Raw genomic sequence first — 65884 nt, 5'->3', positions numbered from 1 at the left:
GCACCCGCCGTAGCCGGCTGTCCGCGGCGGCGGCACCTGCCGGGGCGCCGCCGGGGCCGTGGGGCCGGAGCGGCCGGCCCGGTGCCCCCGCTCCCGGGGGCCTGCGCTCGCCTCGGCCCCGGGAGAGCAGAGCCAGCCCTGCCCTGGGCCCGGTGAGCCCCTGTCGGGGCCCCACAGGGAAGCGGTTTGTCTTAGTTCTCCGCAGTGTCTCTCGGCCCCTGTCCCGTGTCTTCACTTGGCACTAATGACGAAATTAAATGAGATCGAACTTCAGAAAGCTTCAGAGATTGTCCTTAAAACGTTGTAGTGTATATGTGCATCGTTTATCCTAGTCCTTTACCTTTCTTAATTTAAGCTGACTTTACTGGGGAACAGAAAAGTCTGAGTAACAAGTTGTGGTTCTACAGAATGTGAATGGAGCAGCAATAGTGTTGTTTAGAAAGAACGCAGATGGAGACAGTTTGCTAAAYAGAAATATTGTTTCTTTTTTCTTTCTGCAAAATAATTGACTGGATTTAATATTCTGTTATTGAACAGAAATTGGTGTTGATCCTGTCTAGTAGTAGCATGTAAGTGCCTTCTGTGGTTGCCTTCACAACCTTGTGTAGTGATTGCTATGTTTGAAACACTRTCTAGAGTTTAAAACCCAAAGGCTGACAACTTAAGAAAGGAAGGCAGAGGGATGTGTATCAGGAACATTACATTTTAGATTCTGTTTTCTGTAGCAATCTGCACACGTAGTATAGTTTTAAACACCCTCAGTCAACAGTTTCAAAAGTTGGGTGTTGACAAGCCCGTAAAATAGCCACTTCTTATGTGATGCTACACATCACTAATAAAAGTAGGAAAGTGTTTACTCGTGGAACTTGTCTTGCGTGTGGCAGCACTAAGCCAACAACCATTATTCCTTGTACCCTTCTTGGAACTCTTAAGTATCTGCAAATCATTAGAAATGGCCCTTTAGTCATGGGCTGCATCCTTAAGTATACTTCTGTGACTGTAACAGGTTTGTGTGTGTTTTTTTTCTTTTAATTAGAAAAAAAAATGTTTTTAAACTAGGGAAAATGTGATTTGATTGCATTATAGTGTCAAAATTTGCAACCTAAGACAGGTGAGTGAAGCTTGTGAGCTGTACATAGAGTCAGCGGTACTGAAGGTAATAGTGGCAGTTAGCAGCAAAGCAATACAATCAACTTTTCATTAATTGGGGATATAAGAGGTTGAGTTAGCCCAAGCAATCCATAAAACCAGTAACAATGATACTGTGAAAAACTAAGAGATGTTGAAGAGATACTCAGCTGCTTGAAGGTGGTGCTTCTCTACTAAGTTATTTTAATTTTTATGTGATTTCAGCCAATTGGAAGTGTCTAGGCCAGAGTTTTCATTATTCAAGGAAGGTGGTGGGCTATCCAGACTGTGTTGCCTGCCATACATCCAGGCAAACTGCAGGGATTTTGACAGARAGTAGGGGGTGAGGGTAGGTTGTAATTAGGGAGAAGAGGAGCCTGGGATATGTAGTTGTGTTGTGTCTGACAGCATTTGTGATATTAGATAGCAAACCTGACTGCAATGATGCCAGAGAAGCTGTAATCTGGAAGCAGTACACCCAATTTACTGCTGTTCCAAGGATGATACTACTTAGGTGGAGCTAATATATCCTGCCTGACTTGAACTTTCACTGTGCACAGCTGTTCTGAAAGTCACTGTGCTGCTAGAATTGGGAAGCTGTGTGGAGCAGAAACAACTGGTTAAATAGGGCGATCTTTGACCTCACTTGTCAAAACTGTCTCAATGGCAGTGTGGTCAGACAGACTCTTCTCCCCTGTTCATCTCTGGCTTTGGGTGCTGTTGGTTGCAGTGCAGCAGCACTTCTGGCTGCAAACCTTCCCAGAGCACTGAGTGTATGATGCAGGATTRCCTGAATGATTGTGCAGGAGCCAGCCTGATTGTGGAATGGATGGTGATGACTGGGGTAATAAACTCTTCTGCACCCTGCCCAAGTTGGTGGTGTCTTCTCTGTATTTATCTCCATCTCTTTGGGTTGGGTGACTCTGGTTGAAAGTACTTTACTTGGTGTTTTGTTACATTATTTGAAGCCAGGTCCTGCTTCTCCACARTGTCTGGCTTCCTGAGCTGCCCTGGAAGAGTGGGCTGAATTTAGGCACTGATTGAGTAATAAACTCTGTCTACCAAACTTGAGTTTCCTTTCTTTCCCGCAGCATCCATAGTTTACTTGGCTGACTCGTGGGCTGGACTTGGCTTGTGTAGTGTTTGGCTAGCAGGCATTGCTGGTGGCCTGACAAAAGCCTGCTTTGCAGGCTGGATCCAGTGCTTGGTTGTTTGTCCATTTGTATTCTAAACAAATTCCAGTTTGACTCCTGCCTGAATTGGTGGCTGCTACCTGGAATATATGAGCAGGGCTTAGAGATTAAGCTATTTCAAGGATTTTATATTTACACTAAATCTTCAAATTTGGATGTATTTGTACCTTCTCAGTAATATTTGTGAAGAAAAGGGATTTTTTTTTTAAGCCCCATCTTTTGTCATCAGTCAGTACTTCTAAGAAAATATGRAAGTGGAGTAGTGGTGTAAAAGAAGAGAAAAGCTTATATTATTAGGGTATTTCCTTTAAAGACAGGAAAAATTTACATTTAATTTCATAATGTAAAATGCAATACAAGCACTTGCGCATTTTAAGGTATTTCAGATCTTTTGTATCCTTCAGTGCTGTTTCATAGTTGAGAAGATATGTATGGGGAGTCCTGCTACTGTAAATGTGTTGTAATCAAGTRGTAATATGGAGGGTATGTTAATATTTGTGTGCAGGTTATTGAAATTRATGAAACCTGAGTCAGGCATCTTATTTGGAGTTGTGTCCTCCARTTTTAAATCTACATTCTCCTAAATTGAACTGACTTTCTTAAACTAAATGAAACATCCACGTAATTTTACTTTATGTTAAGCTAAATTTGTTCAAAATTTCATTTTAGGTAAGCCATCATATCCTTTAGTGTAACTAAGCCCTGAAGTGCATATGGTCAAAGCCAGTGTATATAGAACAATGCAGCATATTGGCAGAGCAGTGTTTACTGTACACTTGTGTCAGTGACCAAGAAATGGAGCTGTGAAAGTTGCAACAGGTAACTGGAGCGTGGCCCACGTCCCTCTTGCATCCATATGTTTAGCAGTTTATTGAAGTGCTTTTACTTGATTATGGCRCCGCCTTGTGCTGTGGTTCTTTCTTACCCTGTCAGCTTTCATGTTTACTCATATTTATTGGTATTTTTTGTGGTTTTTGTTAGTGCACAGATGAACTGTGACTGTAGAGTTTGTGATTACTTTTGCTCAAGTCCACATAAAGTACACAACGTATGGTTGCTGTAATCCTATTACCGTATTACAGTTGTGAGAGGTATGTGGCTCCAAGAGAAAGTAGTGGATACTCCTGATAGCATGTAACTGTTTCAGTGTCTCCTAGATGCCAGAGGAGTGGAGAAGTTGGGGATAAACAGGTCAGGTTTCATGCATAAGGGAAAGTGATTGAGGGATGCTGAGTATGGATAGAGTCACCTGAATTTTATTACACATTCATTCACTCCAGTATTAGATGGTATACAGTGGATCTTAAAGTTATTGATGATTTGGCAATTCTGTAAGTGTGAGTACACAGGAATTAATTGAAAAAAACTAGTGGTGGCATCATTTTCTTCCATGCTGGACCCCCACCCTTCCATTAATGAATTGCTTCTTAGTATAAACTCATTGTAGTTGTGTGTTTTGATATGCAGGCTGGTACTTGCTAAGGCATTTCATAGATGTCCTGTGCTTTCAAAATGTAGAAAACCACAGCATGGATGTTAAGGATCAAACAAAGAAATAATCAAAGTATTTCCTTTGTCTCTCTAGAAACAAAATTAAAATGATCTGTTAAATGAATAGTCAGAACTTAAAAATGAATTTCAAAGTCTCACAGAATATTACAAGTAACTCTGCAAAGATGATTTTGCCGTTTTTTAGGGAGACTAACTTTTGTCCCCAAAATATGTATTTTGCATATTGCTTTGCTTTACTATGTGATACTGAATTCCTGCTTCCTCCAGTGTTAGTTGTTTGTTGCTGTCTACCCAATATAGGTTTCACCAAAAAATTTGGAACACGAAAAGCTGATTAGATTGCTTGCCTCAAAGACTTGCAAATTAGTTCTAGAATTCGTGACTGTTTTGCCTTTTGAACCTATTYAGTAGTAGTATCCTGCTAATTTTGTAGTATATTTAGGCTGGAGCATCCAAATGGTAGGGAGGTACAATAGAGGTACCTCCAGCCTGGCAGAGAGAACTACAGGCCATGATTTAACTCCAGTCCTCTCCTTGGGCACCAGTTTRCTTTCAGGTGCTTACTCCCATGAGCTGGAGCTGTGTTCTTGTGGTTTTGGAGGTGTTTGTGATTTAAAAGTGACCTGCAGTTTCTGGGAGGTTGAGCAGCTTGGATCTGTGCATTGTTTACCTTGAAGAAGACATTGGTTTTAGCTGTCCAGCAGCTGAAACAGTACGAGATGGTGTTGGTGGTTACTTGTTATTCTCTGGTGGTCACCGATTTGGTCTGGTTCAGCTAAACGGGTAGTCAGTCATTGGTGACTCCTGGAATCGAGGTAGATTRTACTGTAGACAAAACTTTAGTAGTCTGTGCAGTTTTGGAGTCTTATTCCCAGTGGCCAAACACCTGCATCATTAAAGCTTCTTTTGACATGAATTGGCACTCTGCTTTGGCTTGAGGGCCAAAGTTAAATGACTGTAGAGATCAAAAAGTTCTTTTATGTCTTCAGGWCAAAGTTGATGTTTTGTTAGGACAATGTTAGACAGTCTTGAATGTTMTCCATGTTGCGCCAAGAGAAAATAACTTTTGAAACCTTTTAGTGTGAGTATCCAGAGCAGACTGGAYACTAAGGTTTGGTACTGTGGTTTGGTTTTCTAGCCTTTTTATATAAAGAAGCTGACTAAGTAATCAGAAAACAGAAATTTTGTATTTGAGTTTTAAATGGTAATTTTTAAAGCTTAGGTTTTATACTATAGCAACTTAGGTTGCTRTACTTTGGAGAATGTGAAACAACATAAATCCTATTATRAATGTGACAGAACAAATAGAGTAAGTTTCCATTTTAAGTCCCTGAACTGTGCCCTTCCAGAGACAGAATTTATGCACCTAAAAAAATAAAAGTTCAATTTAATTTAAGGCAGGGAAGAAGTATGTTAATTAATTTCTGGTGTTATTTTTGAAGCCTCTTCTTTGTGGAGTAGACATCTTTGAAACTGAAACACATTGCCATGTCTCCTTGTTGATTTTACTAAAAACAGTGCCTAGGTGTTTTGTACTCTAGTTGGATCTTATTTTCAGTGCATTAGAAAATGGGTAATTTTAAATTAAAATAATTAGAAGGAAAATTGAAGAAAAAACAGAGCCTTATATGAAAACGTTAGTTCAAGAATCTTTYGAACTTTACTTTTCAAAGAAATTTTAATTATTCTGCATACTTATCAGAGAACTTGTGCATATTTATCCTTTTAAAATATCTTATGTTTCCTCAAATTGTCAGACAATATCAGAATAAAAGTTTTCTGAGATGTTGTCCTGCTCATCAGCTGTTTAACTGGTGACAACTGTTCTGTGTGCTAAAGCTGCCTTTTGCATTTGRTGTTTATGTTGAACGGTACCTGCTTGAAATCAGTATGTCCCCAGCATTTACTTTTAAAATCCCGCTTGTCCTAGCTGCTTTGATAGGTGGCTAGTATTGTCATCTTGTGCTTGACAGATTTTTGCTATGCATGACAAAGCAATTTACTRTTCCTTTTAACTGAAATGCTGGACCAGGTACAGGTTTGACTTCATGCTACTGCTAGGGTCTGTTCCTTCATAATTTGTTGTTTAATGTTTATGAATATTAATATTCCTTCTTTTCACTGATTGATGTRTAGACCTAAAAATAGTATTGATATTTAGGCAATTGCTTTTGCACTAAATGATCGGCTTGTCAATCAGTGCAGTTAAAGTAGAGCGGCATTTTATAATATTGCCTTGTGCAAGCTGTTAGTTTGAAAAGCCTTCAGAATTCAAAGAGAACTGTGTTTAGAAGGTGGATCAAAAAYTGTCATGGAAGCAGCAGCTGCTGAATTAATATACATAATAAACCTCTGCAATGATAAATTCTGCCATAGTATTGAAAAATCTCATTTGATCCTTGATCTGTTGGTGTAAAGTGAATTGAAAGAGTTGTTAACTTTTTTCTCTTTTTCTTGCACACTTCCTTCTCACTCATTGCTGTTATTTGTGCTATCCATATATGGAATGTGTTGGAAAGACAGAATTGGATATGGGTATATTTGCTATATCAAATATTTTGCATATTTTATAGCAGTATTTGTAGGCAAATATAATTTCTCAGCTTCTGACCTTTTGGCATGATGCTTATTGAAAGGGCTTGGAAAAGCTACAAACTTCCTTTTACATGTAGACTAAATCTGCATGTTTGTTTGCAATTGATGTTTGGGAAAATTGGTTACACATGGRAAGAAATATTAGTCTGATCCCACAGAGGAGGAGATGTTTACCATGCAAGACAAGAAATTGTTTCCTCGTGGTTTACTCTCAAGTGCTCTCAAGAGGTACTGCTTCTGTCATAGCATTCTTCTGAAGAGTCAGTAAAGATTACAAATTACTGCTTTTGTTATACGGCATAAATCAAATGTGTTGGACAAAATGGCTTCTGTGTCTGCTCTTCTGGGAAAACTGCTAGCCCTTGAGAAACACAGCTTTGCAACTCCTCCTGGSTACCTTTTTCTTCCTCTTTTGTGTAGTTTGAGAATTATCCTCATCTTAAAAAAAGGTGAATGTGACAGGAATATGTGATTAAAGGAGGAAGAGAGATGGGTCTGGAGAAGGTTAGAGATATAAAGTATAAAAGAAGAGGTAGGAGAATGTGTATCTTTGAGATGCACTCTTCACTAGTGTCAGGGTCTTGAGTGCCACATTTGCCTGCTGTTTCCAATACCTGGGAATGCCCACCRGCATGGTGTGGATGTTACTCTTTCTCTGCAAGAAAGGTTGTGGTGTGCTGCTGCAATGAGAACTCCCTTAGCTCATTCTGGTAATTCTTTCGTGGGGGTTTTATTTCAGGCCATGTGTATGTCCATATGGTCCATGTGATGGCATGGCTGTTTCTTGAGCAGACTTTTAATTAATGAAAGTGAAAAAACCCATTGAAAGAACTCTAGTAAGGTCACTAATACAAATATTTAAAAGCGAAGCAATTTCAGAATTCAGATTTGGATGAAGCTCTAATTTGCTCCAAATGTGAAGGTAGCTTTTTTTCCTAAATTCAGTAATTTTATGTTTGCACTCTGAAAATATTTTCCAGTGGGGTAGTGTCAGTTGGAGTAGAGTGTATTCAGGCCTGCTTGCTCTGGGCTTTTCTCTGTTATCGGCAGCATTTGGGTCCCTGTGAGTAGGGTGAGTGCCTGGGAGGCTGTGGAGAGCTGAGGGATAGTAATGTTTTGATTACATGGTAATGTTTGTATTAACATATGTTACATGGTAATAATTGTGTTATCTCATTACCTTTGCCTCTTTCAGTACTGTATTTCAAATTTACTCTGGAGTGGAATMAAATCTGGAAAATTACTTTTCTGTAGGGCTTACTAGTAGCAGAATTGACATAGAAATAAGGTTTCTCCTTATGAAGCATTTGAATCACGCAATGATTGAGGCGCCTCTGCAGGTCATTCTGTTCAAACTCCCTGCTCAAGCAGGGTCACCTAGAACAGGTTCCCTGGTACTGTATCTAGTTGGCTTTTGAATGTGTCAAAGAATGGCAACTCCACAGCCTTTCATGGCTGCTTATGCCAGGGCTGGGCAGAAATCTGCACTATGAGCCCTATCTTGGCTTGCAGCTGTCTTGCACAGCTATTTGGCTTTTCTGGACTTCCAGCTCATCCTGTCAATAAAAACAAAAAAACTATGAATTTATCAATTAATATAGTTTTTTATATCTGTCGCAATTGAACACTTGACAGGTATGAGCTCAGGTAAGGGAGCAGAGGGAAAGTGGCACTTCTCAACCTGTTGAGGTGTTCAAACCTGAATTTCRGTATGCGTGCACAAGGGGACCAAGCTATCATTGGACAGTCAGTTTTTACTTAGGGGATTATTTTATTGGGCAGCTTATGTGTTGTTGATAGTTTTGTGTGTAATTTTATACATTTGAAAATAGTATACTAAAAGGATTTTGATGAAAGAACTAAATTACTTCTCATAGGAGGCACAGAGGGCGTGGGATAGGTCTGAAGTTTAGCCTGGTGCAGCTTTTAGAAATAAGAAAAATAATGCTCTTGTTTCTCTTGTGAGTATAATGGGTATTTTCTGGGTGATGTACAGGCTGAGGATATGTTTTAGTGTGCTTACCAGAAGGCAGACAGCCTTCTTGAGAGAGTTCTCTTACTCCCCTTGTTCCCTCTCTTTCCCTACTTCCTGTCATCTCTTCTCAGAACAACATTTAAATAGAATTAAAAGCTTTGCACAAGAATACTTGAAATACTTGTAAGTTTGACTGTGTGAGAACCCATTTTACACTTTTGGCAGATTTTCAGGGAAGCTTAGCCCTGTGTTTTGATGYTATGACGTGCTCTGGACCAACAGCGCAGAAACTAAACTTGCACCATCTCTTGGGAACATGGGTTATTAAGATACAAGGGCTAGAGGCTGGGTTCWCTTGTGCTTTGCAAAGAGAGTGTGCCAAGGGGCCCCATCCCACTGTCYTGCATTTAAAAAAATACAGTGTCCAAATTGGGAGGGGAATTTGATGAAGCCATAGTGCAGTACAGGTAAGATAAAACAAAAACAAGTTACAGGAGGAAACATGTTTAAACAGGAAATTAAATTATGAAGTTTAATTATGATAAGAATAATTCACATCCACTCAGACCAGATGCATAAAAAATAAACGTGATCAGTAATTCAGTTTTCAGCTGCCTTTTACAATTGAATATCTTTCTCAGAACCATAAGTTATGTGTGGTATGTTTCTGTTTCAGTGTTGATATGGTTATCAMTTATTAAATTTGGATTTAATTTTCAGTTCTGTTTTACAATTTAGTGTCTTTATGCCCTGGGTAAACACCACTTTTATTAAAAAAAAAATGTTGCTAGGTAGTTGAAAAATTTGAACAAGTTAATTAAAATAAAAAGGCAGCCATTTAATTTGTTTCCTTTTCCTTTTGTTCCTTAGAACTAAATATGTGAAAATAAATATGTATCTATATATTTGAGTTCATGTATGTATAGGTATTGCATATRTATCACATATGTGTGTATGCTACAGCTTTTATGACCAATATGGTGATTACTGTGATGCTTGCTGYTCAGGTGAAATTCTGGAGCAAAACCAGATTTATTTAAATTCCTGTTCTAATAAATAAGTGGTTCCTTTCCCTTCATGGATGGATTTTGATTTTCAGATAATCACAGATATAAGTTTGCATGCTTTGTGATTCAAGAAATCTGATTAGACTGATCAAGCTGCTGCACTTACAAGATAAGAATATTTTAGTATGATTGTAGACAAATCTGCTCTTTTGCTTGACCACATTATCTGTGGTTTATCTTTTCCATCAGCTTCTGCCAGGCATTTTCACCATGATAAATTAAGTAATGGACTATCTAAGGGTAATGCAGGAAAAGATTATTGGCCAAAATACCAGCAGAAGCCTCAGGCTAAAACTAAACCAATTAGAAATGGTTATGATGCATATCCTTCATTAAGGAATGCCTTAATGAAGCCATAAAAAAGTGTTATAAGTGACTGCAATGTGAAACAAGCCTCATTTATCAGATTAGTTTTGGGTGAGGGATGTTATTGTTAATCTAGGCTGTTTCTAAATGGCATCTAATTTCTTTTTCATTCATTTMTATTTTCTTTGTAAACAGTTTTTGTACTTTTTTGTAAAGTAGACATACAGTTTTTCAGAAAACAAAGACAAAACTTCTACACTATGTTTACAGATCAGTTTTCACAGTATTGGGGTTTCAAAACTTCTGACTGCATGTGTGCTTGGATTCATTTCTTCTTTTGGAGAACTCCTCTCATGTAGGTGGCAAATGAGGGAGCTATAACTTTATGATTTTGTTATTTATTATTATTTATTCTATTATAGTTCTATTATATAATCAGTTATCACTGGAACAGATTGACAGAGGAGTTGTGGATGCCCTGTCCCTGGAAGTGTTGAAGGCCAGATGGGGTGAGGCTTTGAGCAGCTTGGTCTAGTGGAAGGCATCCCTGCCTATGGYAGGAGTTTRGAATTAGATGATCCGTAAGGTGTCTTCCACCCCAAACCATTCCATGATTYTATGATCTCTTTCAATTTTGTGGGGCACTTTATTGATTCGATTGATGTGGGTTTTGTTTCAGTCAGAATTGAGGATTTTTTGCTTTTCACATAARACAGTGTGAATTTTCATTCTTTCTAAAAGTTAAATAGCCCACTTCTTTGAGCCTTCACTGTCTGAACTCTTTGGTGGTTGCTTTTCTAATTCCCTACTTGCTGGCCTAGAGGAAATTCYCTTTAGAGCCATTTATGAAGTTACATATGTATTTTTTTTCTTGCACTCATCTCAAACCTTTGTGCARTTTTGGGCACCACAATATAAGGAACAAAGCTACAAGAGTGTCCAGAGGAGGGCAGCAAGCATGGTGAAGGGCCTAGAAGGGAAGCCATATGAGGAGCAGCTGAGGTCACTTGGTCTGTTCAGGCTGGAGGAGACTGAGGGGAGACCTCACTGCAGTCTGCAACTTCCTTGTGAGAGGACGAGAAGGGGCAGACACTGATCTCTTCTCTGTGGTGACCAGAGGAACCTGGTCACAGGACATGAYGGAACAGTATGGAGTTGCGCCAGGGAAGGTTTGGGTTGGATATTAGGAAAGTTTCTTCACCTAGAAAGGTGGTTGGATATTAAAACAGRCTTCCTAGAGAAGTGGTTGTGRCTCCAATCTTRTCAGAGTTCAAGAAGCATTTGGATAATSCTCTCAGGCACTTGGCTTTTGGGGCTGTCCTGTTTTGGACTTAATGATCCTTGTGAGTCTCTTCTGACGTAGGATATTTGATGATATTTGGACATCAACCAAGGTTGTGTTTGAAAGGATATTGTCTTTAGGAGCCTTATTGTCTGATTTGCCATGGGGAAATAAAAAAGTTATTTCTAAAAAATGGGAATAGTATGAAAGAAAGAATATTCAGACTTGAGAAAGAATATTCAGACTTGAAAGACAGAAAGAGAACAAAGGGAGAGAACTGTTCTGAGAAGTAAAGAAGTTGGAAGTAAAATTATGGACGAAAACTGAAGTCAAAACACGAGTGCTTTCATTAATTGTCTTATGGAAGTGAAATTGCATTTTAGTTGGGTTTCCCAGTGACATTAAGCTTATATAATCATTTGGGCATCCTTCTCTCTCAGTAGCTATTGACCTTTGATGACCTGTTCAACAAGGCTTTCAGAAGACCTTTAAGTTGGTACATGTTTTGTGACTATCAGCAGGCAAAGGAATGAATCCCAAACTTTTCCCACCTTTGGCAATTCTTTACTTTTGTCAGCAGCTGAACAGGCACAAAGCTTTGTGTATTGTTTGGCCTGTTGGGAAGTGTGTAGTTGAAAATTAATTAGTGCACGCATTACTCTACAATAACATAGCACTTGCCAGCTCTTGCCTTGGAGTATCKTAGTGGAAGCCTTCAAAGGTACAGAGGTTACTGTGGTGGAAAAATAAGAGAAGAATTATTTGAAATCCATGGTTTCTTGGATTTTATTTCTCAAAGAATTGACTGCTGATGTAGCCAAGACTTGTGAATTCACTCGAAATGTGTAATCCTGTTTTCCTTTTATTTATTTGTTTGTTTATCTGTGGGCTTACTTTTTGTTGCAGTGGTGTGATGAAAGATTCGACTTCCAAGCTAYATTTTTGCAGTGCTTGGCAAAACATGTGCCAAATATTTACTCAGCTGAAATGGACCCTTTGCTGGAGAAACAAGAAGAAATGGTCCAGGCAGCAATACTATATCCCCTGGAATGTTATTTGTTCGGGGAGGACCCAGATACATTCCTCGAGAAACTACAACAGAGTGGATCCTCCCAGCTCTGTGGAAAGGTCTTCAAAGGAGGAGAGACAACATACTCTTGCAGGTGAGAATGAAGGTGTGTTATCATCAGTGTTCCCATCTGAGATAATGCAGCAAAGTGATTTTAATAAAATCTGTTGTGCTGCTAACTAGTCATTGCTTGTGTCATGGAACTTCTTTGCTTAACTGATGGTGGCATTTGTTTCCCATTTCAAACCACTTTTGAGTGAGGAAAATTGCATATGGAAAGAAGGCTCTGGCAGAGAAATGGGAAAGGAAATGGAAAGGATACTAAAAATACTGAAAGCCATTTGTTAAAAGTGTTTTATGATAGGGTATGAATATGCATTCTGTACCTGAGTTGAGGGATASAGTACTCATCCTTTCTATGCCTGAAACAGAATCCCGCGTTTCTGAGTRTCATCAGTCCTTTGCTTAGGCAATAGCTGTGTGACCAATGGTAATTTTTTCACCTGTTTTTTCTCATACTGGAGTACATTAAAGGTSGAAGCTCATTGATTTGATGAAATTAATTTTATTAATTCCTATTAATACAAATACAGTAATGAGTATCATTAATAAAATGTATTAATATTAAAAAGTCAGCAGCTTTTGAGGTGAATGTAAAGATTGAAGTTGTGCTGGCAATTCACGAGCATTAATATGATGCTACTGTTATCGATTATTCTGTTTTTCAGTTTACTTTAAAAGCCAAATTTTAATCAGAAATACTGAAAGAATATTATTAAGGATGCAAAATATTATGAGTAAACAATCCATCCCTTAGAATTTAGGAACTGTCAAAATGAAAGGTCTCTATAAACTTTGTTTATGAATTACACTGTCAAGTTTTAATTACATACTCTTCAGCCTTTTCTAGGAATGAGTTTGTGTTGTGTATGAAAGGAGGAAAGGTCTTTGAAGAAGTCCTTCATGTGTACTAGGAAGTGCATAGTGAGTGTGACAGTTGTACAAAAGAAAAAGCTGCTCAAGGCAGTTCACTGCTGCTGGAACAGGAATAATTCTCTTCCTGCCTCTGCAGAGTTCGTGTATGGTAGCAGGCAAAAAGACAAAGCTGAATGTCTCAGAGTTTGTCTCGTTCTTGTTTTTTTGAGTTCCAGTCTTGCAAAAATGTGGTACTRTTTATACAAGGTGCTGTATATACTACTGCAACTGAAGCTAGCYTGCTTTAGGCTTCTAAAATGCTAAAAATAAGATACTTTGAAGTATTAAAATCTAAACATCTTGAATTGAGTAATCAAATATAGCAGGCACTTTTGGCTTAATTTTTTTTTAATTCACCTTTCAGTGGATTTATGGTAATAAATGAATGTTACTGAAGTATTAAACTATTGAGTTGATTATAATAATCTGAAGATTTGAAAGGAAGTTATTTYTGTAATCAGAATTACCATGGTATTTTAGTTGTAAAAGAGGCTTGAACTAAAARTTGAACAATGKTAYAAAGTAAAAAAATCATATGTTGTCSTTTAGCACCTGTCRTTCACATTTTGCATAGAATAAAACAGCATTTAAAGAAAAAGGTGACCATGTTTTAAGGAAAAAAGGCAATATTAAAAAAGTATTTTTGTGGAACATAGGAAGAATGTAARTAGATTGCCCATGAGTGTCATTCCAGATTTTCAGATATTTAAGTGCATGAGTGAAACTAAAGTTAAATTTCAARGTATGTATTCCTAGTTCATTCAATAAAGGAATTATTTTCAGATTTCAACTTCCAACTGTTTTAGAAGTTAGAAACATAACCTAGCAGAAGTGTAGCAAGAGTTTAATTGGCAAACTGACTACAGATGTTAGAAACAATAATAAAGGTTAATTCAGAAGCCTCACTGGTTTTAAAAGCTGCTTATTCTTAGCAAAACCAGAAAAAGACAGCAGTAAGTTTTGAAAGTGGAAATTGAGCGTATTTTTSACAGAATTTCATATAAAAAGTTTGAGTACATGGTTCAAGCACAACACGACTGGCTACTCCATGTCACAGAAAGGAGATAAAAGTCAATATTTTCATAGATTGAATCTGTTGTTGAACTTAATTTTTCTTTTTTTTTTTCAGAGCAGCATTTTCTTTCCATGTGTTTGTTTTAGAAAGTTTTCCACTTACCATTTTTGTTGCAGAGACTGTGCAGTTGATCCAACTTGTGTGCTCTGTATTGACTGCTTCCAGAATAGCATTCACAAGAACCACCGGTACAAGGTAGGAAAATCTTATTTTAACAAATGGTCCTTGTAGCTTTAAAGAAGTTCTTCTGAGGCTATACTAAACTGTATATATACCATTAGTAATTTTATTATTAAAAAAAATCTGGGATTTATTAATTACTTCATCTCTCTCGTGTTTGTAACTATGTAAAACTTCTTCTAAGAACAGCAAGTTCCTAATTGAAGAACCAAAAGATGGAGGAGTAAGAAGTACATGAATGCATACAGAGTCATTCTCTTTGGCAATTTCATGCAAGTGTAGGTCAGAGCAAAGAGCTGTGGCTGAAAATGACAGTTGTGTCCTGAGTCACAGTCGGTGCTGTAGGGAAAGGAGTGTGAAAACCCAGGGAAAGCAGACAGGAATGATTACAGAGCAGTTTGGAACCACAGCTGGACTGAGAAGCTGTTGTCATTTCCCTGTTTTTTAGTAAATTTTTCAGGAAAAACGTCAGTTATAGAAATAGGTAGTTGGATGGGAGCAGATTTGTAGCATTTTCAGCTGATGAATACAGGGATATGCTCTTTATAGATTCATAGAATAATTTATGTTGGAAGAGACCTGAGGAGGTCACCTAGTCCAGCCTCCTGCTCAAAGCATATCTAATTAGATCAGGTAATTTTAAAATGTTTGAAGTAAATAACAAATCTTTAATGTCTTTTTATTGGGTCACTGAGTTTTTTTAGAATTATTTCAAGAGTAGGGTTTGGAGGAAGCTAAGGATTATTGTTTTTGCCTGAGTTTTGTCTGAACTTTTTACAAAATGGAGGGTCAGAGTTTGTACTCTTCTGAAAGTGCAATGTGAAGGTAAAGTTATAAGAATGTATCTAGATGCTGACCATGCAATCTTTTCTTTGGTTAGAACTAGAGGTGGTACTAAATGTCTGTTTAATATGCCCATTTTTTTAGATGTTATTTTCTAACTTTATGAAGTAATTTTAAAGGAGGCATTAAACAGCTTGCTGTAATTTTTTGAATAAACCCAGAAATAATTATTTTGCTGTTTATGAAACACTCATAGGTCACAGGTTTTTTCACTTACTTTCAAGTTAAATTTATTTAGGACTTGCATACCTTTTTGTAGCAGCAACTGTATTTCCTCCTTTATTTTCTGCTCAAAAAGTTTGCCTTTTACCCCTCTTCTCTGGTAAGTCTCCTTTTATCTGAAAAAAGAGAAGTTGTGGTAAATCCATTGGCTATGCAGTGACTCTTCTGTTTTTTAGGTAGGTGTTTATACTTGTGTTTGATTTAAATAATGCACATTTCTGTTTTCCTTTTTATGTGCATATTTCATGACTGAAATACATGGTTTCTCCAGATGCATAGCTCCACTGGGGGTGGATTTTGTGACTGTGGAGATACAGAGGCATGGAAAGCTGGACCACTGTGYACTAAACATGAGCCTGGAGCATCAAGTTCTCCAAAAGAAGTAAGAATAATGCTTAAAGTGAAATGAATAAATATTGTAAATGCTACCTTCTTATTTTAAAAAGTGATTRTTGCTGTATATGAATGTATATGTATTGTATAACTTACAGAACAGATTCAGTCAAGTTGAATCAACTTGTTGAATCAACTAATTTTTCTGGTCAAGGTGTTTTGGTGTTTCTGGTCAAYGTCCTTTGGTTTATTTCCTTTTTGTTTCGTGGCAGTTTCATCTACCTGTCTTSTGCGCTTGAGTCTTTCATTTTGAATGAAAATTGCAGTCCGTTGTTCTTTTCTTTGCAAAGTGTATTACTCAGTTCTTATTTACAAATAATTGGTTTCCCAGTGGTTAGTAATTATTTAGAAGTAGTACTTGATTTCTCTTTTCTACATTACTGCATTACTGAACAATTTTTTTTTTGTCAGTTATTTCTGGTGTGTGATCTTTCACTATGACTGAAAAAAAGTTTCTGTGCCTTGACATGAACCTCATACAAGGAAATATTACCAATTTCATACTGAAAATATTACCAATTTTACCTAGAAGGCTGCTTCGCTCTTGTTTAAATCATATTGTCCAAATTCTGTGGACTTTTTTTCTAAATGACATTCAAGCAAACCTTGGTTGCATTCAGGAGTCATCAACATTTTGTTTGTTTGGAGGAACATGAACTGCTCAGAATATTCTTCAAGGTGTTTGTATACAATGGAGGTAAGGTTAAAGGTTAGATCATATCAGTAGAAACTGCACTTGGTTTTCAGTTTGAGTGAGAACTGTAATTACACTTGTGATCATAAGGAAACAGGAAGCCTCCCGTGCTTCTTCRAGTAATACTTCTCTTTCAATCTCTGATAAGGTCTTTGGTTGGCTTGCAGTGAATTTGTTTGATCATCACTTCTGTGATGGAGCTGTATAAGTCCAAAGCTGTGTTACAACTTCCTGTCAAATAAACTGGAGCAKAGCTACAATAAGTGCTACTTGAGAGTTGTGAATGATAGAAAACATATAATTAGACAATTACTTGAATTTGATGAAGTGGAAGGCTGCTTATTAGTTCTTYGTTGTAAATATATGTAGCTATTACGTAATCAGTATATGCAGACTCTCTAACAGGGTRCAAGTATGATCACAACAATAATGCAATGCATGAGCATATTAATAAAAACTCTGTGTAGCTATTTGAAAGATTACACTGCATGACCATCTTTCTTTTTTAATGAAAGACTTATCTGTCATGGATTCTCTATGCCAAAGGGCTTGTGAGTGTTTGGATTATCTTATAGTTTGTCCTCTGTTTTGAGAATCAAGAACTTTCATATTTGAGGAATTTTCTCAGCGTAAAGTGCTTATTAAAAGAAATGAGCGGCAAAATACATTTGGTAGAGATATCTTGCATATTCCTTTTGCAGCATGTTTTCTGATAGGGCAGAAGTTTATCCTGTGCCTGTCAAACAAAAAGACAAAAAGCAGGCTTTTCTGGATGATCCTGACCAGTATTCTTTAATTACTCTGCAGAGAATAAGTAATTTTAGAATCCCCACTCAGGGCTTTTAAGAATTAGCCATTTCCTACTGATTCCAAAAGAATGTCTTCCAAATGCCAGAAATACAAAAATCTTTTTGCCTAAACATATCCTTAAAGCCAGTTTGCCTGAAAATTCATGTGTGAGATAAGAGAACAAGCTCTATTGTTTCTTTTTTCTTAACATACATGACGGCTTAAAAAGYCAAACTGACCCCTGACATGTACATTCATAGTTACCAAGATCTACAAGCATATCCAGACTTAAGTATGTACACTTAGTGATAGTTATAGACCATGATTCCATTGATAGACATTTTTAGATTCTGTATATGACTCTAAATTACTGTTCTGATGCTTATCAGGTCAGAAAACTGTCACTCATGTTAACACATTTTTATTTCTTTCATTACATTTTTAGCTTCACCATCTTATCTAATTACTCAACATAAGTTTGCTTTCTAAAAAGAATCTGCGTAATAAATCAATTACAGTAATATTTATCCATTTAATAATTTTTGAAAATGTGGTTCTAAGCTGTGTTAAACAACATCATTCCTTCTGTTCTTTGATATTTAATTTATGCAAGATTACATATTGCAGAAATGAGTGCCCTTTATACTTTGGGATTCAAAGTCACACATGAAAAGCTTTATCCCTGGAAAGCATCTGTGTTTTTAATCTTTTTTTCATTGTAGCAAAAACCTACCTATTCAGATTTTTTTGGCAGTTTGAGTGAACCTAAAGGTATAGGAAACTTTGTGCAATTACAGCTTCTGTTTCAGTGTCATGTTTATATATGAAATTACTGGATTTGGTTATGTTACCATTAAAAACCACATTCTATACCATTTCTTTATGTGTACGTTGAAGGTAGTATGTGGTCAAGGTCATCAGGGCCCTTAGATTAAAGCCCTCCTTTCATACAGCGTCATTGCAGCRTATCCGCATCCTGTAGCTGAATATTGATTGCTTCATTCTTAGGTGCAGATCTGGTAATGATTTTCTTTGGTAATGATTCTCTTTACTTAAAAGCTTAATTTATCTCCTGCTTCAATGTTTGTAAAAATGATTAATAATGTTACATGATGTAGACAACTCACTTGATAGGCTTTATCTGTGTGGATGAAAACTGTGCCAGTTCACAGGGRTATTTTGAATGATTTCTGAAATGATCTCTGAAAAGAACAGAGGGTTCTTTAATTGTTTGTGTTTGATTGTTGCAATTTTTTAACCGAATACCCTCACAAAAAAAAGAAAAGCAATGCAGGGGAAGAATCTCAGTTTGCATGACAAGCTTTTAATATCTATGGGTGTGCAGAAAGCTGTTAAACAGCATTTTTGAATGCAAGTTTAAAAAAAAAAGGTGAAGCTTTCTAATGCTTTTGATGTGGCCTTTCGTAGTCTAGTCCTACATAAAACATGGATGCCTGAAGAAATGTAGATGAAACTGTTGGGCTACTGAGAGCCCTTGGGATGAAATAACTTTGAAAAAACCATATTAGGTGAGGTTAATTTGCTTGAAAATCATGACAAGGATAATTTCCCGAAACAAATGTAATAGTAAGTCACTCTAGCAACAACCCCCTTTTAATTTTTTTCAGGTTCTCTTCTGTATTAATTTTATCTCATGTTTTACAGAATTCTGAATGTCAGTTGAATGAAGAAATTATGGAACATTCTAGGAGGGTGTTTCCCTCTGTGATAAGATACATTGTAGATATGCTTATCTGGGAGGAAGACAAGGAGCTACCTCCGGAGCTCACTGTTAGGTAGGGAGTWTTTCCAATTTCTCTTCAAGGTATTACCAACTTGGATTCTAATTTTGCCTGGAGCTGGTTGCCCAGAGTGTTGGTGGGTGCACCATCCCTGGAAACATTCAAGGCCAGGTTGGATGGGGCTCTGAGAAACCTGATCCAATTGAAGATGTCCCTGCTCATTGTAGGGGGGCTGGACTAGATGAACTTTAAAGGTTTGTTCCRACTCACACCATTCYATGATTCTATGAAAATGGAAAAAGGCTGTGTATCACATTGCAAAACAAATGGGTTCATAAAACAGCAGAGAAGGGAAATAATAAGAGAATATCTAATAACTTAAAAACTTCTTTTTTGTACTTGATAAATGGTTTCTGTGTTGTTTTCTGGTACAGATGGTGGGGATGGTGCCATTAGCATGAAGAATTGCTTGATTTACTTAGTAACTTTTTWTTTAAATTTGGCATTTTCTCAAGATATCAAATAAGCTGTTGCTTGTATTCAATAGGACACTATTTATGATTTTACTTTCATTTGTATGATGATATGCTACCTTTTTCCCTGCAGAGAGAAGGTAGACAGCTACTACTGTGTCCTTTTCAATGATGAGCACCATTCTTATGATCATGTCATCTACAGCCTGCAAAGGGCACTTGGCTGTGAACTTGGTGAAGCCCAGTTGCATACGACTGCCATAGATAAAGAGGTGAGTGCTTTTAGGATGTTGGAAAGTCACCTTTTGATCGTTAACAGTAACTACTACAGTCACTTCGTCATAGAATCTTTGTTTCTGGCTGCTGGAGCTTGAGGAGAGAAAGGTGCATTGCTGAGCAGCTCTTAGTCAACGCTTGTTTCTCAGGTGTGGAGGACTTGTTTAGGAAGCACTTATCTCTGGTTTCTTGTGAGTGGAATTTGAGTTTTAGCCTGTTCTTGGCTCTACTGAAAGAACTAAACCCAGGCTTACAATATATCCTRCTATTTCATGTACTTCGTGCTAGGAGGAAATTTATATGGTTTGTATGTAAATTATTCTACAGAAATCTCTCTCATCTATTTTAATGTGTACCTGAATTTTCCTTTTTTAATAATATTAAGATACCCAGACTTTACTTAGTTGTTGTGTTTTTAATTTAAGTAGCTTTTTTTTTAGTTACGTTTATTTTTGTTTGCTTCTAGATGTTTAATAGCACAGTGAGTGATGTTTGGCACCGTATTTCTATTACGTATAAAAAACATAGCAAGTATCATACTTGTGGCATTTTGGGTTTGCTTTGCAYTGGTCTCATGCTCAATATTTTCTTAAACAGGGTCGTCGAGCTGTTAAGGCAGGACAGTATGCCTCTTGCCAGGAAGCAAAAGAAGAAATTAAGGTAACTTCCTRAAGTATTTTTCACATAAAGAATCATTCCATACCAACCTAATTAGTATTAATACTGAGCACTTCTGTGTTTGCTGTACAGTCTTAAGCTTAGTACTCCCATGGTTTTGTAACTTGCCTGTGAACTTTCTGAATTATACCACCACATTTGAGATACATAGATATCTTCAGGTAAAAAATCAAACTGTTCTCTTTGCTTTTCATGGGAGAGATGGTGGGTGGTGAAATAAATAGTGAAATCAAAGTTATCTTTATTTAATATGTACTAATATTTACCTGACTCCTAGAGGCATTCTGAAAATGTTTCTCAACGACCACTCCATGTGGAGGTTCTGCATGCTGATGTTATGGCACACCAGAGATTTGCCTTGCGCCTTGGTTCTTGGCTGAACAAGCTCATGAGCTATTCAAGTAAGCATTACTGGCTTTTGTTACAAAAGTGCCATGTCAGTATTTGAATGAATTTAGCAGTGTTTTATATGATATTCCCTTAATTAAAATAATTCYATGTTCTTCCTAATTAAAAAATAAATAATGCAGTAGCATGGGTGCTGATATTCATTAGTGAGGTTATGAATAACAGTACTTTTTTGTTCCTGCTTGTTCAAATAAATGTGTTTCCCTGATTGAATACTGTCTCAAAGTTKTATTATTTTCACTTTCAACATCACACACACTCAGTGAGTGACTCCTTTATCTAAAAGCTGCCCTCCTTAGGGCTGGTGAAAAGCCGCCRAGCATCTCTGTCAGTGAAAACATACATCCTCTGCTTAAATTAATTTGTGCTTCAGATTTGATAGCTGTGATTCATTAGCAAGTGTCAAGAAAACAAGCAAATTAAAATCTTAATTAAAAAAATTGGCCAGGAGTGGAAAGTCTGTTTGAAGCTTCCAAACTTTGTTCTAATGTTTGATGATGCTTTTAAAGATTTTTAAATCAATGTACTTTTGACTTGTAACTTTTTTTTTCATGCCTGTTTTGTGATGCTAGAGCCATTATAAAATTTCTCCACACAGTACAAATAAGGATTTATTAAGCTCTACTCATTCCTTATCCTCTGTCTTGATAGGTAAATCAGGTAGTCCACTTTGGCCCCTTTGTAAGCTTTGTCAATAGAGCTTTGTCAGAGTTTCTAGTGGAAGTTTGATTTTTATCCTGATAAGTTAACAGATACTTTTTTATATGTTTTTGGAGTGTCTTTTAARTACAAAGATTGAAGTCAAACATTCTTGCTTTTCTTCTGGATTATATACAGAGAGGCTTTGTGAGCCTGATCTTCTGTTTTTAACTGGAACTTTCTTGTGGTCTGGTGGTTCCTGTTCTTTTCATGGTTTTTGTTTCCAGTGGTAGAGCATGGATCAAGAAACATTTAATACTGTTTATTTCCAAGTTGTCAGGAATTTGATTCATGAGTTTTTTTCACTTGTCTGTTTCAAATTAGTGACATAAGGCCTCCTTTTTTAAAACTGTGGGTGACTGTGATACGTTGATCCCCAAAACTCCTTCAAGTACTGTGTTTACTGATAGGTGCAAGAAAATATAAAAATCGCTGAAATTCTATGGAAGACTGACTTTCAAGGCCTGAGGCAGTGACCAGCACAGACTTGCATTTCTGTGCTGACCCTTTATGGATCTGCTTTGCAAAGCTGTCTAAATTATTTTCATTTTAAAAAACTCTTCTGTAACATGGAATTTATTAAATTAAGTAGGTAAGAATTATAGGAAGAAATTAGTAAGGTGAAGGGTACATGGGAGTATGTTCATTGACARAAAATATTAAGAGCAATTCTTACTGAACTGCCTTCGTTTTTTCTTCTTTTAAGGGACAGAATTGTGTAATTCTAATTTTCTTATGTCATATAATTTAATTGTTGAAACATTCTTGTACAAATGAGTAGTTTCATCCCTGCAGGTGACTTTCGCCAGATCTTTTGTCAAATATGTCTCAAAGAAGAAGCTGGATCTGAAAAGCCATGCTTTATAAGCAAGTTGATGCTATGGGATGCAAAACTTCATAAAGGTTCGTGTATCCATATTGTTATAAACTGAAGAGGCAAATCAATTTTTCATGTCTGCAACATATAGATAAAAGTGAGTGCTAAGCATGTAGAATTGCATTTCTGCATGATTTTTATATTACGGGGTTTATACAACCTTAATTTTTATAGCTGAACTGATTTATATTTTGGGTATGTATTTGCCCCCTCAATTTTTTCTGCGTTAYGTATCTTGAAGATTCTTTTTACAAAATTCAACCTGATAGTGAGTGACTTATGCTCACCATGTGTTTTAAATACATAACAATAAATGTTAAAAGCAAAAAAAAAAWTATAACTTTGTTTATATACTCCATAATAATTTCAAGACTTTTAATGAGTTTTTATTATAGTTCTGTAATTGATTCCTTTCTTCCATATAAAGTTGCATCTTGGTGCAACAAAGTGACATGCATTGTATTGGCTTTGCAGGRGCAAGGAAGGTTCTTCATGAACTTATCTTCAGTAGTTTTTTCATGGAAATGGAATACAAAAAACTTTTTGCTGTGGAATTTGTGAAGGTAAATGGTTATTTAGTTTTTATGCTATGAATTTGTGCTAGTTTTATGAAATTTTCCCCTAGACTGAAAATTTTTTCGATATAAATAATGAATTTTTAACAAGCAGAGCTTCRATAACTAGCTCAGCCTTTATGGAGTGCAGTTAATTAATTGCCATGTCACTGGTTGTTCCTTAGAATCATGTAGGRATGTGCTCGTTTGAATCATGTAGGGATATGCCTTATTTTATTGTTCTGTGTATCTTTTGACATGCCACATGAACTGCAACTAAAATTGGCCTTCCTTCTTGAAAATTAGATACAATAATAGGTACAATAATTAGATACAATAATTAGATAAATAATTGCTTTAGGGTGAGATTTTTTAATTCTGATAAAATGATTATTATACTTCATGATTTTCTCTGGATTGAAACAAAGCAAACAAAGACATGCATTACTCATTGTACGTCTTTTACAGACAGCTGCTGAGYAATATCCATGCAGTTCACCACAGGAGGAAGACTTGTTTTATCAGTTAATGTCTGTGGAATTTTTTTCAAATATTTAATATTTTTTCTGGAGAATAATGATTGTAGGAGAAAAAAATTTTGGTTACAATCTGGCAGATGAGTTAAATTTTTCCTTCAGTATTCAGACAGTGGGGCTATAGTGAATTGCTTTGGTGCATTGAGGACATTGTGCCAATTTTATTGGAGTTGCTTCTATTACGTGGGAGAAACACAYTGAGATGTAATTCTTGTAAATAAAAAAGTAAGCAAATGTTAATAAAAGTGTTTTATGTCCCSAATATTCTCTTTTTCTAGTATTACAAGGCATTGCAGAAAGAGTACATCAATGATGATCATGACAGAGTTCTCTCTGTGACRGCACTCTCAGTTCAGATGTTCACCGTACCTACTCTGGTATGTACAGCCTGTCTCTGTTAGAGGTGTAAAATGACTTTGAGAATTGCTAGCAGTGCCACCTTTTCAGATAGTTGTGTTTGTTTGGGAATCTTCATGCATTGCTGAGCTGAAAATGAATGATTTGGAGATCTTTCAAGGCCAATATGAAAACAGGAGCTTGAGTTGATGTGAAGATTCCTTACAGAGCATAGACAGAATGCAGATAAGTTCTTGGCATTAACTTTGTGTATTTATTTGTTGTTCACATTTACCTTCCTCTGTGACTTTAAGAACAGGGTAAGGGGTAAAAGATGGTTAAAAATCTTTTTGTGGGGGTGAAATATTTTAAATCGTATTGGGGGGAAGTATATCTATGAACTTTAAAGGTTATATGTTTMGTGGCTGAAGTACTAATGTAAAAATTCTTTTCATTCTTTCTTTATGTGATATTTCAAGAAAAAAAATAGCATATCCGTTATATAGATGCTGTCAGATGGTAGCAGTTGTGTTCCTATATGATAMATGCTGTGGGAGATGTTTTGGGGTTTCTTTTAAAGTAATTTGTAATCAGAAGATTGGATTCAAAGGAAAAARTATTTTGACAGGACTAGGAAGAAAAGGTTTTCACTTTGTTCTTACAGGCCCGACATCTTATTGAAGAGCAAAATGTAATCACGACCATTACAGAGACACTCCTAGAAGTGCTTCCAGAGTACCTAGACAAAAATGACAAGTTCAACTTCCAAGGCTACAGTCAGGACAAACTGAATCGGGTATATGCAGTAATATATGACCTCAGGTAAGTGTAAGACTGAGAAGGTAGAGCATTTCTAAAAAAAATGGGTAGTACGATGACGTGTTTCAATACAGAGTCTGGTGATAAAACTGCTTTAAACCCAAACCCCTCAAAAAATGCACATCAAATTGTAATATTTTCTTCTGCAGTGGAAACTTAAAATTCGAAAATATACCAAAATTACATTGCATAAAAACAAGTTTTGATTTTCAATTATCTAATTGCATATAATATTTACATTAATAAAATATATATGCTGTAAGACAGTATGAAAATTTGTCTCCTATTTGTTACCATTCTCRGAAAGCTGTATTATGCTTGTCTGCATAGGGTTTTCTACTTTTTCAGGTAACAAATTGCTCCAATAAATTGAGTAATGCAGAAACAAACCACCCCAAATACCTTGGAATTAAAAAAAAAACCCTGTTAATTTCCAGTCATGSAGTCGCACCAAGTTACTAGTAGTTCTAGTATTTGGGGAAATTTTCTGGATAGTGTAAGATGGGGAGGATGATGTAATTTGATGGTATTAAAACAATTGAAAACAATTTTATTTCGAGAGCACTTGAAATGCAATGTAAGCAGAAGAGAAGTTTGAGCTAAGGATGAAAATACTTTCTTTGGGGACAGGTATGTCTTAGTGAGCAAGCCTCCGGTGTGGACAGACCGTCTGAGGGAGCGTTTTTTAGAAGGATTTGTTTCCTTCCTAAGGATTCTAACTTGTATGCAGGTAAAATACATTTAAAGAGTTTTTTTCTAATATTCTGTTGTAAAGAGATTACAGCTCCTTTTTTTTTTTCCCATAACAATACTGTGGATATAAACATGCAATTATGATGGTAAATTCTTGAATCCCTGTTTTGGGTGGGTGAAGAAGTCATGTTTATAGAARTAATACTCATCAGATTTAGCTACATATATTTTACCTTTTGATTGTGGAATTTTTTGTTGTGTTAAGCCWGTGAACACTGATTTAGACAGACTATTTTGTGGTATCTCTGTTTCAGGGAATGGAGGAGATAAAAAGACAGATTGGTCAGCACATTGAGGTGGACCCTGACTGGGACGCAGCTATTGCCATACAAATGCAGCTCAAGAACATTCTTTTGATGTTCCAGGAGTGGTGTGCCTGTGATGTAAGTGTATCAGTTGTCTGGAATTCTTGCTTGCGTGCCTTTTGTGAATCTTCCTGAGGGCTTTTGAAATAGCAGCCTTTATTGCAGCCCACTATTGTTCAGTATAGTTCTCCACAAAATAATTAGTCTGAAAGAATTAATCTGTGGTATGACAGAGARAGGATGGACTGCATGATTTTTAAATATAACCAATGCATTTATTTTAAATTCTAGGAAGAGCTGTTGCTCAAGTCCTACAGAGAATGCCATAAAGCTGTGATGAGGTGCAGCACAAATGGCCGCTCTCGGGAAAGGACAGTATTTCACTTATGTGGCCATACCCTGGAGAGCAGACCTTACAGAGTGTCTGCAGATCCTGTCAGCATACATTTGCCACTGTCTAGGACTCTTGCTGGTAGGTGATGGTTTTCATTGCTGTTTAAACCATGTTTATCATCYATCTCTATTTCTTTACTCCAGAAAACATTTGGATTTTGTGCTTGAGAGATAAGTTGCCCTCTTTCTTTCTGACATTCTCATGATGAGGAAGATCATGAGATTCCCCATATCTCCCACTAAGGGAAAGTTTTTCTCCAAATGACATTGCTRTGTTGGAGGATGGAGGAGGTTGGAGGATGTCTTTTTAAATGGGAGGCAGAAGTCAGGCAAGAAGAAAAAAATTTTCCTTTYTAATGAGATCCTCTGTTTTCTCTGGACTATTTGTGGTTCTGTTTCTCTTTCTACGTGCTCTTACTAAATGTCCATTATTGCTCTATCTTGGATTTATTTTCCAGCCACATACATCTTAGGACTGTTAAAATGCTCCTCCTAAAAGACATATGTTTGCACCATGCYAGGACAGATTTCCAGTCAGAATACAAGGGACCACAGCAGTGGGTGATTGGTGCTCTTTGTAGAATACAAATGAAATCATATGCTATTATTAAGTTGTAGATCACATCATTTGATACCAATATGCCATCTGTTAAACCTTGTAGTCTTGAAATTTGTTTACTACTGATGTATGATTTAAATGTGAAATAAAAATGTTGCTGATACTGTATGGCATCTAAATTTAGATAAATAAATTTATTCATAAAATAATGGAGTATGAAAGCTTTCCTAAGTGAACTTGGCCTTATTRTTTGTGATTCTCAGACAGAGGTTGTAGATGATTTCATTAACATTTAGAAGGGGTTGGAGAACCTTCACTGATTTTATTTTCTGATTTTCTTCCTTGGTTTTGTAGGTCTKCATGTACGATTAAGCAAGACTGGAGCCATCTCAAGATTGCACGAGTTTGTTTCTCCTGTAAGACTCTGTTTTTTTCCCTCCAAATGCTTCTTGCGATACTTCTATACTCTGGGAAGAAAAAGGCCTAAAGCTATATCCTCTAACCTTTGTGGCACACATACAAGTTATTTTTCAGCTGTCAATATATCTTTGTTGTTTAGGACTTAAACTGTTAAAACCACTGGCAGGTTTATTCTTACCTTTTTTCTCCCCTCTTTTAAATTCTAGGAAGAATTTCAAGTGGAGCTGCTGGTAGAATATCCTTTGCGATGTCTTGTCTTGGTTGCTCAAGTTGCTGCAGAGATGTGGAGAAGGAATGGACTCTCCCTGATAAGCCAGGTACTCCTTAYGGTGTTCAGTGACGAGTTGATCCCAACAGTGTTTGCAAGGGTTTCTCAGTAATGCTGCCAGGGGATTCATCCAGTGCAGAGAGACATCATGGGGTCACTTCTACAGTAAATAGAAGGGTTACTAGGTGGGAATTTAGGTTACTTGGTTTTATTTCTAGTKTCAGCAATGTCTTACCTCCCTGTCTTAGATAAGTATTTTTATCTCCATCGTGAATGACTGTTTCTTACTCTCTGAAATAGTGTTAAGATTAGTGATGTCTACTTGTAAGCTACTTTCAGATCTCATAATCACTACATAAGTACTTGTTAGTACTTKTGCTTATAACATAAAGTATTATAAGTTCCTCTTAGTGTATGGAAATCATTATATGCAAAAGTTAAACTATGTTAGTGTCCTACTAAACTTTGGAGAGCCATGTGCTAGGCATACAAACGTTTTCTAATACTTGTGACCTCTATTGCAAAAGTAAAGGTGAAGGGAAGAGTCTACTATTTTGTGGGATCTTGCTTYGGCTTCACTTTGGGGGTGGTGTTTTGGCTTTGGTTTTTTTTTTCTTCCTTTGATGGCAGAAATTCTTTGCTAATGTTACACAGGACCCTTTGGTGCAATCAAAATAAATATTGGTAAACCCCTACAGATTTGTCTTTTTGATAACTAGGGTAGGAGGAGGAGGATGTTTTGGGTAATCAGTAGCAGTCAATGGAGTTATGCCCTCTTGGAAGGGGTGTGAAGTATGGCATAGACTTTTGGATAGGTGAAAAAATTTTTTTCACTTCCATCAAAGTATACATTTATTTTGAAAGAAATATGGACTTTTCTTTACTCAATAAAGGTCTGGTACCRTTTGAAGAAGACTCAGAGATTAACTGATCCACTTTTGGTAGTACATTACTTCATTTCGCTCTTCTGTTTTCCTGTTTCTTAGGTATTCTATTATCAAGATGTTAAATGCAGAGAAGAGATGTATGATAAAGACATCATCATGCTCCAGGTATAACATTCTGGATCATTGTGTACTTGCCGTATAAAACTGCTATGTCAATCTTTAAAATGTAGTTAAATTYGCATTATTTTGAAATAGTAAGTGTTCATATTAATTTGGGTTTTTTGATAGATAGGTGCATCTCTTATGGATCCAAATCAGTTCCTCCTGCTCATATTGCAGAGATATGAGCTTGCTGATGCTTTCAAAAAGATCAAACCCACCAAAGATCAGGTAAGTAGCAAGTTTTTCTGCTCTTTAATTTGTCCACTTTCGAGTATATGGAATATCAATGAGAAAAACAAGCTGCTGTTTATAACTGCATTTTTAAGGCCACACTATGAGTCAGTAAACACAGCCGCTAGTGGTTAGATAAATATTTTGTATTTGGAATTTGTAGAGGCTTCCTCAAAATTAGCAAGCAGGTTTTGACCCCTGTGACCTTTTTTTCATAGGGCATCTGTCAAAATCCATGAAAATGACCTGCCTMTAGTAATTCTGTGTCTCTTAGGCCATGTTACATGCTTTTATTTTGGTTGGAACTTTCTTGGGTTGTTATGCTACTTCTTGTGGCTTGAACTTCAGTATAACCCTTCATTTGAGATACTTTTTTTTAGCTGTTGTTTCTTTTCTTGCATGTGAATCTTGCACTTCAGTTGCTGTATATCATCTCCTCTACAGGAGCAAGCCCTTGTTCCAGCTTCTTACAGTACAGTGCTTCAGCAAAACAGTAGATAWGAAGGCTGAGCTCAGTATCATTTGATAGATGGATTTTTCTGCACTCTTGGTTTTTTGACCTGATTTCTCTAATCCTTGCAGGATTTGATTAAACAATATAATGTTCTAATAGAAGAGATGCTACAGATTCTCATCTATGTTGTGGGTAAGTTTCATTTTTCTCTGTTGTTGTAGTAATGGATTATTACCTGTTTGACCAAACAGGCTTGATCATTTTCTTTAACATAGATAGTATAGAGAGGATACTGGATAATGCTTCTTTTAAATAGATGATTCAGTAATACAAGTATGGAAACAAAAGAGATTGCACAGTGAAAAAAGCTGTTAGATAACTTTATAATTGTCATTAAAGTAGAAAATGTGAAGAGAGTCTATCTCGGCCCATTTTCTTAGGATGCTCAGCGAAGAAACATTTTAATTCTCAGACACTTGGGATAGGCTTCTGATAAATGCAGGCTCATACAGTGACACATCCCAGCAATACCATTATCATGGTGCAAAGTTGCAAAGTCTCATATTTCCATTCTCCTCYTTTTGGTTTACTCTGACAGGGGAGAGATATGTGCCTGGAATCAGTAATGTGACTAAAGAAGATGTTATAATGAGAGAAATTATCCATCTGTTATGTATTGAACCTATGGCTCACAGTGCAATTACCAAGTCCTTGCCTGAAAACGTGAGTCCTGAATTATTTACTTTTTTCCTTATTTTTCTTTTTCTTGTTTTATGTCCTTCTTCTTTAAATTTCATACCTTTATATGGAAGCATTTTTAATGTAAAGTTTAAATGTTGGTTTGAGAATTACAAAATGGCATGACAAAGGGGCTTACACACCTTCCTGATGTAAAGATAAATGTCATAGATTCAAGTACAGATTGATCATAAAAGACTTGTATGGGAATTAYRCTTTTTGTTTAAGAGGTGTATGTTSTAGAATAYTCAGCAGTAGTTCTAGACTCAAAAAGAAAAGTTGCAAAATATTCTGGTTTGGCCCTGTAGGACGATGCAGCTGGTTCCGTTTTGTGTACCATTAATAGATTTGAGCCTGTCATTTTGATCTCTTTAACCTGTGCAGATCATTTAAAGTCAAGTGTTGTACAGATCTATTAAAAAACACAGATTTCCCTGCCATTCCTATTCCTGTTGTTGAAGATTGAAGCAATGACAAGAGATATGGATTAGATTTTATATTCTGTGCAAGTGTTCAGGGCCAGCAATCAATGCAAAGAACCCTAAATTTGTATTGTGAATTAAATGGCCTGAAATATTATCATAATAGCCATATTCACTGTTCTAAAAAATCTAAACCTCTGTTTTTCCAACTCTGTTCAGGTTGGATGAGCATTGACCTGTTTCTAGGGATCAGCTCTGTTATTAATGGAGTTCTGCATTGTWAAGTGAAAGTATTATTTGTCTTTGGTACTTCCTTGGAACTTGTCAATTATGAGTATCTGCTTTCTGATTAACAGCAGGCAAAATGTAATAGTTCATGAATTAGGGAATTATCTAAATCTGTTTACCTATTTTTGTTACACATGGCATAATGCTGGAGATTTTTGAATCATTATATATTTATCCCAAACTAATTTTTTTACCAGGAGAACAATGAAACTGGCTTGGAGAATGTGATTGATAAAGTGGCTACRTTTAAGTAAGTTCTAAATGTTGTTTTATAAGTAGCTTGAATGTGAAATAAGATTTCTTAGATTATTTGRGATAAACAAGTTTAACTGCACTGTCTCTGTTCAGCTGTTATTTTGCTGTCTTGAAATAAGTATGTTTGCAAATATGCATAGGAAAGAAAAGTGTGTGGAATATCCTGAGATGCCACTGCTTCCCTCCCTTTGCCACCCTCTCCTCAAATTCAGTTTGAGGAGTCCCAGGAATTGTGTAATTTCAAGTCCTAGTGGGAGAATCTTGAAACGTTTTTTCTAAAGATGGTTACAAACGTTACCAACTTGTGCCTTTGGTAATTGCCGTTGGATAACTGGTATAAATGTTACTTAGTTGATAACTTTCTGGAACCTCCCCTCTCTTTTTCAGGGAGTTGGTTTTATATATAAATATATATATGTGTGGTTTTGTTTATGCAAATGTAGAACATCCAATTGCAGTAGTTGAAAAAAACTAGTTCAGATATCTGCTATTTTTGTGAGAAAAATATCTTTGGTTATTTTCGTATACCTTATTTTAAATTTTATAGAGCTTGCTTGTTTATGTTTAATTTAGAGCAACTGTAGGTGTACCTAGGAATTTTAATTTGGAACTTACGTGTACAGTTCAAAAACTCTTACTGGCTGGAAAGTACCAAGTATTATTTGGTTTATACTTTGGTTAAAAAAAGGATTGAATTTTATACAATAACATTCAATGTCTGAAATTGTAAGCCATACAATTAAAAAGAATTTTTAGAGGCTATATGGCATGCTGTAGATGGTATAGACTAGAAATATTTTGCTGCTGGATTGTTTATTCTTGTAAATCCTACCTTGAAAATTTAAGACTCATAAGTGTACTCAGTCTCTGCTTTTAGTAAGTTAGTGAAGTAAGGGTTATAGTTCCTACTTTCTTAAAAAATAAATTGTGTTCACATTCAAAGACRTGCTGAATGTACTTTACTAATCTGTATGTTGTGAAATATTTCTCTGTAAGGAAACCAGGTGTCTCTGGCCATGGAGTTTATGAGCTGAAAGATGAATGTCTGAAGGAATTTAATATGTTCTTCTATCAYTACACTAAGACGCAGCACAGCAAGGTAAGAAGTGTAAGATTCACTTTCAAAGGTTAAAAAAATAGTACGTACTTATTRTTATAAGAATTTTGCTGAATTAATGCAATCTAGAGAAATTGATTCAGTAAAGAGTAYGTGCAGCTACCTTCCAAACTAAATTTTTCATTAGGTTAAGATTGTCAATACAAATTGACATGACACGGTTTGCATTAGTGTTTCCCCTAGTTGCCCTAGTGGCAACTTATCTTAGCTCTATTACCTCTTTATGCTGAAAACAAAATGTGAAGAGAATTATCTTTGCACTGGGAAACCCCAAACTTTGTTTTTGTAACTCTTGCTGAGGAAGAAGATATATCCAATTATTTATATTTTCTCCAAATTTAAATGCAAAATGCAATGTTGTTAAACATATTTCAGACAGAATTCTAGTACACAATTCACTGTGTATCTTGCTGTATTTCTAGTGTAGGGTTTCTCATTATTTCATTAATCTTATTACTGTGTACTTCTGTAGAGATGCTGATACAACACTCCTTTTTCTGTAGGCTGAACATACACAAAAGAAAAGAAGGAAACAAGAAAACAGGGATGAAGGTAAAATTCTAAAACTGATGATTCAACAAATGTGATAATTTGGTAGTGTATGTAGCTGTATATGTATACTGAGCTTTGGGAGATGTCTTGTGACATAATAGTGGGTAGTTGAGTTAATATTAAATTTGTTTTGATTTATAGTGACTGCCATTAAGCAGCAACTGGTATTTCTTTTGTCTTGTATCTTTCTCACAGATAGAAATCTGGAATTTTTAGTTTAATTTACATGTAGGGAAATACACATGAATAGTACCTGTTGACAAACCCATGAACAACCAGAGATTTTATGGTGAGGTATCTTAAGAGGCAAAAATTTTAGGTTTTTTTTTTGTGAGCAGTTTCTTTAGCACAATGTTGAGACATAATTAATGCCATGTTGAGAAGGTTGCTCAGGAAATAATGCTCATATCAATTYAGTAATTTCACTCAGTCTAAGTTGTTAAAAGAATGATGGTTTCAGAGACACTCCATTCACAGAGGTGCTCTGAAAAGAGGCAATCTGAAAATAGGCATCCGGGTACCAAAAGAAGACTGAAGTCAGTGCATCCTGGTAGGGAAAGGCTGTRGTATTAAATGAGCTGCTGTTGGTAGATGCCAAGATTCCCCATMACACAACTCCAGTATTAGCTCAGAAAATGTGCATAACTAGAAATGACTGGAATGCCAGTAGCAGAAATACTTAGAGCTCTAGACATGTGACACTCTAGTGTTGGACACTACAGTCTGGAAGCCCCACTCCTCACTTTCATTAAACTACTTGAAAACCTTATACCTATTGCAAAGCATGATGTTAAATAGTGCTACATAAATGATAAGGCAGTACAAAATGTTAAAAATTTGCATTTATAGATAGAGCTAATAATTATGATTGAGTGTTTAACTTAGCTTGCCTGTATTTTGTATAAGAACTTTCTGAAAGTACTTAGWTTTGCCAAAGATGAAAGCTGACTTAGGCAAACAATTGTGTTGGAGCATGCTTTTATTAATTTAAAGGTCCAGATTTTCTTTGACTGAAATGAGTACGTTTGTGCTCCCTACTTTCTTTTTTGTCTATAGTATTGGGTGAGATGTCAGTTCATTGATATCTTGGTGTATCTGTTTCCTAGCATTACCACCCCCTCCTCCTCCAGACTTCAGTCCTGCATTCAGCAATGTGGTGAGGATTCTGAACTGTGATGTTATGATGCACATCCTGCGGACCCTTCTGCAGAGAGCAGTAGAACTGGAAACACACTTGTGGACTGAGGCAATGATCCAAATGGTATGGATAAGATCGAAATATGTAAAGATTAACTTAGAATTTAAATTATTTTGTCCCCAAAGCTATTTTTATAAATCTTACTGGCAAAGAAAATATTTTTAATTATCTAATTGCCTATCTCTGTTGTAAAATAGAAACATGATGCACAATAATGTTAAAGTTGTCCTTTTTTGCTTTTCTCTCTGTGTTGCCTCATCACTGAAATTTTTCAATATGTAATTCTCCTTACCTCATCTTTTTCTTGAAACTTCACAATTAAGTAACACTTTGATAACTGGAATTCCATGATTTTTTTTGAGGCCCAGAGTATTCAAGTACATAAATATCTTTGGGGCCTCATTCATAAAATAATATCGTTTTTGTAAGTATTGAAACATTGAATTTTTCTGCAGTAACTTAAGTCTTTTGAAACATTGTTAAAATTATTTTTGGGTGGGGTTCTTTSTTTGTTTTTGAGTACTGTTATTTTAATATTTATAGAATTAGGACCTGAAATTACAGACTACTTGAATTAATCAGTTTTGTTAGAGTGTATAGATTGTTTAACTGCCTTGCCTATCCTGCTAATCTTTGGATTATGGAATTAGCCAAATACAGATTTATATCAGCAAAATGACAAGATTTCACATATTAATAATATAAAGCATTTGCAAGTTGATTAATTTTAGTGCAACTAATATGCAGTAAGTTTATATTGTGCTTTTTGAATTTCTCTTTCCATGTATGATGTCTACACTTTTATGTTTTATCATKAATATAATGAACATGTAATACAGAACTGTATTAAACATCCTTATTTTATATAYCAGTTTTGCATATCTTAAATATTGAATAAGAATTACCATTTTTTTTTCAGGTGCTTCATCTCCTTTCTTTAGGGTTATTAGAAGAGAAGCAGCARTTACAGAAGTCTCCTGAAGAAGATGTAACCTTTGATTTTTATCACAAAGCAACACGTATGTTTCATTTTCTTTAAAAGCATAGACTAAACTGGGATAACTTGATTTTGCAAAGACTAAAATAAACTGGAAGAAATTATTGAGTGTTTTTTGTCAAAAAGGTTTTGCTTTTTGCTAYACAATTTAAACCTGGTAATTTTTACCTTTTTAAAATAATTAAGAAACCAGGTTTGGATTAGCTTCCTTTATTCTCAGTTGCTAGGTACATTGAAGAGGATATGCGCTTCTCTTCCTGGGTAAAAGTAACAAGTAATTCTAGTGTTACATAACTGAAAACAGTTTTGCCTTCACAAGAACAACATTGAAATGGAAACTAAGAACTCCTTGAAAAATCAACAATGTATTTGTCTCCCTACTAAAAATGTAAAATTGATTCTATATAGCAAATGCTGCAAAAGAAATATAATTGAAGAGAATGGTCTCCATTTTAAAGAATTCTTGTGTTAGAGAACCGTCTACAATGCTATGAACTTTCACCAAGTTGTGAGGAAGGAAATAATTACTGTCATTACAATAGCTTTTGTGACTACAAATAAACATGTACACACTAAGATGTTAGCAAACAYAGGTAAGCTATAAAGAGCTTTACTGCTTCCCCCTGAAGTGAAATGCAATTCTTTTTTAAGCAGACACTATTAAGCAAAAATTTTCTAAAGCAGAAATCATTGATCTACAACAGGATAAATTATATAAAACTGGCATAAGCAGATGAAATTATACCAGAAATGTAACTGCAGAGTTTGTGTCTGTGTRTGTGTTATATAATTAGCAATAGTTTAAGGCATGTCCATACATATAAATACATTAAAATGCTAGGGTTTTTTTTTCCCTGAAGGCTCTTTCCTGTTTTTCACTCTAAAGGAATGGGAAGCTCAGCCATGAATGCTGTGAACGTGYTAATGCTTCTGGAAAAATTGAAGAGAGTTCCCCAGTTAGAGGCACAGAAGGACACTGTCATTTGGATACTGCAGGTACACAAAGGAGAGATAAGTATGATCTGATCCCAGTAATGTAAAAAGCTTTTATGAAAGATATTACASTTCCTACATATAATCCAGTGTTTACACCTGCAATGATTTCCTAAGAAGTTTAATCTGTTGCAGCATTATRCTTGCTATTGGTACTTTCAAAAATTGGGTCAATTTTTGCTTGGCTAACTCATTCCAATAATGACATTTTAATGCATTTTTTTGCAAAATAACAGCAAATGATTTAGAGATCCCTTGTATTAGGTCTTGAGTCATAAAGATCTGACTATTGGCCACATTGTACATCTCACTTCTGTAATTTTATGTTCAACACTGCAATTATCCAATAAGAGATGAGAAAGMATTTTAGGTCTGTGATACCTTCTTCAGGCTAGGAAGCTTCTGCCCTGTGCTTAGGASCTGAGTACTGCTGTCCTATTTTGACCACCTTGGTTTAGGTGACTTCATGATTTATGTGGCAGACATAGAAGGAAGTGATCTTAGAAAAGAGAGYAAGAATAGGATTCAAAGCTATCTTCAGCTATGAAAATTGAACAGTCCTGCTACATTACATAGCAGGTTTGAAAGATACTTTTTGAGAAATAATTTTTCTAAGATTCAAAGGTCAAACATAAAAATGTACTTTTGAAMGTATATAGTAACTTTTTAAATAACTGTAATAAACATAGAATACTTAATATTATCAAAACTTGAAWATGCTTACTGAAGATAGCTGGAGAAAGCAGTAAATGAAAATTGAAAGCTCAGTTTTAACTAATTGGGCATAAGAAAAGTTTTCTGTTCCAGGTGTATAGATTTTTTTGCATGATTTTACTATTTTCGTGGGATGACCCATATTTCATCTACTTGAAAGAAACTACAGGTGCCTGTCCATTCTTCTGATGTACAGATGCTTTGGCTGTTTAGCAGTGTTAGTGCTAGAAGACTGAAAAGTTCTTTAGGATTTCTGTAGGAATTCTACTTTCCTTCATACCAAGCAGCGTTTGTCAGGTTTAGGATACCGACACAGAAGTGTTCTGGTAGTGCACATACAGTCTTGGGTGTTTTTGTTATTTGGGAGTATTAATCCATTTGAAAATAATGTGAAACTAAAGAGTTTTAATCCTATGTATCATAGAATGGATTGGGTTGGAAGGGGCCTTAAAAATCATCTAGCTCCAATCCCCTGCCATGGATAGGGACACCTTCCAACAGACCAGATTGCCTACAGCCCTGTCCAGCCTGGACTTGAACACTTCCAACATCCACAAATTCTCTGGGCAGCCTGTTCCAATGTTTATATCTTGTAATATTGGAAATGTATTAGTCTATATTGTTGTAAGAGCCAAGTTGTCTTTTATTTTTAACATCTAAGTCTCTGTTTTTAGATGTTTGACATGGTGAAGAGATTGAGAGAAAAATCTAGTTTGACAACAGTRGGAGCTACATCAGGCTCAGAAGCTGCAAAAGGTGATGAGGTAATAGTAAAAACAAAAGTTCAGTGGAAGCCCTGTATTTAATGTTTTGAATGGCTATTTTCAATAATGTGTCTAAATTTATTGTTGCCTAAAATTATGATGATTTTTCAAAATTRATTTCTGGTACCTTGTCTACAACTAGGATTTAGGTTCCAAGAAAAATATTTTTAATAAGTGAAATTTGTGCTAAACATGTTTCCTGGAATTATCAGTAGCTAATGGGAATTTTGGTTGTACTTCCAAGTTAAGTGAAGCAGCTGAGGGGGCTGAAGGAAGTAATTTTTGTTCATCTTTCCATTTCTTGTCTTTGTGATCTGACCATCTTTTCTGTTATACTGTCATTGTACAGTACTTAGAAATACAAATCCACTTTAAATTATGTCTTGTAATTTCTGTTATCTATCAAGAGGTTAATCTGCTTTGTCCTGATYGTATAAAGACATGAGCCTTAAGTAATTTTTGATTGTCAGTCTCTTTGCCCTTTCCTCAAAATAACTTCTGAATCTAATGATCARTGACGCAGTGGAGATTTCAAAGATGACTTCAGTCCCATGGAGTGGTTGTTTTCAGCTGGCATTCAAACAGAAAAGAATAATCTAATTACCCTTAGCCAGTATGTGAGGACAGACCAGTTTGCTYTTACACATTTTGTTTGGCAACAGCTTGCAGGGAAACAATCTCCTGGCTGGTCATTGCATGCCTAGTTCTAAACTTACCACACAGCATATGCTGTGTTTCTTTTTTGAGGTAGGTATCATATGAGATCTGGTATCAAACAGAATAYAGAAGTCAGTAAGAAATTAGTCTCTTACAGTTCTAYTTGTGGAGCAATTTGTTGTTTGATTTCATCAAAAAGTGATGGTACTGTGAATGGAAGCAATGTATATAATGTATATGTCCCCTAAATAATCAAATAGGAAGAGTTAGGTTCTGTGTGTTTTAATAAAAGTCTGCCTGTGTTTTTTGAATTATACATTTCTAAAGCATAGAAATACTTTGCTTAGGATTCTTGAAAACTTGGTGCAAGAGTGAATATTGAAAGAAGAATAGTTTTCCAGTGTATCATAAAGAATAATGAAAATACAAGACAGAGATGGATAAAAAGCTGATTCATTTGTTGTTTCATGGATAGGGAGTTCAAGAGAAGATTTTCTTCAATTTCTGTAAGGGAGATACCAAATACTCAATAGGGATTTTGCTTATGGGGAGAATAACAAAACACTGGAGAATTTCACCTCATGGAAATTTCTTAAGAACAGACAAGTACCTAATTAAAATGTCTCAGGTATTATTGATCTTGTCTTTGAGTTAGGGATTGTACTAGTGACCTTTTCTAGACCATGAAAGTCCAGTCTAATTAATGAACCTRGTCAACATTTAAAGATTTGAGTTTTATTTATTTTTCTTTCAGATAGCAWTTTTTTTTCCCTTATTCAAGTGTTGTCAGTTAAGGAATTTGATGTCAGTGATTAGAATGCCTGTAACTGGAGACAGAGTCTTCTCATTTTTTGATGTTCTCAGTTGCCTGTGATGTCTTTATTCTCTTATTYTAAGACCCAGAGCACTCAGGATAAAGAGAAAGCTGAGAGGAAAAGAAAGGCAGAGGCAGCGAGGTTGCACCGTCAGAAGATAATGGCCCAGATGTCTGCCCTGCAGAGGAATTTCATTGAAACCCACAAGCTCCTCTATGAAAACACCCTGGAGACCCAGGGGAAAGAAGATGATGTCATGGAAGAAGAAAGGTATGAGAAAACAGACATCCTGAGTTCTGGTGGGAAGAGTTCAYTATACTACATAAAGTAACTAAGTAGGTTCAAGGGATAGATTGTGTCATTCCAGTCAGCAAACTTGTGTCTATTTACTTTTAAGATATCTTCTGTTACAGAATTGTATGTGAAATAGCACAAATGTGACGATGTAAAAACAGTGGATCACTTTGTAGAGCAGCATAAAATRAATGATAAAAAAGTAATTTCTTCAGCTGGTGGATACTTATATTGGATAATATTTTTTTTAAATGTCATTAGAAAGCTCGTGAGTTGACAGCATCAATTTTGGAGGTGGCTGCCTACCTTATATGAAAATTTAAGTGTTTTATTTTGAAAGAGTCTGAAAGCCAGTGTGTATTAAGTTTATGTTGCAATGAAGAAAATACAATTCTCGTAGCTCAAATCACTTGAGATTTGTTTGTTAGTTTTTAACTTCTTACTTCATACTGAAGACATTTGGTTTATATTGGKTATAATTTTGTAGGTATATATTGCTTCTGTTCCAGAGATACTTCAGCAACACATTACACCTAATGTAGCTCACAATTTATGTGAAATTGGGGCTGTACAAGATTAGTCTGGAAAATGGAKCTACCTGCTGAAAAACAAGGATGGATCACTTCCTTATGCTGTGGTCTTTAATTAATCATGTTCTGTAAATCATTGTTGAACTCTGAAATAGGGAAATGAAGAAAATAGATGGAAGCTTATTGTGCCATGAMGCATTGAATTAAGATACTAGCACTCATTTCTTTACTTCAAGAATAGGAAGTKATTTTAATGTTTAAARTATATTTAATCTATATTGAATATAGTTTCTTGAATTTTCTGCTGTCTGAATCCATTTTATTGTGTTACTCTATGTTAGCTGGCTTTTTCTTACTGTTTTTAAAGAATACTGCATCTTAGTGAGGACTGAGGTTTGATAAAGCCTTTTGGTATAAATCCAGAAATATTAGCAGTGTGTGACCTTGTTAGATGTCTGGAAGAATTCAGTTTGWTTAGAAAAAGCCCACTGATTATTTTATATCTGTGACTTCTGATCTTACAGCATGTCTTCAGCAATTGATTAYTCCAGAATTGCCTTGGGTCCCAAAAGAGGTCCATCTGTTGCTGAGAAAGAAGTTTTGACCTGTATTCTTTGTCAGGAGGARCAGGAAGTAAAGTTGGAAAGTGCTGCCATGGTATTATCTGCCTGTGTCCAGAAGTCAACTGCCTTAACTCAGAATAGGAGCAGAATCCTTGAACTCTCAGGGGGTATGAGATTTTTTTCTTCTGTTAGATTATTGCAGTTCTGTACCTGGAGCTCMAACTCTTTGAACCAGCTAAACTCTTTTGCTTAGTAAATGGCTTACCTTGCTTCAGGAAAAAAAAGGTGAAAAATTTTAAATTGTTCTAAAATCCATGCTTTAAAACTTAAATGAGAAGTGTATGAAGACATAGATTTGTTGGTGGGGGAAATCAGAAAATGMTTTAATCTCACAGGACATGCAGATTTGATAGGATTGATTGTTTTGGAGAAAAACCAGGACTGTTCACAGTTCCTCTTTGTTCAAGTACAGCTACAAACTTTCCCAATATGGAGGAAATAAATTAACATTATCAGAGGCCTTAAACTGTTAAGGGTTAGGGTGTTTGGTTTGGTTTAGGTTTTTTCCCTTATATATCCAGCAAATAATAAAAACAATGTTATAAAAAATGAAGTCTAAACATGGATCATATGCTATCATGTGATGAATGAACAAGAAGTTGAATACAAGGAAGTTACAAAATCCCAAGAGTTACATTTGTATAATGGCGTATTGGTAGCAGGGAGAACAAAGCCCAGCAGAATTTCTTTTGTAAGTAGCAGTTGACCAAGTACGATGGAAATTTTGGTCTGTTACTTAAGGAAAGAATAAAATAAATACAAGGATAAGGGAAAAAACTTAAGTTCTCACCAAAGAACTTTTTGTTCTCTTGTTGAAAAAGGAAATTGGTAATATTTCAAGATAGCGTACATTTTGCGCTATGAGCTGACCACAAACCACAAAAAGAATCCCTAGATTTGAAAATAAGGAATTTAAACTACAAGTTGTAACAGCATCTATGTCATATTTTTTTTATTTACACTATTGTGTAGAAATAGCTTTAAAATCTATTTGTTCATTATTCCTGCTTTAGTTTAAAAGTAGACTCTTGATTGTTACCAGGCAGAATTCTAAAGCAAAGGAAAGTTCATAATTTTTTYATATTTCTTCAGCTTATTACCCTGTTCTCTGTCATGCTTACAAACCTTTACCTAGTTGATCCACTAATAAGATGTTTTGCGTTTTCTCCTCGGGATCATAAATGAGTATTGTTCATTATGTTCATTTCTGTTCATATTGATGGGAAGTTAAGTTACTGTTTATTGAATGTAATTTTTCTGCTGTGTGTTTCTAGATACACTAGATCCTCTCTTCATGCACCCTGACTTACCTTGTGGGACCCACACAGGGAGCTGTGGTCATGTGATGCATGCAGCCTGCTGGCAGAAGTAAGGATGTGTCTTTGCTGCCTTTCAATGTTTTTTAATGAATCCATTTTCTAAATCATCTAAGAGTACACTGAAAACACAGTACAGTAAGTGGATATTTATTAAAAGATCAAAATTATTTGTGTTCATCTAAAAATGAAATATGGCTCAGAAGGTGTTTTGACTTGATGAAGATKGTCATCGTCAAAAGTTTTTATGGCCCTCCATGGCTCAGAGAAGAATCTTTAAGGMGTTACTGATTTATGCAGATATAAAGAGTGGAGTAAAACTGGTTGAGAATAAGAAACCATATTGAGTAGGTTTACTGTAAGCAGTCCTGTGACAACCAGTAGGAGTCTTCCAGGTGAGCGTTCAATAGCAACAGTACTCAAAGTCTGTCACCCTGTCAGTACTTAAAGGGTGAARCTGATTTATTCCAGTGAGTCTTTAGAAGAGATTCTTGCATTTAGAATATGAGTGGTTAAATCTACTGGTATTTGTCCATGACCCCTCCCATATCAGTGAAGAAGCCCTTAATAGGGGCAAAGAATTGATTCAGTTGCAGTAAACTTTAGTAGATTTCTAGTGTTTTGGGGACCTACAATTTAGACCAAGTGTTTTGGATTCAAATGCAACCTGAACATTAAAAGATCAAGTTTCCTAACTTGCATGATACAATTATCCTATATTTCATTCCACCTAGGTCTGGCAAGTCTAAATAATATAAACAGTGTGAAATAATAATAATAGAAATAARCCCACTGAAGTATTATGAACAGATAAAGTTGCATCATACAACTAAAAGCTACATATATATTAACTATATTATAAATAATCTGTTGAGGCTTGTTGTTTGTATTTGTGCCATTTTACTTTAAAAAAACTTACTAAACTTCTAGTGCTTATCATTCACTTTTCTATATGTGTGTATATATGTTGTTTTCTTACAACAAAACATCAGTACAATAGTTGCACACACTTAAAATGATACACARGTACGTTCCTTGTGTATAATGCATCTGCTCTTGGCAGATCCATCTACATCTGCATAGATCTAAGTAGTGCAACTTTGGAGCTCAGTTCCCTTGCTCTTTTTAAGAAAAGATGACTTGCTGTATGGGTTAATGGGATTAAAATGGACAACAGGCTCTTCTCATATGGGATGGCACAGAAGGTTTGAGTACAGTCTTTTATTTATTACATAACAGATATTCTAACTTACTAATATTCCTCCGAACAATGTGTGCCRTACCTTTCTATGTGCAAACTAAAAATACTGCAAACCCTCTAAAACAGAGCAAATTCAAATGACTGGAATATCCTTGTAGTTGCCATGWATGAGGAAGAGGAGCTGCTTGCAAAAACATAGTTGTGTGAATGTGGAGGAAAAAATTATGTTTTTTTTTGTTCGTAACAGAATACTTTACTAAATATTCTGTATTCATTAGAGCTTCTTATCACATAAATGRGATTTTATTTCATTAAGGTATATGATTTAAAGAAAAAAATATCTAGTTACTACCTTGATGTGGAATTTAGATAATTTCGTAAATGTCTCTAAGTCCTACATAGTCTGAACACTAGGAYTGAATTGGTATCCAGAGAAGAAGCTTTAAATGTTCTATCTTTTGTTCTTATAAATACCACTGAGACATTAGTGAAATTTGAAGGCTTACTGCATCCACTGAGGGAGCAAAAACCTGTAAAAGGTCACAGTTGTTTCTTATTTCCTTTTCAATTTAAAGTAGTTGAAATGTGATATTCTACTATATATTATTCTGTCTTCTGTTAAAAGAAGGCTACAGTTCCATTGTCTACCAATGAGGCTCAGTAATTGCAATGAATAGCTGATTAATTATTTGTGAAATGTTACCAGTTTTTCCTAAAATTGAATAATAGTATGTTCAATACCTGTTTCAAATTTACTATCATGAGTTGCATATGAGTTATTAGATACAGTGTTTCATTATGTTGAAGATGAGAGGGAAGAATAGAAAATGTAAGGACTGCTTGTCTGCAAAATCTTAATGAAATTTGTAAGAGTATTTTAAGCGAGGAAAACTTKCCCTCATTTTTCCATTAGTGACATACCATGCATTTTTGCATGAGTTCATGTATGTGCTCACAGGTTTTATTTTTTTTSACATCCAAGCATGTAAAAAAAGTAATAAATCAAAGGAAAAAGCTTGTTTGTTGGCTTGGTCAGGTGTTTGCTGTATAATTACACTTTGAACTGTTGTGTTCATGTTTCATTTGAGCCATTCCAGTTTCACTTGAGTCATTCCACTTTCTAGTAATTTCCTTTTTATTGTTGTAGGTACTTTGAAGCAATACAGCTGAATTTTCGACAACGTCTGCATGTTGAACAGACATTTGATCTGGAGAATGGAGAGTATCTTTGTCCACTTTGCAAATCTCTGTGCAATACTGTGATTCCTATTGTCCCATTGCAGGCTCAAAAAATAAACAGGTGAAATACCAGATTGTATAACCTCTAATTAAAAAGAAAAAAGGGAAAAACTACATTGGGGCTGCTCAGCTTTTCAAATCTTTGGAAGGAACACTTTGTTTGAGCTTCATCATCTGTATATAATACTGCATAACACCTTGTTGATTATTTAGCTAGAAATAACTTCTTTTGGCAGTAAATTTCTGATTTTTTATAAAGCATTATTTGGATTGGCTAATCTTTTGAGCTGAAATCAAATGAGAAAGTACCTAGACCTAGTATTTTGCTTTACACTTAATTTTGTACTGTTTGCTCAAAATTTCTGAAGCCAGTAGAACTGAGCAAATGCYGAGTTGATGTGTTTGTGTCCTCTGTTTTTAAAGTTAAGGTGGTTCTTTGAGTGTTAAAATAAAACCTGCTTTCTRTTTTTGTTTTCAGTGAAGATGCAGAGGCAGTAGCTCAAATCCTGTCCCTAGCAAGGTGGCTGGAGATTGTCACAGCTAGGATATCAGGCTACAGTGCGAGAAATACTAAAGGTTTGTTATCTAAATTTGTAAGCTATTCTGTGGGATATATGTCAGTACATGTTTTAACTAATGCCAACAGAAAACCKCAAATAAATACATTTTGCTGTCAATCAAGATAGTATCAAATAAAGCTGRGGATAAGGTTATTGCCTGTCCTGAGCTAATGTCTTGATTTCAGTGACCTCACCAATTTTCTTGCTTCTGTTAAACTATTTCCATCTTTCCTGCAGAAAAAAAATCATGTGCACTTGTAGAGGATGTCAACAGACTAATACTCATGGTTAATTAAACTTCTGTATTGACTGTGAGGTGGTAAAAAAGAGAAAAACTAAATAAAAAAGGACAAAATGAAAGTTAGTATGAGTGTTTAGAAAACAGAAGGCACAAAGAATCAACTACTATTTTGGGGAATAGAGGCAAATGTTACTTAAAGGAGGAATCATGGAATATAGTCTTGCTGGTGAGGTGTGTTTGCAATTATTTTCAAATAAGTTTAAAATAAAAAGAAGACTCCCTTTTGTTACACTGTTGTTAAAAGCCAAAGAAGCTGTTAACAGTTTTATGTGGATATGTTTATCTCTTTCTTTTTTTTTTTTTTCCCTATGGAAGGTGAGAAACAAAATCTTCCAGCTTTCACCAACAAGGGAACGGGGAACTCAGCTTTGGAATTCCATTCCATCCTTAGTTTTGGAGTTCAGTCCTCGTAAGTGTTACTGGAAGTGTTCTCTGCACTAGATTTATTTTCCTTTCAGWATCCTAGGTATACTTTAGAATTTGTATTGATGGAAAGACATGATATTTTTTTATTTGTCTCACTAGGGGCTTACTTACTCTTTTCCATAAGCATTCTCTGAATATTGGATCTGTGAGGAGCTAGGTGRACCTTTTGGTCAAATCCAGTCTGGTACTTCTTATGTTCTTGGTACAAAGATAAAAGTCAGGAGTCTTCTAATCTGCAATTCTAGTGATTTGGGTTAGTTGCTGTGTCTTTAGGCAAGTTACTTATTGTCTGTCTGTTTTAATTTTCCTGTTGCACGTTTATAGAATGGATTTCAGGTGGGTTTGGATGCAATAATGGAATATGGATCACCTAGAGGAGTAGGGCTCTGTTAYCTGTTTCTGTTTCAGTGGGCAAAAGCACTCACCCACTACACCAGAATGAATGGATAGATACTTTTCAAATGAGCTCAACTGTCCTTTAATTCTTTTTAGATCATGCTCCAAGTACTCTGCTTCTGCTRCTTCTGARTTACATCATAATTATGCAAAGTACCCACTTGTATCTTCTATTTGTGGAAAAAAAAARRAAAAATTCTGTTGTCAGAAAGTTGAATCARATGGTTTMTTGATAGGTGATCTTCATGGGAAAGATTCTGTAGTTCAAACTTAAACAGTGTGGTGTTTTAGTATGAACCTGGATAAACTCTAGACTGTGGTACAACTGTTTTGTCCATAGAGATAAGGAGAATTAATRGCATGTGTTTCTGTTACAAAGTTTTGTGTGTGACTTTGAAAAAAATGCACAAGCCATTAAAACTTTTTTACATGTAACTACATTTACATTTACATTTTACTACCTGTACTAATGTCATTTGAAAAGAGCTTAAATGCTAAAAAATACATTTAAAAACACACTTAAAATGTCTTCCTTTTTTGCACCTTATTGTTTTCACTTCAGAACTTACAATTAGTTTCTTACATTGTTTATTTTCATTATATATTGTCATGTATTTTCATTATAAGAATAAACATTCTTATATTGTTTATTTTCATTATTTCATATGTATATTATATTTCATTCACTTTGAAATGTTTGCATTTTTCTAATGTAAATTATAATGTAATATACAGAAATAATCTCTTCCCAACCTGGCAGCTCTTAATCCTTCAATTTGTAGTGCCTTTTATGGCAAGGTATTTGTCTRCTACTAAAAGTAGGGATTTTTACACCTCTGTGCAGACAAAAGGGCTTTGTATTCAATATTTCTTTCATGAATAACTGTCCTTGTTTAGACTTAGACTTTGTTAGTGATTGATTTAACCATAAGTAATAAACGCTACTAATAATGGAGACTGAAATTATCTCGTCTTGGTTTTGCAGAGCCAAGTACTCAAGCAGTATCAAGGAGATGCTTATTCTCTTTGCCACCACCATTTATAGAGTTGGGCTAAAAGTTGCTCCAAATGAGGCTGATTCCCGGATTCCTATGATGACCTGGGGCACGTGTGCTTTTACYATCCAGTGTATAGGTAAAGCATGATTGCAGTTAATTCTTCTCATGAATTGAAAATGTTACAATTATTTGATTGTTTAATTTTATACAATATGATTGTATAAATRATAGTACATTATTACATAATACAAGCCATATGTAATAATATAGCCCAGTAAATTTTATGTAATTGCATATATAATAATAGAATTATTATCTCTAAACCAATATAAATAATAGGATGTTTTTCTTAGGTAGTAGCTTATAGAATAAGATGTGGAATGCCAACATTGAGTTTCATTTGAGTCAGCAGCTAGAGATTATGTTTTACATTGCTGATTGTAACATCAAGCCTGTTCAATTAATATCTTCAGGCTGCCAAACATCATTGATCTGCAGGCATCTCCTACACTAAATGTCGAAATAGCTGTGAAATAGTACTCCCTATTTATTTTTTGTCTAAATTCTTAAAGAATTTTCATGGAATTTGTAGAAGAAAGTCTCTTGTATTCTGAAATWGTTAGTAGGTAGCTGGTAGAAAAAGAAAGAAACAAAAAACACACTGAAAAAAGCCAAACATGCCATGAATCTCTGAAGGAAAAAAAATTACCGGAAAAATGATTTCATTTTTTGGGATAATGTATTTGTTTATCTCATTTCATTTCTGTACTACATACATAAATAAGCTTGTATAATAAACATGAAGCTGTAGATAAATCTGTAGAGGCTTCCAGGCAGGGAAAAAGGTGAGAGCTAAGTGTGAAAAGTACAGTGAAGGAAATGGAAATGTAATTGTACATCTCCATAAATGTGATTTACCAACTATACCAAGTATTTCTTGATGAAGCTGTTGAAATCCAAGTGTAGTCTACCTTAAACCTCTAGGGGACGAGACCCAACGGGAGTATATCACRAGTCCAGAACGTTTTTAGGTGGATTGGGAATAYTCTGATAARGCAGAAATAGTCACAAAACTGATGGCATCTTTTTAGTGATGGATTCTATTAGAGTTTTCAAATRCASCAAGAAAATACTGGAAGCCATCCARCTTTATTAACATTAATGTAGTTAAAGCTGTGTAGGTTGGTTTTGTTTGATATACGAAAAAATKGTGGCTGTCAGGGAGGAGCTTGCCAGCAAATCCATAAATGCAACAACTGTTATCACAGGTGTGATATTGAAGGCCTTTTAGTAGGAGAATTCAGAAATACATACCTTAATAAATAAAAATACCTTMTGAGAACAAAAATATAAAGCCAGAGGGACCACAGTGGTAATTTGACTTATCTGAGGCCACACCACTTCCTTGGATTCATTCTTRTTTGCAAATGGAGCAGACTTCTGTGAAATTGTAAAGCAAAACTGCCTGCATGGCTTCAGTATGCTGGTCTAGAGTCTGGTCATAGTGCWTTATTAAAACATTATTGGGCATGTAGCTGAGCTCCTTAGACAAATAACTTTAGAGGAGCCTCTAGAGGAGGTTGAAAGCATCGTTGATCCAAGGGATGCCAATTGGTATTATTGCCAAAAGCCAGACTCTTGAAAAAATAAACAAAAAGCAACAACAACAACAACAAAAAAAAACCCTAAACAAAAAACACACAGCAAAAAGCCTTCAGCCCAAAATTTCCCAATTAAATCAAATATAAAAATTACAAATGTACTGTTTAATCTCTGAGAAGTGACCAAAGTGCAAAAACATTYGAATTCATATCATTTTACTCAATTGAATTTATTAGTTTTCTTATGTTATTGGCTTATTTTTCTTCATTATTCCTTCAGARCCAATGCATTCAAGGAGGAAAGCTGAATTGTATTTCAACTTGGGAATTTTATTTTTTAAATATTTCAGTTAAACTGCAGTCAAATGCAGTAGAGCAAATGTTGCCAGGTTGCCCTAGGAGGTTGTGGGGTGCCCCAACCCTGGCAGTGTTCTAGGCCAGGTTGAATGAGACCTTTAGCAACCTGGTCTAGTAGGGGGTGTCCCTGCCCAGGGCATGGGATGGGAATTAGATGATCTTTAGTTTCTGTTTCAACCCCTTGACATTCTGTGATTCTGTGATAAATATGAGGGTAAGATGGCTGTATAGAATCTCTGTGAATGCAACTTGATGGTTCTGAGCATTGCATAAGGGTAACTGAAAATAAATCTAAATCCATAGAATGARTGTTATCATTCAGTGAAATAGTGTTCCTTTACTGCAATTTATCTGGGAAACGTTCAGTGCCGTCTAATACTGATTTATTTTTTTAAGATAATTCTTTTATAAGAATAGAGTTGAGCTTTAAAGAGGGGTTGTATATACTAAGAAGAAATTAAGTTGTGTAAAACAAAGCAACTGATTTTTTTCTGTGTTTAATTTTAAGAAAACCTCTTAGAAGTGGAGAGCAAGCCTTTATTTGGATCKCTACAAAATAGACAGGTATGGACAAGTAAGATATGCAATATATTTTAAACAAAAAAGTTTATTTATTATTTATAATATACATGCATATATAAACCTGATGAAATTGCTAACATCAAGATCAATCTCTGTAGARGGATATCTCTCAATATTTGGATCCACAGCATAAAGAGCACTGTAAAGAATAATATGTCTGCTTATATGTGGATGCTCATATTAAATTAATTTATACATGTGTTGTATGTTTGTGGAAGTAGGTATATTTTTAMAGTTCTATTTCACTTTTATATTTAGCCTTTTGTCCTGTTCAACCATTTTCTCTTGCGTTCTAGCACAGTGGCCTTAAAGCACTAGTGCAGTTTGCAGCTGCTCAGAGGACAACATCCCCACAGGTTCTGATTCAGAAACATCTGGTTCGTCTTCTAGGAGGTACTGTRTTCTTTTCTTTTACTACCTTTGGTGATGCAGAAGTTTCTATTCCAAAATGGCACACAGGTTAATACAACATAGAAAAAAGGGTCAAAGTACTTGACCAGTAGCTCTCACTTCCATTTCTGTAATGTTGTCTGAAATCATGGGGTGTTGATTGAATTTATCCCAGATTACCTAGGCCTGCAGATATTCAGATCTGGAATATTTACAGATGAGTAACAAACTATTTCTGGCAAAATTCAAAATTACTCAAATTCTYTTCTAATTAGACAAATAAAGCCAAAAATAGGTATTTCTCTGTCTTAATTGTGAAAACTCATCTTCTCAGCATGGAGAAGACTCCTAGGAGGCTTTATTGTGGCCTTCCAGTAGCTTAAGAGGGTTTGTAAAAAGGAKGGAGAGGGATTTTTTTATAGAGGTRTATAGGGACAAGACAAAGGGGAATGGTTTTAAATTGAAAGAGAGTAGGTTTAGGTCAGATGTTAGACAGAAATTCTTTACTGTGAGGCTGGTGAGGCACTGGAACAGGCTGCTCAGAGAAGCTGTGGATGTGCTRTCYRTGGAAGTGTAAAAGGCCAGACTGGATGAAGSTCTGAGCAACCTGGTCTTGTGAGTGGCATCCCTGCCCATAGCAGGAGSGTTGGAACTGGATAATCTTTAAGATCCTTCCAATATAAACCATTCCATAAAAACTGTGGTTTTTGATACTTTCAAAAGCCTGCTTGAAGCCTAGCWTAAGATCTTTTGGTCTCAGGGAGATTTAGTTTGAGGCATGTAGCTTCTCCCATGTTTCCTATTGATTAGGTTAGTATGATGGCCTTTTTGAATTCTGCTCTTTGATTTGCTATCTGTTTGATAATGTGCTTAAGTGTGGTGCTTAGGCTTTTGTGTTGGGCATGGTTGTGAGGCATCTAGTGTTGAGGTGCCTTAGGGACCTTCAACCTTTACACTGTGAGTGATTTATTAGGGCTGGGGAAATAAATCAAAGATTTATATCTCCGAATTTTGAAGATATATTWATTAAAAAGGTCAGCTGTTTGGCCATGTGGAAATAGCTACATATGCACAATCMAYAAATAAGTGGWCAATAAATAAGCAGTTAATTAAATWGATCCTTAGTTTAGCAATCTGGACTTCTTTTAAATGAAAATACAGAAACTATAGAGGCTTTAAAATCAGATTCCGATACTGCAGTTCAATCCAAGAGAAGAAAATATGTGTTAAATGTGTAACTGATCTCTTTATTTTGTAGTTCTTCTACCAAACTTTAAAGGGGAAGACACTCCATCACTCTTAGAAGTAGATATGTTCCACGTTTTGGTGAGCAGGTTCATTTTAATCTTCATACTAACACTTTTTTTGAGCATAAATTTTTGTGTAGTGTACTCTRTAAATAGTCCTGCATTATCTGTTCATTTGCATGAGTCAAGTGATTATACATGAGCAACAATCAAATGATTGCATATGACTGCTCTGTGTTTAATTCTGCTAACTTTCAAGTCTTTATTGCCTTGCTCTTATTAAATGTTGTGCTTGCTATCTCAGTCTTCTTTTTACCACTTCCATTGTTATTAAGCATAAAAATTAAGAAATGCMCTCAGTTTCTTTCCCTCACTTTCTCTTTGTCTCATATCAGTATCTYATACCTTCTGATTCCTTCATGTTCACTCTCATTACCTTCTGTATTTTTCTTAGCCTTTTCTTTCTGCTCTTAGTACAAATCTGTATTATAGTATTTTCTGCTGTTAAAAAGTACCTCAAGCAAGCACTCATCAAAAAAGCCAACAAAACCAAACAAAATCTGGTTTGCTTTGATTGACTTTCTATCTAAAGCTTGGTCTCACTTCTCAGTTTTTTCTCTGTGCTACCTTATATCCAAGAATAGAAATKAAGCTTTTTAGGAACTGGGCAAGCTGTCCTGGTGTATCTCTAAACTGGCARTTACCATACAACTTTGAGTTTCCTACATGCTGTGGTGCACAAATGGTTAATATTTTCCAGTGAGTTTTTGCTACACTTTGAATTAAAACTAACAAGACAGTTTAACATACTCAGACTACAGAAATGAAATATAAATGTAGTGTGAGAATATAATTGCTACCCTTGTAGCTATTAACAAACTTCCGTTACTTTAATATTTGCCTATTCGTTTTCACTGTAGGTGGGAGCTGTGTTATCCTTTCCATCTTTATACTGGGAWGATGCTGTAGATTTGCAACCATCATCAGTTAGCTCAGCCTACAACCACCTCTACCTCTTCCATCTGACAACACTGGCACACATAATGCAAATTGTCATCTCTTCAGCAGCAGGTAGATGTGTATTTGTGTTGCATCTCTGGCATTTTTGCACGGTTTCTTAAAAATAATGGATTGACATCATTAGTATCTTCCAGCTAKAAACCTCCTCRTAATAAGTGGCTTATTAGGGCTAGKTAGTAATAATTATTTTTGGTAAAAATTTAATAGTGCTACATCAAGTCCAGAGCATTTAATTATATAACTTCTGTGTGCTTAGCCTAAGAAAAGAAAGTAGTTACTGATTTATCAGTACATACTCCAGTCAGCCAGTCATTTCAGAGGGGTGAATTTCCTTTCTTCACTGCTTGTAGGGGAATCAAAGCTCTGCCAAGTGGTATCACTGAGCTCTACAGTGACAGCATGGATTTGGGAAATTAAATTTTCTTTACCCTTCAATTAGTAAATACCCAGATCCAAAATCAGAATCCTGTAAACTGATAAGAAAGAATTTCACTTTTCTTTCTATTTCTTAACATTGTTAAAAACTATCAGTAGCCTATAGGCCTTCCAGCTACTACTTTTCTTTTTCTTCAGTATCATGGGAATTTAAAAAAAAGATTAGGTATTTTTAGAAATTCTTGTAGCTTAAGCTTTGTTGGACAGCTTCAAAAGTTCAAGGGAAGGAAGCAGTTCTTTATATGARGATAAGCAATGAGGTCGTAATCCTGATTCTCCCTTACAGCATTAAGTCTTAGGAGAGCATTTTTAAGCAGAAAATAGCAAATAGAAAAGAATTAAGCAAATTAAAGTGTAAATAATTCTGTAATGCAATTGAATTATTTAAAAAAAGGTTTTAGTGTTTGTAAAAGAKAAGCATGTCAGGAATAAGTGCATTTACAGTGGATTCATCTTTTTATGCACAGAATCCCCCACTGCTCACTCATCTGRCAACAGTGAGGAGGCACAGTCTGCACAGTCTTTCTGTAGGGAGGTTTGCCAGTACACCAGTGGGTAAGTAGCAGTTCAGTTGTAACATTGCCTTTTCCTGGGAAGATAGCAATCCGCAGGAATTGACCTGCACAACACAGAAGACAGGAAAAAWTTTACCCACTTTGTATGGGGAGTTAGCACAGTGCCTTGTGCTTTCTTCCTAGGGCCCTGAACACTGAAACTGGTGAAAGATATGCTTTTAGTTAACATGGCTACATTTTGTGGACAGCAGAATGAATTACTTGTCTGAGAATGAAAAAATACCTGTATCCATTCTGGAGAGAGATACAACCAACTACTGTATTATTTTTTTCATTGCTTTGATTATTTTGGTTTAGATCTCTTGCATTATAAATGGAATCCAGCAAGAAGAAAATAGTCCTTCTACAAAAGGGGATTTACACAAAAGTGTAAAGCTGAATATTGTTGCTTATTTGATTRTTAGTGTCCATCTTTCAGATAGGTACAGCTACAGACTCCTTAATACTTCAGTATTGTTGTGAAATGAGCTAGAAAATAAGGCTGTACCCTCTACAAACCCGACTTTGATTTATCTTCACCAAAGTTAATTGCAAAGATATGTTTCTCAAGGACTGACAATGACTGACACTTTTCTAAACTTACAAGTCTAAGATTTTAAGCATCTAACATTTGGTATTTAAATTCCAGGAGGGTTTTTTTCTGAGGCATGAGCTTAGTACCAAGACACCTAGGTACAAAATTAAGTGCCAAAGTTTAGGCAACCCAGCTCTGATAGTTTTAATGTTTTAGTTTCTGCGTGTGCATTTTCATCTTTGAACCCTGACCTATCTGTGCTTCAACAGCAGTMTGCATAATAGATTTGCAGCAGTCTTTGATGTTGTAATACAGCTTTACAGAATCAGGTACTGGTCAATATTTGTGAATTTCCTGTTCACATAAATGTGAACTCTGTTTAAAATTTTTAGAAAACAATGACACTCTAAGTAAAATTTACATTGAAATCTAGACCCATTTTGCACATAACTACAGGAGTAATTACTGGTATCACTATTACTCCAGTATTTTTTTACAAAAATGGGACTARTATAGCTTTATTTTAAACTGAGTGTTGGGTGTTGGGACTTCCATAATGAAGTATTAGTTATTTGTTTTTTTATTCCATTCATTTTATTGTTTCTGAAGAGTACTTATGCTGGTTAAAGTGGTTTTTTTCACTTTTATTAACTGCATTAAAAAYACCAATGGAATCAAAAATTGTCACCATTTCAAAAATTAACTACAAAAATTTTTAATAATAAAAACAACCAGTGTAAAAATRAATTGCTTTGTGTGATGTGTTGCATAGTTTATATCAGGTGATTTTGAGTAACCTTGAGCTGTGTATTGGCTATTTATTTTTTATAATTCTGATTAAAATGTAAGTGTGGTATATAAACTCAGTACTCATTTCTTAGGCAAAGGAGAATTTAGAAGTTAACTTCTGGTGGCTGTGTTTCACAGAATTTTGGGCACACGAGTGTTGCTTCTACAGGGCTACCATTCTACCAGTGCTAGCCAAATTGTGRTAGTGCTAGAAAGGTTTGCACTGTGAGCTACTGCAGCTATTTCTCATTTGTATTTTACAGTTGCTTTAGTCAAGATATTCCAGGCTGGCTTGTATGGGATTGTGTTAAAAARGGCATCATGCCTTATCTTCGTTGTGCTGCTTTATTTTTCCATTACTTGCTCGGAGTTTCTCCRCCTGAGGAACTACTACAAGGTAAATGTGAGAAAACAAATGTATGACCTTTTTTGTCTTGAAAGAATTTTTAGATTTTCACAACAACGTAACAATTGTCAATACATTAAACTAAGACTTGGAAAGTAAAGGAATTACTAATTTATATAGGAAGGGACAAGCACGAGAAGCTGAGTTGTCTTGGCTTTCCTTGCATTAAAAAGGGTTAGTTCTAAGTACTTTTGAATATGTGCAAATATGTGAATTATCAGTGATGTTTTGATAGTGAGTACTTGTTGATAAAGATTGAGTGATTTAAGGATAATTTCAAGAMTTTAGATTACATCACTGCAAAATTTCGTGGAGTATATTTTAAAAAACCAACCTTTTTGTATAGTGCTAATACTGGTAAATGCTAAAGATACAGGGATTGAGCAAAACAAAGCCAACTAGATATAAAGCACATTATAAAACTTAAGTCTCTTCCTTGAMGGATCCTAATGCATTACAGATACTATCCCCAAAAATAAATATTTTGTCTTCTGTCAGAATGCAGTGAAAGACAGAATCATCTACTGTTTGGAAAGGATCATAATTTCTGTTAGTAACTGAGACAAAATATTACATGTATAATATATGACAATAAAAATATAAAATAGATTTATGTAAACTGTGAATTAAGTTTGAATTTTATTAGGATATACAAGTCAAAATCTCTGTCCTTTGGGATATGCTGTTACCCTTACCAATAGTCTGGAGCTTTGATTCGGTAAGGAGGAGTCTTTCTGGTGAACAAACAAYATAATTTTCTGGACAGGGACAATAAATGAGCACCCAGCAAACTATTAAATTAGCCCAGCTTTATGTAATCTGTTAGCATTGACTTGATCACAGAAAAATTTAATATCATTGAGGACAGTCATAAGGATAGTGGAAAAACTAAAATGCAAGTACAGAAATCTACAAATATGTAACTACGATATTACATATTGTGCAGTAATTTAAGGAGGGAATTCTGTTATTACAGTAACTTATGCATTATAAAATATTTAATATATGTCAAATTTGTTTAAGCAGATCCTCAGCTAATCCAAATTMTTGCTCTGATTAAGTTGGTGGAATAATATCCAATTGTTCTATGTAGGAGCTGTGTTGAAGCTGTAGTATACGTACTATTCAATGGAAAAGGGAGTGGGAGATTTCTAATATTAAGTGAATTATTCAGCAGTGCTGAAACATTTGAACRAGTGTTCATGTTTTCTTTTGCAGTTTCTGAAGAAGGACAATTCAAGGCACTTTGTAGTTACCTCTCTCTACCTRCAAATTTGTTCCTGCTCTTCCATGAATATCAGGACACAGTAAATCCGCTGCTTCAAAGGTACAGACTKGGGCTGGACAGGCCTTGTTTTTCTGTTGTGGCCCTGTGGGAATTCTGTATCAAATTTGCTAGTAAATGATTGAGCTCAAATTCGTACTGAAGTTCTAAACATTTTGCACAGGTACACTAAATYTCCCTAAGCACTGCAGAAGCATAAAGCATTCTCTATTTCATGGTAATTCCAATTTTAAATAATTATAATTTAAGGGACTAGTGCTTGTAGATCTACATGAAAYCAAATGAAAGAAGTTATTTTAAAACTTTGCATGCTTGATATGCTACTTAGTGTTCATTTGCCTATTTTTAATCTGTCTACAGCCGAAGTGCTGATTACATGAGCTATAAAATGAGACTGTAGAAAATCGTGTAGCTGGCAGGGTGAAGCTGTGTATTACCTCTTTTCAGCATTTCCAAAGTAGACTGGTGGATGTTGAAATTGCCTTAATGGTTAAAAGATACAGTTTAAGCATTACTAAATTGCCATCTGCAGTCATGGAATCTTAGAATGTTAAAGGGTTGGGAGTGGCCTTAAAGATCATCTCATTCCAACCCCCCTGCCATGGGCAGGGATGCCTTCCACTAGACCAGGTTGCTCCAAACCTTATTCAACCTGGCCTTGAACACTGCCAGGGTTGGRCCATCCACAGCTTCTCTGGGCAACCTGTTCCAGTGTCTTACCATCCCCAAAGGAAAAAATTTCTTCCTAATTTCTAGTCTAAATTTCCCCTCTTTCAGTCTGTGAAAGCAGCATTCAAGAAAAGATTCTCTCTTTAGCAATAAAGAAGTGCTTAAATTCTGCATTCAAAAGCTGAAATTAAATAAACAGACACACGATGCCCCACCTCYGATTAAGAATAATCTGGAAGGAGAATACTGTGTTGGAAAATGTCTCTGTATTTAATGTGACCATTTGAGCACCTGGGTACATTAATGATTATTCCTGGCAGAATTCTCTGACTCACATTAGCTTTTACTGCACTGTGGTTTGGTTGGGGTTTTTAACCTCTGTTCTTTTGTCTGGATTTGTTCAATTTAGGGACATTTTGAGCTGTTGATTTCCAACTTCTAGTCCATATAACTGATCTAAATAATTCCCTACATACAGTTTTACTATGATCCATTCCATTTGTAGTATATATTATTACTTATAAATTAATAAATTCATTTTTACAAGTAAATTATTAAATAAGTTTTTCTCATTGTTCCTACATATTTGCTCAAAGACATAGTAGTGCTTTTAAGAGAACACAGGAGATGGTGCTTGTGAACATTGGAAAAGATCACTAGAACCAGGATTAACAGATAGTTACAGTGCTCCCAGTCAGAAAAAGAGGTTTCTAGTAGGAGGCTGTATATTTAATGTAATAGTAACAGTTGCCAAATCATCATGCAGGTTTCCATATGTTTTTCTCGCAGAATCTTATTGCAGAAGACTAAATTTGATGATTGTTGAGAAATGTGTTAAATGAAGCATACTAGATTGACCATCTGCTGCAGTTCTTTCTTCCTTCTTCTTCTTTTTGTAGAAATAACTCAGAAGACATTAAACATACCATTTCCTCTATTCAGTAACTGGCCAATATCTGCCATTGTTTTGACAGAYACATTTGGCCATTCTAAGCAAGCACATGACATGCAATAAACCATTGTAAAATAAGCATTGGATAATGATTATTTAATAAAAACACCAAATGTTTTTACATTAGAATGTACAATATTTATGTACGCTGTGTSTGTTGGCTCTTATATTCCACAAGGTGCTGTGTATTGTAGCCCACTTTGAGAAACTGAGTATGTCTGAAGATTGCTTGCATTTTTTAACTCTGTGTTAGTCCTAGTTTTCATGTGTGTGATGATAATTCTAAGTGTTTTTCACATAGGTTTTTCCTCTTGCATACAAACTTAAAAACTTCTCCTGAAGAAAAGTATTAAAGAACACCCCTGTTTTTCCTTGTAAAGTTTTAGGTAGAGCTATCAATACTTTTGCTCTGTATTTGTTTATGATTTACTAGTTTAGTTTTATGAATCTAAATACACATTTATCAAATGCTGTAATCTGCAAATGTCTGTTTGAAATAGGTGGTGTGCTGACCCAGTGGTGTTAAGTTGTTTGAAAGGGAAAAGCATTGCAATAAGGTAAGCTTGTTGTGTTGCTTCTGTTTTTGACTCAAAACACTTGAAAGAATGAAGTGCTTATTGTGGGCAAGTTGGAGACTTCATGTTTTGTACCTATTTCTATGACAAGAAATACATTTGTTTTTAAAGGTCTTTTAATTATTCCTCATGCAGTGACTCTTCACTGAGATTGTACAACATTTTTAGGCAAGTAATCTGTCTTGCTCTAGAAAAGAACAAAAGCTAACTGAAATAGGAAATGTCTTCATGCATATATGTTATATATGAAATTTAAGTTCAGCATCTTTGCTGGAATATGGAAATGTTGAAGCTCCCATGTGGGGCCTCTCACTTGGGATTCTAGAACTGAAGAATTGCTCTAGAAGTGCAGACTTTTGCAGAAAAGACCAAAAGCTTGTCAGTGATTTGTAGGTATTTATTCTGTTATTTGCTTTGATCTTTATTATTCTCATAATAGTTGTTTTTTCACTTTCCTAGGTATCCTAGAAAAAGAAATCATTTAATAGAGCTTCCTGAAGACTATAGCTGTCTTCTGAACCAAGCCTCTCAGTTTAGGTAAGATGTGACTATTTAGTTGCCTTCTTAGGTGTTTTGTCACTTTTAGTGAATTTTATATTCTTGCAGTTACTGTAACTGGTATTAAAACAATACAGAAATAATTTTGTAGAAGTGGAGGCATTGTTATGCTTATACTGGCCAATACTAGCACATGTTCATTTTAAATGTGAAACTCAATAGCTTGCTAAATGAAGTCACTTGTGTTTGATAAGACAGCATATAAAATTTTTATAGCCTAATCTGCTGGTCATTTTTCTCCAGTGCAATGTGTATTTGGTTTGGCCATAAGCCTGAAAATTATTTTTGCACTGGACACAACAAGCCCAGATGATGGCACTGTTTTATGCCAAGAAGAGTGAATCATAGGATAATTCAGGTCAGAAGGGACTTTTCTGTTCATCTGGTTCAAATTCCTGCTCAAAGCACATATGTTGCAGGTAAAATATTTCAAGCCATGTAAAAACACAGCATAAGGAGGCAGATATGTGAAATGATTATGACATAATATGTCATAGGTTTTTGTTTGACTGTGATTTGCGGTTTTTAGTTGGTTGGATAGGTATTTTTGTATTTTTTAAGGAACATTAACCATAGTTAACATTTCTTTTTAAAGTTTAAATTCCTACTGTAACATGCTGGTTCCACTTCTTCTAGATGCCCACGGTCTTCTGATGATGAGCAGAAACACCCAGTATTGTGTTTATTCTGTGGGGCAATGTTGTGTTCCCAGAATACTTGTTGTCAGGAACTGGTGAATGGGGAGGAGTTGGGAGCCTGTACTTCTCATGCTCTTCAATGTGGAGCTGGAGTCTGTATGTTTCTCAAGTAAGTAGCCAGAATTTAATGTATTAAAGAGTAAAGGGAAGTACGAGAAGGACCGAATTCACAACATTGTCAAAACACTTGATTATTWTAGTCTGAGATAAGTAAACATTACTTTGACATAAATTATAGCTCCCCAAAAAGTGAAGAGCCTGCTTGGAGTTGTATTTTAAACTATTCTTTTCTTTAAGGATCAGGGAATGCAAAGTCGTCCTCATTGAAGGTAAAACCAGAGGCTGCTTRTACCCTGCACCCTACTTGGATGAATATGGAGAAACAGATCCAGGTCTAAAGTAAGTAAATGTTTGATTTCCTACATTTCCATTTTTGTATCTCTTTCTTTCTTATTCCCGTTGGACAGCATGTTCTTCTGGCTAGTGTGTACAGCACTGTGTAACCTGTGTCTTGGCCTGGTGAGCTGATCACAGTTTCCAATTGGGAAGGGGCAGTTTATAATAAGAAAACAGACTTTTTTGGTAGTGCTAAACTTCCTTAGTTTTCTCAAGAATGCTTTCTGTGCATTTCATCAGAAACATGACAACTGCCATTGCTGAAATGTCATCGTAGAAATGGCAGTCAGTGCTTGTCACAAGTAGGATTTTTTTTTTTGTATTTCCAATAGACTTGTTGGAATTGGTGTTCCTACAAGTATTAAATTTGTTTTAGTGGTCCTGTTAGACTATTAATTGGACAGTTTATCAGTTGCTATTCTGACATGCTAACTGGTTATTTTTTTCTTTCCTGAAGAAGAGGCAATCCCCTGCACTTATGTCGGGAGCGTTACCGGAAGCTCCATCTGCTGTGGCAGCAGCACTGCATCATAGAGGAGATTGCCAGGAGCCAAGAAACACATCAAATCTTCTTTGGATTCAACTGGCAACTGCTCTGAGTATCTTGATTTTAGTGAAAATTTGTACCTTTGGCAGCGCTTTGAAAAAGGAAAGGAAGGTGGCAGTAAAAAATCTACTCAAGTGGTTTCTGTAGTTCAGACACGATTAATTGATGGATTCTCTAGGATGGATGCATCACTGATACATTGAAACAGAAAGTCGTATCATMTATTTTCCTCTTTTTTTCTTTTTTTCCAAAAAAAAGGAAAACAACATTCTGTAATTATTACTGAACATTCAGGTCCAGAAATATTTCCTTWTTTTTTTTTGGAAATTCTAGTTGTTTGACTTTTTCACGAGGACAGTTCCCAAATGCTGTACTTCACAGCACAGACCMCATTTTTGTCTCTTCCATGCCTTGAGAACATATCTAAATGGTGTTGCCAAGGAAAAGCCTCCTTTACTTTCTTCCTGGGTTCTTATCCCAAGCTTAGTGAAGCTTTAAATAGGTCAAGGTAATACTGGAGTAGAAGTGGTGCCAGGTCTTTAGTCACCTGCAGCAACAGGTACAATAAAGAATAAGTTTTACAGAAAAAGTCTGCATTCAGCTGTACCTTGAGATTTAATGAGAGTTTTCATTAATGAATTCTTTAAATGAKAAGTGTGGGATAGAAAGTGCATGGGGGGAATTACCATCTTGCTTGTTGCATCAAAAAATTAAGTCTGTGCTTTTTGCATTGCCAGAACTGCACTTTATCTAATGAATTTATCCTCCATTAATGTATATCATAAGAGGTCTAGGGCTTCACCATTTGGCTAGGTTGTGGTTAGTTTTACTTCCTTTACAGTTTGTCTTCTGAGATTTTCCCAATAATCAAAAGTGGAAATACTGCAGGTAGGTAGTTATAGTCTAGCTCTGCAAGCCATACAGGAGCCAGAGACTTCAGTAAAGTAAAYGGCCTTCAAAGCTGTCACTGGATTAAAATCAAGGCCCAAAAGCAACAAGTTTTAGAATCAKAAATAAGTTTGCCTGTATTTGAGGGATTTTCCACTCATCATCCTCTGTCAGTATTGTTTGGAGCATGTTTTGGAGTTTGCACAAATGAAATGGGTATGTTTTGGGAGGCATGTTCAGTGGTTCAGTGCCAGGTTGAGGAGRAAGGTGGCTAAGTCTGTCTTTTTGCCCTTCAGTAGTTAAATAGAACATTGTGATTGAACTCTCTCTCAATGATAGGTGATTGTTCTTCAGTTCTAAATGTTCGTTGTTCTGTTTTCTGAATTTCAGCCATAGTATACATGAGAGAATTTGTAATATCATGGGTAAAAACTCTTTCCTAGGAAATGCCATTTCTATGTGAAAGTTGTCACTACCCTCAATGCCCCTTTGCTGTTTGGATTCTTTTGTGCCATTTTAATAAGGCTTTCAAGGGGACATTTTCAAATTAATGTCTGTGGTTTTGTATGATGTATTTTTTTGTTTTCTATTCTTTTGCCAGAATTATGTGAGAGATAGTAGAATCACAATTAATGATTTAGAATTAAATACGATAATTCTGTTGTTTTGGTTTTTTTTTTATGTTCTTTAAGTATGTATGTATGAGGGCACTGAACAGCACCATAACTAATCTAAAGGTGGAATATCACTGAACTTACAAGATGTTSTGGTTTCAAATCCTTTAAAAACTTTTGCTGTAATCCTTCCCCAGTGATATAAAAAGTTGCCTTTGGTATGTTTTCCAGGTATTCTGTTTCTTGCAATTAAGAACCATTCTCCTTATTTTGATTGTCAGATTTTAAACCTGAATATTAAATTCCTTGAAGACAAACATTGTTAGTCTTCTCTAAAATACGTTTGAAACACCTACTGAATTTAGACCAGTTGTCATGAAAACTGGCATGCACTGGCAATTTTTATGTCATCAAAACAGTGCTTACCAACAAAAATGTTGAATTAAGACTGTCAAAATGCTTCATTGGTACCAAACCTGTATTCTCTTACTGTTTTCCTCTGATATTCACCTATTCGGTTATCAAATACTTTCAGTTGTCTTGCACTTCACTGATACAAAATTTCCATTATCCGATATGCAGGGAGATCAYTATTTAGTATTCTGTCTGAACTGTGGTGTATAAGGAGAGGAGCTGATAAGAGCAGGTGAGCTCGTTTAAAGCTCTGGAAATCTCTTTGTAGCTGAAGAAGTGGGAGAGGAAAGTTGCATCTTTSTATATGTTTGCACTTACTAATTTAGCAAATGGGCTCCCATATCATTCACGACTAGTGTGGTCATCTTTCATTTCATAAATTACTATGCAGTTTGGTTCACTGTGAGTATAATCTGTATTTAGTGACCGCAAGATGCTTATGCCACTGATTTCYGTTCCATCCAAGCTGACAGAAGTTATTTGATAATGCACATACTGGTATCTTAAATTGCAAAAATGTAAATTTGAAACTTGTATAATGTTCTTGTGCTTTTCAAATAAAATATCTTGTATATGTATATTTAAAAAAAAAAGGAAATAAAGTAACTTCTCGTAGATTATCCAGTTTTTATTTGAAGGCACTTTGAACATCTCATCAGTTCATTTTACAAGAGCCCTGTAGTGGTGTCAGTATGGGAAAGGAGGAGAGCTGGTAAATGGTTGGTAAATTACCAGTCATTTCTGTAGTCTGTATCCTTGTTACACGGTAAGGAACAGTAGCATGCWTTTTCTTACATAAAGATACACTCCACCTGAAACTTGTCCTAGTATTTTACAGATGCAAATTCCTGAAGTGGCTACCTCAATTTGTAAAAAAAATCTTAAGTATGGARTTTAGTATTTAGATGCCCTAAAACTGGTGTAGTTGAGTGATTCTGGTTTTCTATCTTCTCAGAGAAGAACTGGCTGTACTGTTTGGCAGATACTTAACCTCTAGAAAGGGAAACTTTGTGATGTTGGTCTAGTGTGCTGTTTTATACACACTTTTTAAAAGTGTTTTATTATAGAGCTAAGCAAACAGTCAAGAAATCATTTGCATGAAAATGGCCAGTATTTCTTGTCCCTTTTTGTGTTACAGGCTGCTGTTTGTCATCATGACCTGACTGCTTTGTTGTAGTTTTGGGCACCATTTAGGTGTTAATGGTGTTGCTCTTTATTCTTAGTMAACGGTTTTTAAGAACCAATTCCTGCAAAGGTAAGGGGTATATAGATTGAAGTCTACTAGCWAAAATGTTCTGAAGAAGAATCCTGTTAATTAAGGGAAAAAAGAAAAAAGCCACAGCACTATCTTTTGCATAGTAAAAATCTCAATGTACTAAACCATATAATGGAAAATTTTGGCTATTATCATTATTACTGAAATCCATTGTATTTTCCAGGCAACAGCCTTGAATAATCTCCAATGTAAAGTAGTCAGATTTGAATACAAAATCTAAGTTGTTACTTAGATTGTTTTAACCTATTACTTGAGAAGATATTCAAAGATACCTTATCAAAAAGAGAAATCGTTTCATTTCTGTGGCACAATCTGTTTTCTTCATTTTTAGCAATATTTTGCAAGTAGGCTGAATTTGAGGGTTGATACAGAAAAAAAAAGCTAATAATGAAAGTCCACTTCCTTACATCTCAAATCTAGTTATTTCTAATCCTAGTTACATTTCTCTGAAGTTGCATTCAGTACAGTCAGAAGCATACATGAAAGTGAAGCTATGTAAAGGAAACTTGCATTGAAGGAGAGCAAGCTGATACTCCAAGAGGTGGTATACATGATTTTGTGTAATGGTGAATAAGAGATCAGGTATAAAGTTAAACATGAGGCATTAAAATGRGGCCTGAGTTTTCTTACTTCTGTCTAACTATTGTTCATGAGATCAGTGTCAAAAAAGGGAGTGTAGTTTGAGGTATTTAAGTKCAGGTTGTCAGACATCTTAAAATCCATCAGACTTAATTTTAGGATGTTTTTAGGCTTCATGATTGAGTGAATGAGTTGCAGTAAAATGTTGGGAAGCACAAAGYGGGGGCTGTGGATTTCATGATCCTTTGAAGTCCTTGCTGTATTTGTGAAGATGAGTGGTTAGTCCTTTTCAGCAGGCTGCAGAAGCTTACATCTYCTCCTTAACTGAGCTTGAAAGGTAATATTTACCCTTTTGGTTGTAAGTATTGAGATGCTCATCCCAATGTACCAGAGTTCCTTCTTGAGCTATGTTTGTTTTGACAAAATCCTAAATGTGCTGCATGTTTGTATTTCTTACTGTTTTTTCTTTATGATCAGCATAGTGCAAGTGTTTAAAGTGGCAACCAGAAAGCTTTAAAGGAAGAGCATTGTAAGTKCAATTTCTAAAGAAACTCTCATAGTGCCTTCACCAGAAACTCAACCATAGTATTTATATTTTAAATTAAGAACTTGATAACGAAGATAGTTTATGCATGGGTGAGTTCCTTACTCTGGAATGTGCAGTATGGTTATTAATTCTAACTGGATTAACATTAATAACAGACAGGATAAGAAGTGTCCCCCAAATAGTATTTATTTCTGTATCTGAGCAGATGCCTCGGCTTAAAGGCTTGGCTCACTAATGCCAACTCTGTCTTTATAAATTACAGAGAATTAAAGATGGAGTCGATGCTGCAAGCTGAGTTTGTTTCCTTGATCCAATGCCCTGTGGTGTTAAATACMACAGGAAACCCAAACTATTGTAATAGGTGCTATAAAGAAAGCTCGGTATTAGGGTGCACTTCCATCTTCTAAGGAAATCAATACATACAAAGCAAAGAAGAAAGCATTTATTAACAAAAGTAAATTTTATCCTGATCACTGTGGAATGAATTATCTTTTTGTAATGAATCTATATCGGTGGAGACTCTGAATGCCAGGATAGAAATTAACAATCTAATGACTTTATAATTACTGGTAATAGGCCAGACAAGGACTCTTCCCTGTGTGATGTGTGCAGAAACTCACTGATTTCGAAACCAATCACATTCCACTGTTGCGSTTTTGGGCAGTTGGCTGAGAGACAGAGTTTAGCATGCTAAGTGCTTATAAATCTTAATAGTCTTTTATGGCAAGATGTGTTTTCTTCATATGCAAGCAAATGAGCTGTGTGGGGCCAGCTGGATACTTACACCTCTGCTCTTCATCATAATGTGTTACAGCAACTGCTGGGTGACTTTSTGTGTCTTGACAGAGGTGCTGAGGCTGGATGATTAGTCCACTCTTCCTTCCAAATCTGTTTTTTCAGAGCAAATTCTTGACCAGTCCATTAACTAGATGTTTCGTTACATTACACATTAACTAGAAAGCTATCAAAAGAGTAAGCTCACAGTTCTTGTAATTCTGCAAGCTCRAGAGTTCACCAAGATTTTTAAATGGTTGAAAATTTTAGGTTTCTTCTGCTTCTACAGTTAAATGTGTTTTGCCATTTTGAAATATGGAAATATTTTCTAAAAAGTAGRGTTTTCTTTTTACTTAGTAGTTTATTTAAGCTCTAATTTCCTGGTTTRCAACCATTTTCATCATGCTGAACCATTCCTCTCCTTTCTTTAATTGCTGAAAGAATGTTAATTTTTATTCTTGTAATTATTATTCTTTATTTGCATATTCTTAGTCCTCTCGGTTCAATATTTTCCTAATTAAAAAAAAAAAAAAAACCTTACAGAAAAAATTCTGGTTTTCTCTGAGTTATTTTTGTATATCTTATAACTTTTAGTTATTGAGACTTAGGACTGTTTTACCCGATGCAGATAGAATAAAACTGTCTTGAGGAAGTGACTGCTGTTGACTGGCCCA

General features: G+C 35.4%; 1 protein-coding gene across 1 annotated transcript; it reads left to right on the top strand.

Annotated features, from left to right (window-relative positions):
- The first annotated feature begins 11951 nt into the window (after positions 1-11951).
- On the top strand, positions 11952-63390 carry UBR1 (ubiquitin protein ligase E3 component n-recognin 1). Its single transcript, XM_057366199.1, has 46 exons — positions 11952-12221; positions 14294-14372; positions 15694-15804; positions 18964-19094; positions 19647-19785; positions 20387-20449; positions 20745-20868; positions 22370-22477; positions 22926-23014; positions 23820-23918; positions 24542-24699; positions 25327-25426; positions 25704-25832; positions 26046-26226; positions 27061-27122; positions 27333-27443; positions 28381-28446; positions 28570-28671; positions 29257-29320; positions 29727-29851; positions 30774-30826; positions 31828-31930; positions 32452-32500; positions 33607-33761; positions 34618-34717; positions 35582-35691; positions 37077-37166; positions 38721-38908; positions 39987-40192; positions 41360-41453; positions 43750-43902; positions 44320-44417; positions 45018-45111; positions 46510-46658; positions 48989-49044; positions 49359-49455; positions 50711-50778; positions 51620-51770; positions 52622-52709; positions 54296-54429; positions 55657-55765; positions 57845-57901; positions 58379-58456; positions 59114-59284; positions 59473-59574; positions 60029-63390. Exons 1-46 carry the CDS (start codon positions 12046-12048, stop codon positions 60168-60170), a joined length of 5112 nt encoding a protein of 1703 aa, XP_057222182.1. The 5' UTR covers positions 11952-12045; the 3' UTR covers positions 60171-63390.
- The last annotated feature ends 2494 nt before the right edge of the window (positions 63391-65884 follow it).

This window comes from Malurus melanocephalus, unplaced genomic scaffold (genome assembly GCF_030028575.1).
Source record: "Malurus melanocephalus ecotype Western Australia unplaced genomic scaffold, MMel_1.1 scaffold_2, whole genome shotgun sequence".
Classification (NCBI taxonomy): domain Eukaryota; kingdom Metazoa; phylum Chordata; class Aves; order Passeriformes; family Maluridae; genus Malurus; species Malurus melanocephalus.
This window is presented reverse-complemented; position numbering and strand designations above follow the sequence as displayed.